This window comes from Rattus norvegicus, chromosome 8 (assembly GCF_021556685.1).
Source record: "Rattus norvegicus strain SHRSP/BbbUtx chromosome 8, alternate assembly SHRSP_T2T, whole genome shotgun sequence".
Taxonomy (NCBI): Eukaryota; Metazoa; Chordata; class Mammalia; order Rodentia; family Muridae; genus Rattus; species Rattus norvegicus.
Window position 1 is genome coordinate 31971086 of NC_141541.1, and position 70114 is coordinate 32041199.

At 49.4% G+C, this 70114-nt stretch overlaps 1 protein-coding gene across 4 annotated transcripts; it reads left to right on the forward strand.

Moving 5' to 3' along the window:
• The first annotated feature begins 5760 nt into the window (after positions 1-5760).
• Igsf9b (immunoglobulin superfamily, member 9B) lies at positions 5761-51638 on the forward strand. 4 transcript variants are annotated; one of them, XR_015626609.1, is made up of 21 exons: positions 5780-6052; positions 16243-16440; positions 18316-18462; positions 23285-23436; positions 23722-23839; positions 25100-25241; positions 25419-25564; positions 27874-28016; positions 28317-28457; positions 28548-28664; positions 28913-29063; positions 29948-30071; positions 32489-32664; positions 34090-34316; positions 35088-35172; positions 37214-37375; positions 38108-38153; positions 38690-40345; positions 41724-41769; positions 47647-47768; positions 50973-51625. XR_015626609.1 is itself a non-coding variant. In XM_087561785.1 (21 exons), the coding sequence occupies exons 1-20, from the start codon at positions 5989-5991 to the stop codon at positions 41767-41769; spliced, it is 4131 nt and encodes a 1376-aa protein (XP_087417911.1). In that variant the 5' UTR covers positions 5780-5988; the 3' UTR covers positions 47647-47733. The 4 variants fall into 4 exon arrangements, 3 of the variants coding, with proteins under 3 accessions (NP_001363879.1, NP_001423419.1, XP_087417911.1); XM_087561785.1 differs by lacking the exon at positions 50973-51625 and adding an exon at positions 40944-41033 and having other exon boundaries at positions 47647-47733; NM_001376950.2 differs by lacking the exon at positions 41724-41769 and having other exon boundaries at positions 5761-6052; positions 50973-51638.
• Positions 51639-70114: the final 18476 nt, after the last annotated feature.

Genomic DNA, 70114 nt, shown 5'->3' on the forward strand with positions numbered 1-70114 from the left:
AAACCAAACAAAGCCTATGTAGTGTGCTGTTTGCATTTTAGTGAAGTGGACATGCCTTATGAACTGAGGGTTTGAGAACCTTGCAGAACTTTTCTTCAGTGACCTTAAGATTAGAGATTAGAAGTCCAATTTCTTTTATGTTCAGTTCCTCCCCTCCTCCCCCTCTTCTTCCTCCTCTCCCTCCTTTTTTCCCTCTTTTCTTCCTCCCTACCCCTCTTCACCTCCCTCCCCCCCCCCTCCCTCCCTCCCTCCCTCCCTCCCTCCCTCCCTCCCTCCCTCCCTCCCTCCCTCCCTCCCCCCTTCCTTAGACGGATATAACACTAGTTGGCTTCCAACTAACAGAAATCTACCTGTCTCTGCCTCCCAAGTGCCGGAATTAAAGGCACGCTCCAGCAGGCTTTGATACTAAGTCTTCTAAAACATTCTATCTCTCCTTGTATTTCAAAAAAACAAGGAAGCACCATTGGCTTCTCAAACTGGCTAGTTTTTTTTTTTTTTTTTTTTTTTTTTTTTTTTTTTTTTTTTGCAAGTGTCAAGGGTACATCCCTGGGACTAAGAAACACTGTAGCAGTTTGAATTAGAATGAGAACATTCTTAGACCCAGATATTGTATGCCAAACCCTTTTGTGATAGTTCATTTTAGGTTATCAGCTCTATTGGCCTAAAGAAGTGGTTTTCAACCTCCCTAATGCTGCAACCCTTCAATATAGTACCTCAAGTTGTGGTGACCTCAACCATAAAATTATTTCATTGCTACTTAATAATTAATTTAGCTACTGTTAGGAATCATAATGTAAATATCTGATATGTAGGTTATCTGATATGCAACCCCTAAAACAGTCATGGCCCTCAGGTTGAGAACTGCTAGGCTAAAGGGTACTCAGATAGCTGGTAAAAAGGTGGTGTGTCTGTGAAGGTATTTCCCAAAGAAATTAGTACTGGGGCTACAGGCTGAGTGAATGTTTGCCTGCACCACTGCAAGTGGGCATCATATAACCTGTTGAGAGCAAGACCGAAGAACAAGGGTGAATTGCCCTTTTCTCGAGCTGGATTACCCCCTGCCCTTCAGCATGGGAATTTGAGGCTCTCAGGGCTTCAGAGTCCATAACTCACACCTGCTTTGAGACTTACGCTGAATCACACCACCAGCTCTGGTTCTCCAGCTTTTAGACAGCATATTGTTAGACTTCTCAGCTTCCATAATTGCATGAGACAATTTCCATAATAGAATTTCTCCAAGAGATTTTTTTCTAGAGTTCATTTCTCTCTCTCTCTCTCTCTTTTTTTTTTTTTTTGGTTTTATTTTGAAGACTGTTTTCACAGCAAATTGTACCATTCCAAAAATGTCTGCCATGCTACCTCCATTCCACAAGCTCATCTCAAGAGTGTGGTGCACACTTAATTACACGGAGAGGCAGAGATCTACACGGTTTCCTTTTTAGCAGGACAGCTAGTCCACACCTGTGGCCGTGAAGCTGTTTTATCCAGGACAGGGGGATAGAAAGGGTATTTTTACTTGGTTATGTTGGGACGCTGGCTCTTGGAACCCAGCCGCCAAGCTGTGAGGAAGCCCAGGCTAGTCAATAGAGAAGTCTGTATAATGAGACAGGAAACGTTACCAATAAGCCTGACTAATAACTAGCTAAGAGCCAGGTGTGTGAGCCATCTTGAAAGTAGACTGCCCATGCTTCTCCGGAGCTCTGCTCACATAAGTGACTCTTGTTATTTTAAGACATTGTATCATTTTGGAATTTTTTTTAAACATGGCAAGATAATTAGAACAGTTTTCAAACTGTATAAATGCCAAACACTTTCAAACTTATTTTGAATAAATTCCTTTGCTTTACATCCTCTCCTCTCCTTGTAAGGAGATGCTCCAGCCATTGTCCTACCCCAAATCTTACCAAGAGCCCTGAAGAAAGTAAACACAAGCTGCTGTTTTCAGCTTGATTGCTCAGTGGGTGTAAAGGGAAACCTTGGTTGCCACTGACTGACTGACTTTTATACATGTCCTCTGAGGGCCTTTGAGTGTGTCAGAGTAAGGAGCTAGTGTGTTTTTATTCTAGGAATAACTGAGAGTTATGTGCTTCCAAAAGAGAAGCTTTTGATGAAGCTAAAAGAGGACAGATAATCTGATACCCAGCATATATAGTGTTAGATAGCTATATTCATTAGGGGTATCCACAATGAACCAGGTAAGTACACCTATTCAAGGGGATTGTTTTGTGTTTCTCTTTCATATGCCTCTTGGAAGGGGTCCATGCTGCCTTTGAGTATTCGGAGGCTAGGGATGGAGGGGTTGCCATTTGTTCTGAATGAAACGCTCAGCCATACGTCAAGAGGTAAAGATCTGACTGGCCTCTTTCCTCTCTGCCAGTTGCTACAGCACGTGTCTCTTGAGCTGATCTGAAGTGAACCGGCACATGTCATATGATAATGGTCATGATGCTAATTTTTCCCTTTTCAATTCAATTTTTCTTCCCTCTCTGTCTTCACTTCTGTGTCCTGTATTTCCAGTAGAGTTCTCCAGATGAGATACATTCTTTTTAGTTTCCTTTGAACATCTCTCTAGTTCAGTTTATTCTTTTAAGTTCTGATGTTCTTTTTTTTCTTTCTTTTTTCTTTTTTTTCTTTTTCTTTTTGCCTTTCTGATCTGATATACAGATCTAACTTCCTAGCAGAAACTACCATTCTCCTGAAGACAAGCTGGGTGGCCAAGCAAGGATAGCAGGGATGGCTGGTGGGAGTTGGTGGGAATTGATTTATCTTTCTCTCAACTTTTGGGAAGAGATTTTCTCTAAGTAGTTGTTCCATAGGTGTTAAATAGATATGTCTCTTCTACCTCAAGGATTCAAGGATTTGGGGCTAGACTAGGGACTCGCCATTGCTTATACCCCAGCCTCAGAAGACACAGAACATCATTCCTCATGGCTGCTATGAGCTTATGAAAGGAGATACATCCTGTGGTCATACTGCTGTATCAACCAGGTTTCTGTTTGTTTGTTTGTTTGTTTGTTTTGATATCATGAAATATTCAAGGAGGTAGACTCATGGAGAAGAAAAAGATTTACTTAGCACACAATTCTGCGTGCTCACGGCTGTGATACCTGCACTGGTTTATTTCTGTTCAAAGTCCCAAGACAGATGGAAGCCGGCAACAGTGTTCACATGTGCTGGCAAGCGGCTGGATGTCAAGTCAGGGAGCAGGTAGAGAGAGGAGGGGCCAGCCTTTCTCCCTTCATAACAGCACTCTGCTCTTTGTTTTCTCTTTCCGTTTTTGGCATAGGGTCTCTTGTAGCTTAGGGTGACCTTCGGTTTTGTGTGTAGCTGAGGATGATCTTGTACTCCTGACCTTCTACATGCTAGGATAACTGGCATAGGCCACCAAGTCCAGCTCTGCTCATGACACCCTTCTCATGAGAACTACCAGGGAGATCCCAGGAGAATTACCTTGCAATGGCATGCTTCCCTCCCAGTGACTTAAGGACTTCTCAGTAGAACTCACGTCTTTTTTTTTAAATTAAAAAAAAAGATTTGTTTATTTATGTATATGAACACACTATTGCTGACACACCAGAAGAGGGCTTTAGATCCAATTACAGATGGCTGTGAGCCACCATGTGGCTGCTGGGAATTGAACTCATGACCTCTGGAAGAGCAGCTAGCACTCTTAACCCTTGAGCCATCTCTCCAGCCTAGAACTCACATCTTTATATTAAACTGTATGTGTGTGTGTGTGTGTGTGTGTGTGTGTGTGTGTGTGTGTGTGTGTGTGTCATGTGCACGTAAGTGCAGTTCAGGTAAAGGGACGTTAGATCCTTTAGAGCTGTAATTACGGGTTGCGGAGAGCCACCTAATGAGACTGTTGGAAACCAAACTGTGTGTTTTCTTAACTGCCAATGTCTTTCCAGACCTTAGGACTTACCTCTTGAAGGCTCCATTCTCCCAATACTGCCACCTTGGGGATCAAGTTTCCAACAACATGAACGTTTCTGAGGTCAAAATTAAACCATATCCTAGCCACAGCACCCAGTCTGCAAATGGGTCCCAGTAAGTCTTGATAGAGCAAGGACCTAGAGAAAGCACGTGTGGGTTTGTGTAAATGCAAACCTGTTTATGGGTAGACATGCATATGTGTGTGTTGGAGGTAGAATTGGTACATGTTGCCTGAAAATTGGTGCATCAATGAGATCTAGTGTGTGCAGCTTTCACCAAGACCCCAGGAAAGGAATGTCAGCCCAGAAAGAACCTAGAGCAGTGGCCCCATGTGAATCTACCCACGGAGTGATAAATCATGAGTGTGTTCATGTGAGCAGAGCGAGTGGGCAAGGAGGAGGTATTCAGAAGTCCAGTTCTCCAGATTTTATTCAGATGACAAAAGTTTATCAGTGGGCTTGCACCTCCGCTTAGGGTCCCCAGACTTTCATCTCCTAGACAGCAATGAGAGTGGAATTCTCTAAAAAGGATGGCCCGCCATCACTCAAGGCCACTTTCTATGTGAGATGCGTGAGTCTATGTGCCCAGGTTGGCTTTTTCAGCAGCAAGCTGTTGGTCTATAGGGAGCTTCGTGCTCCCGAGTGGGGCTTTGAGCTTGCCTTCATTGCCTCTCCATTTCCTTCCATGGCCAACAGCCCCTCCTAGGCAGCTGTGTCTTTCCACGCTGCTTCAGATGCTTGAAAGAATAAACATCTCCACAGCAGTCTCAGAACGCTCATTTATTTCTTGTGTAAACACAATTGTATTGGGGGAGGAGATGAAGGGATGCTGGAGTAGGAAGCCTGGAATACAGGACGCTCTTCCATCTTCCCTATTGATTATCTTCCGCGGGAATGAGAAGAACCTTTCCCTTTTCTTTGATTCTCTACCCTGACCCCCTGATCGCTCACCAACTCCACTTGGACTTTATGCTGCTGAAATGGGGCTGGGCTCTGAGTAAGGTAGGAGGGGAAGAGGCATTTTGTGTGCAGGAGACGCAGCATTTATTTAGAAAGAGGAGGAAAAAGTTTAATTGCTTTAGTAATCATGAGCAACGATGACCAGCAGTGGTGGGGGTGGCAGTACGTGTGCACATGTGTTCCAGAGGGGTCTGTGACTCGCCGCAGCTGAGCCAATGACTCATTCCAAATTTAGCGACTTCTAGAGGTCATTTTAGTCATCCTCCTGGCTTTGGGCTGGATGGAACCTAACTTAATATAACGATTGATGGAGGTAGTGTGTTCTGAGGGAAGAGTGTGCAAAGGAGTAGGGGGGTGGGGAGGCATCACGTGGTTTCTTTGAACCGTTCTCCAGAAAAGGACGTTCCCTAGTTTCCTCAGGATGCTTGGGTTTCCCCATCCCTGTATCAGCGTGGTCCTCCCGGGAACTGCTTTTTTTTTTCTTGATAGAAACCGGATGTTGGATTCTCAAGGTGGGCGGGGGCTCCATTCCCTCGGACCTGTCAAGGGTTATTGAGACTCTTAGGGTCCCATTAGCCAGTACTAGAAGCTATCATTTATTTAATCAGAAACTTGCCATGCAGTCTGAGCTGAGAACAGAATAGAGCAAAGACCTTACAACGCCTTTTCTCAGGCAATGCGCATGATTCTGCGGCTCTGTGCTCGCTACACTTCAACGCACCTTGAAATGGGCTCGCCTCCTTCGCGCAGTGACGGACAAGGAGCTCAACCAATCAGTACCCTGACTCGTGGGCACTGTCCAATAAGTAGGCGTCAGGGGCGGGCCACAGGACAAGCTCAGCTAGGCTTCACCGTGGACCTGGCTGCGCTCTGCCTCCGTTGGCAGTGCAGGTGCCGCTGCGCCGGGGCCCGGGAGGCTGCGCGCGCCGAGACGAGAGGAGCCAGGGAGGGATGGAGAGCGGGCCGCCCGGGCTACAGAAGCACCGGCAAGGGGCGTAGGCGGGCGAGAAGCGGGCATTGAGGCACCAGAAGTGTGCAGACGCAGGAGCACTTTGCGATAGGATGAGGCTCTTGGCTGGCGCGCGGTAGTACTATGATTTGGTATGTGGCCACTTTGATAGCAAGTGTGATCAGCACCCGAGGTCTTGTGGCTCAAGGTGAGTTGAAGTGCAGCATCCGTCCTCCAACCCTCCTTAGACCTTTGCTCCAGGCTCTGGTTCCCGAACCCCGGGGGCGAGGCTCAGGATCCGGCCAGGCGCACCTCCGGGCACTGGCCCGGGTGAGGGCCGGGGAACTGCGGGTGGGAGGAACTCGGCGGGAAGGTGCAGGAACCCATGGGCTGCGAACGCCTTAGAATCTAAGTGGACTTGGTTTACCTTGGGCCCCTTGGTCCACAACCGCACGTTGAATCTGAGCTTTGGGGAACCCCTAGTGCTCTAACTCTGGCTGCTGGGGACTTTGATGGTCTTTAAGGAAGGATTCCGCGCGTCCCAGCCCGGCACAGCACCACTGGATGAAGGAGCTCTTGAAGGGAGGCGCGATTAAGAGCTTGGGAGTTCCCGCAGCCGCCTCTAAGGGTCTCGGTTCTCCGCTCCGCGCCCTTCTTTTCCATACATCTTGGCCGTGGAGGTCGGATCCCGTTGGCAGGTGACAAGCAGAATTGACCTAGAGACTCCGAGCAGCGTCTGCTCTTCTTGGTCCTGGCGGCCGCCCGCGCCCACCCTGCCTGCATCTGGGCCCGGGCCAGGCAAAAGTTCTCTGGGAGGCACCGTCACTGCGCTCCAGCGGCCTGGGGGCGAAGGCCGCGAGGGAGGGGTCTGCCCCACAGAGTCTCAGAGTGGAGCGGGATTTTTATTTCTGCCTTCTCCGGTCTGAGCCCAAGAAAAAGCTAGGGAGAAGCCAAGGCGCGGGGTGCATACTTGAGCGTGAGGGCTTTCGCTTTGGAGATGGCAGAGCTCTGGATGGCACCAGGCTCTCGGCCCTTGTATGGAAGTCAGAGCCGAGCCTGGAAGCTGCCAGGACTCTGAGCTCACGGTTTCTGCGCGCCGAACCGACCCGGCTGTAGGCAAGTTCGCGAAGCAGGGAGGAGATGGCGGCGGGAGAGGAACGGTCTGTGGGTGGAAGGCGACCGGGTGGCGAGGACCTGCGGACTAGGGAGCCTTTAAGAAGGGCTCTGCTGGAGGCGCGGGCTTCCCCGGCTTCTTTGCACCTTGCCTCGGGGCGTGTGGGGGGGAGTGGTTTGAGAAAGTTTCCGGATTGGAATGTATCTCCTCTGCTTCTTGAGAGGGGGTTCTGAAACCAGAGAGGAGGGCGAAGGGTAGGGCAGTTTTCCATCAAGCACTGCGATGGTCGGAATGGTTATAAAGCTTTTCATTTGTCAGGTGGGAAAACCGAGACAGGGTGACCTCAGAAGCTTATGGAAAAAGGTGGATCTTGCTGTGCCTCTCCCCTCCCCCTTTCCATGCAGTCTTTCAGTGACCTCCTCCTCCTCCTCCCCTCTAGGTTTTGGTATATTCTGCTGTGGGGCTGTCTCTGAAAGCATAAAAGGCTTTGCTAGGATCCCAATGGAAGAGACACTGAAGGAGGGCTCTTGAACTAGCCTCCCAACTTCAGCGAGGGTATAGGCATAGGGACAGATTTTTATTTATTTATTTTTTTATATTTAAACACAGACTAAAGGAAATCGGGTTTATAGTGCAGAAATTCGCAGAATGGCTAGACCGAAGGAGGAACTTCCCAGTGTTGAAGGTTGTTGGACATGAAGGTTATTGGTCCTTTTGTCTGGAACTCCTGCTTCTGTCTGGGTGCAAAGGTGACCTGATCGGTCTTCGGTTCTTTTTAGTCTAAAATGGCTCAACGAGGCAATTAAAGACATAGGCTTACTGATAAATGGACAGGATTCAAAACCTGACTGTCCTACTTGCTGACCCTGTGACCTTGGACAAATTCCTCAGCTTATCTAAATGTCACTTACCTTGGTGGAAAGTGGGTTAGCTGTAGGAATTTGTAGAGGCGTGGAGTACATGGGCAGTTCTGTGATGAAGTGGCTGGGTGCCTGTTGGGAAGTGTGTGCGCATCAGACATCAATGTTAGTATTTCAGCGTCTTTGGGATTCCTAGCTCCTATTCCGTTTCTGCCCAGTGGGCTATTTGGGGAGCTGAGAGTTAGGAGCGGGTTGGGGGAACATTCAGAAGATTGCCTCTGAGGAAGCTAGACCCTCTCATGGGCTGACCTTGTCTGGTAGAACCTCTCTTTCCTGCATCCCAGGGAAGTGTGGGTGGGGCATGCAGAATGGCTTGGAAGTCCTTTACAAGGTCTGCAAAGCTGAAGTATTGCTGGCTGCCAGATGCTACAGGAAGGATGCACAGCCCAGCCTACAGTGGGGGAAGGGCACCTGCTTGCGGGTGAGGCCAGGGTCACCGGTGCCGATGAGGGGCCTTATGGGATCCAGATGTTCTGTGAGTGGCAAAGGTGACTTTGGAGAAATCCTTCAACCCCAGGGACTGGGAGTTGCTTCTTCTAGAATTGTCTGAAGCAGGAACCGCTCTAGGTGAAAAGGATCAGGCTCATCCAAACTGTTAGCTTGCAAGTCTGGGATAGAGGTGGGCATGGACTCCTCTTTTTGACTCTAGTCAGGCATCTTGGAAATAACTGAGATCTGGGATCCAGTTGGGAGGGTAAAGAAAAGAGAAAGGCAGAGGCAGGTGGATCTCTGTTGTACAGAGAGAGTTTCAGGACAGCCATGGTTACATGGAGAAACCCTGTGGGGGTGTGGGAGAGAGAAGCAGAAGGAGCAGAAGGAGAAGAAGAAGAAGAAGAAGGAGAAGGAGAAGAAGAAGAAGAAGAAGAAGAAGAAGAAGAAGAAGAAGAAGAAGAAGAAGAAGAAGAAGAAGAAGAAGAAGAAGAAGAGGAGGAGGAGGAGGAGGAGGAGGAGGAGGAAGAGGAAGAGGAAGAGGAGGAGGGGGAGGGGGAGGGGGAGGAAGAAGAAGAGGAGGAGGAAGAGGGCTATTGATGTAGTAGTCTTTGCATCACAGACATCTGCCCAGCAATCTGGGGGAGTTTCCACACTATGTGGAAATCCTGAGCGAGGTATAACTGACATTCAACCTCTTGTAAGGGAGGGAAGTCTGTTCTTCATTCACAGACCTCCTCCTCTGCCTGCCACAGAGTCTCCCTGGCTCCTGTGTGCCCAGGCAAATTAAGGTCTGATTCAGATTCTGCTTGTGGTTGGAGCAGCAGTGCCCTTCGTCCTCTCTGGCTTAGTAGATGGAGATGGGAAGGCTACCCCAGGGCAGCCTCTCAGCTGGGAAGGACTTGGTGCAGGAAGTGGGTAGTGAGTGCTGGTATGAGTGTGTCTCAGGACATTTACATGGAGGCGGGGGTGTGTCTGGTAGGAGGCCCCCCTGCCAGAAGCTAGAGTGGGTATGTGTGGGAGGAGGCTTGATGCTGAGTACTGGAAAGAGTCAGCTGGAAGCTGCAGGCCCATGGCCCAGCACACACCAGTCTCTGGAGTTGTCAGGTCCCAGGTTCAGGGGGTTTCATGTTTGGATCTGAGGCAGAAAGCCGGGATCTGGTTTCTGAAGGAGCAGAGGTTGCTTGGTTAGATGTTGAGAGCTGGTATCCCTCCCTTCTTTGCTGTACCTGGCACTTTCTAGGCTTCCTCTCTGTCCTCAGCAGGGAAGCACCTAGCTCTCAGAGTTGGCCAGCATGGATGTGTTTGCTTTTTTTTCCCTCCATGCTGCTGGGTGCTCATTAGGTCTCCCTGCAGCCCTCCAGTTTGCACTGAAAGTGCGGGGGTGGGAGGTGAGGCCCAGTTAGGAAAGCACCAGGAGCAGTGAGATTTAACTGATTCTTGTCTCCACGAGAGCTGTTCCCTTCTGGAGGCTTCTCAGCTGTCCCTCCTCCCCAACTCTGGAGTGAACCCCCTTCCCTCTGCTTCCAAGGATGGGTTGAACAGTTTGAGTGAAGAGTGGATCTTGATGAGCTATGATTGGTGAGAGCTTAGAAGAGTGTGCATGTGTATGTGTGTGCATGTGTACATACATATATGAGCCCCAGGATGTGTTATGTATGTTCCTATATGCCTGTGTGAGTGTGCATATTTTTAAACGTGTGCACACACATGTATATCCCTGCATGTATGTATGCATGCCTCTGTAACTGGTGTTTCCACTTAGTTAGATGTGTACCACACACTTGCAAGCACTTGTGTGTTTGCATCCACTTGCATGGAGCACAGGAACATTTATGTACAAGTTTGAGGTAGGAGCCCCTCATTTGAGTACTTCGGGATGCAGGGAGACTACTCAGTAAGCTGCTGGCTTCCCTGTTCATTGCTCTGCACCTGCATCCCCGTAGCCCAGATGTTCTGAGAGCTGGAGGCTCCAGCCCAAAGCTGGGACGAAAGACTGCCTGAGGCTCAATAGAGAACGCCTGAGTAGCAGGGTAGAGGCTTGGCTCATCGGGAAGCTCACTGTATCTCTTGCTAGGAGCTGTTGGTTGCCATCAGCCTGGCACAGTCCAGGGTGGGTAAAGAAAGCTGTGGGTGCCTGGGAAGATGGGAGAGGATTGGAGCTGAAGGAGCAGCTTGCAGTCAGGCTTCTGCCCCAGGGGCACTGCCCATGGGTGTGGTCTGGTCTGCCTGAGGCAACTGACCTATTTTTCTTAGAAATCTTCCTGCTTTCCTATTCGCTCTTGCATGAGTAACCGGGAGAGTGGTGAGTGGAGATGAGGCCTCCTCGAGGGCTTTGTAAGGTTTTGTAAGTTCCATGGGGTCAGGGCTGGAACCTGCCTGCCCCACCTTCTGACAGAGAAGGGATTGATAACCTGTCTAGCCTTCTGCCTTCTTTGCCGACTCCTTATCTTCTTTCTGGCCCCTAGATGTGGGGATGTGGCATAAAACTTGTTCATGAGCACAGATTGTACCAGTGATTCATTGCCCTCATCCTGGTTCAGAGCAGGGATGCTCTACCAGGAGTAATCTCTCACTCATTTCCTATGCCTGTCTGACCTGCAGTGCCCTCACTGGCTAGCCTTGCAGCGTACACACCAGGATGCCCTGTGGGGTGCACAGGCTACATGAGGACAGGCTTCCTCCCAGGTGGTAAGGCTAGGTTGTGGGTGCAGGGAGTGGGGTCTGGCTTCACTTTTCTGCTGAGGAGCCATGAACTGAGATTGAATTACAGACTTCCTTCCTGTGGCTCCTGGGGAAAGGGCTCTTGGAAGAATAATCTGGCCCAGCAAATTAAGGTCACTAATGGCACTGGCAGCGCCCATGCTATTGGAGGCGGTGGTGGTGGGGCAGCCCCAAGTCCACCTTGCTGTTCCTAAAGTTGGAGCTTATTCAACTTTAGCCCTGGGCCTCCTGGGAGGGGTGCAGAAAGGCTGTTGGATACTGGTCGAGAGGCACAGCAAGGTAGGGCTTTTCTAGAATGTGAGTCCTTTCTAGGTAGGAGGATAGAGGCCATAGATTGCCTCAAACCCACCCAACCTGTGTGTGCAGAGAATGGGACACCCTCCTCCTGTCCCGGGTACCAACTGGTCTCCTCTCCAGGCTAGAGTCTGTGTGCTCCTTACCTGGCGCTGGGTGGCAGGAGCCAACTTTCTGCTGTCCTCAGGCCCTCCTCTGGGTGTGTGCCTCCCACGTGGTGAGAGCTCAAGTCTGCCGGCTTCCTGGAATCTCCTGGAGCCTCCTGGCCTGTCGAGGAGGAGGGATTGGGGGACTATTGGGGGCTGTGTCTTTTTTGGACTCAGCAGGGATTATTTTTAGGCTGGCAGATGGAGGTGACGGTGGCTGTCGCTGGTATTATTAGACAACAGGCCTGTGGTTTGAGAGTCTGGTGCCCAGAGGAGGAGGAAGAGGAGGCTGCCACAAGAAACCATGGAGGCTGGTAGTCTGTGTCTTCCTCCCCTTAGCCATGGTCCAATGCAGCAGGGCTCTCAGGACCAGGTGGAGTGACCTTCACCAGAACCAGCCAGTGATGCTGTATCTGTTCTAACTGCTTCTAGGAGGAGGGCCTATCCTGTAATCCATCTGTGGTCTTGGGATGTAGAGTCTGGACTCTCAGAACCTGTGTTGACTGTGGGTAGAAGCTCTGACTCTGTATAGGAGAGAGAGGCTTTGGTCCCTGGGTTCTGGAAGGTACTCTTGACCCTCTATTTGTTACATAGGTAACTTGTGGGAAACCATATACTGTGCCCATTTGCAAGACAGAGCTAGGAGAACTGTGTCGGGGCCACACTGTAGACATGTAGCATCATGCTCCTAGTACAGACCCTGCGTGTGTGGGGCTGGGTAGTGTATTCTGCTTGCCTCCCAGTTGCAGTGAGGCTTTCTACACCTGCCTCTCGTCTCTTCTCCTGGTACGTAAAAGTCGTTTTCTCTCCTCAAGACCCTTTCTTCCCAGCCCTTTCCTGGCTCCAGGTTGTGACTGTTGGATGTGGGTCTCTGCCAAGCCTTGGATGCTCTGTAGTTCTGTGTACCCAGGGTGTCTTCTGGCAGCTTTGGACTCAGCTACCCACCGGGTACCACCTGGCCCAGAGAATGGGAGATTTGTATCCTATGGGCTTCCCAAAAGGTCAGCCAACCTGTAGGGGCCTGTTCCATCCACCTGCCCTCTTGCTTTCTCTTTCCTGCCAGGGTGGCATAGCCCTAAAGTCGCCTGGGCAGCCACTCAGGATTCAGATTTGCTGGGCATACAAGACCACACTCTTGCCCTCTTGAAAATGCTGTGTGAGGCTCAGGGCATTTTCTAGCCTTCCTGATGTGCCCACCCCCTGCCAAAGCCAGTCTAAGGGAGGTTCTGTGGTCATTATTTCTAAGTTTTGTCTTTCCCCTCCTCCTTCCCCTGCCTTCCAGCTGTTCTCTGTGGCCCTACTGGGGACAAATACGTCCATCTGCCTTATGTAGGCTCTGCTCTGATTCTTAGTCCTGGGGTGCTTTGAGTTCCAATGTCTCTTTGTCACAGGGGTTGTCTGAGTGACCTCCTGGTTGGGTTGGACATGCATAGGATACATTTGTGCCCCTCCCCCCTAATTTCCTGACCAGAGTGTCTTTCACTCCTGGATGGGGGTTCGCTTGCCCTTGTGTTTGATTTCCCAATTTCTCCCTTTTCAAGCCCCTCATTACCAGGCTAATGACACACACACACTCATTGAGCTTTTCTGGAGATAGGTTTGTTAGACGTGTTTTGGCTCAGAGAATATGAGGCCTAGAGAAAAGTATCTGTGGGCAATAGAGTGAGGGAACATAACGTACATGTGTGTGTGTGTGTGTGTGTGTGTGTGTGTGTGTGTGTGTGTGTTTAAGGTGTGTAAGAAGGGGAAGAGAAGATGAGAAGATGACTATTTTCAGATCCAGAAACCCAGGAGAGCTTGTGCCAAGTGTGGAGGCTGAGACATGGCTTCCCCCTCGTCTTCTTTGTGGAGAAACCTGTCTCATTTTGTCTTGTGTGTCCTCTCTGGGATGCATCTACCCTGTAGTCACTTGTCTGTGTCTGGAGCACCCTGGAGAAGGGAGAGTGCTTGCCCTGTTATTTTGGGGTGTGCTTCGTGCTTGGGACGCAGGGCCCAGTCCAGGGCTGGCTGAGGCCAGCGTGTGAGCCTACAGCCTTCCTTGCAGGGCTGGGAAGGAGGGTGTGAAGGGGCTGCCTTATTGATATGCAGCGAGAACCAGGCAGTGCGGGGCGCAAATGAACAGCACTGCAGGGACCCATGCCAAAGGTGACCTACCTCTGGGCATTGCCCTCCAGAGCCTTGGACTTGGCAGCCTGTTGTCCAGAGCAGAAGTTGACTAGTGGAGCTTCCTGATGTTCTCCAGCTCTCGTCCTTCTGCCCAGACTCTAGGGGCTACCTTCCTGAGCCTCTTTGCCCACCTCCAGGTAATCTGGCCCCGGGGAAAAGTCCCTTTTGCTTTCCCAGGCTTTTATAGTTTCTCTCCTAATCTCCCCCACAGGCTGTGCTGCAGGTAGTTTTTGCACGTGTACACATACATGCACATACACACGTGTCTACCCCCTCCCCTCACCCCTATCATTCTGGCTCATGGATTCTGCTGGGAATTCATTCCTTTTGGTCCAGTTCTGGTCTTTGTATGCCTGGATTCAGTAGGCTCCCCCCCCCCCCCCCCCGTGTGTCCTATGGGATGTGGGGGATGCTGGGTGGCACTCCCTGCAGCTGGGCTCTCTTCTTTTCTGGAGGGCCTGGGCTGCAAACAGCCTGCAGCCAGGTTGGGGGAGGGGAGGCTAGGAAACCTGCCTGGGCCTCTGGCAGGTGAGTGCAGCACTCTGCTTTGCTCCAAAAATACTCAGTGATCTTAGCTCTTTCTCTAGAAAACAGTGATGTCACTGAGAGCCAATAGGCTTCTGCAAGGGCTTGCTTCCCTCTCTGCCTCCTCCTTCCGCAAGTTGCAGAGAAGGGGGGGGGGAGGAGACACAGGCGACACACACTGACTCCTTGGAGAGGTACAGACAAGAAGCACACATGCACATAGAAAAGCTCCCCATTTCTGACAATCAGGCAAAGCCCCCTTTTCTGTCATAGGGTAGCAGGAATCCACAGGCCTCATCCACAACACACACACACACACACACACACACACACACACACACACACCGAGACAGAGAGAGACAGAGAGAGAGAGAGAGAGAGAGAGAGAGGCAGGTAGACAGAATCACCCACATAGAGTGGGAGTAAGAGAAAGAAACAGAGATGGAGGGTTGACAGAGAGACATGAGGAAGGAGCAGGAAGGGGGGGAGAGAGAGAGAGAGAGAGAGAGAGAGAGAGAGAGAGAGAGAGAATACACACACACACACACACACACACACACACACACAGAGACACAGACATGCTCACACACATGTCAGAAAGAGACAAAGACAGACACCCGAGAAGGAGTCAGAAGGAGAAAAATGAGACCCGGAGAAAGGAAAGAAGCTGGTACAGAGGTAGACAGTGATCAGGAAAATACACACACAATACACACACACACACACACACACACACACACACACACACACACACACACACACACACACACACACTCAGAGCTAGGCACACAGATGTGAAGGACAGGCAGAGGCATAGCCCACAAGGTGGACCCACAAAGCTCTCTTGCTCTCCTGCCGGCATCTTTGGGTGGGAGGGCCCAACAGGCTTCTGGCTTGTAGCCGCCCATTGGAGGCTGCTGTCCTTGGTACTGCCCTGGAGAGCTGGGCTTGGAGGGTGGTAAAGGGAAAGTGTAGTTAGCTTGGGGGAGTCCTGGGCAGTTGAAGGAAGGCAGGGGTGAGGCTGTCCTTCTCTGTGGAAGAAATGATCAAGGTCACCTTGTCATCTCCCTCTCCCTTTCTGATGTGAGGAGGGTGTGCGGCTGGAGGTGTTCTTCAGGTTCTGTTTGCCCTGATATGTGGACAGTATCCCCAGAGGTAGCCTCTTTCCTGGCTCCTCAAGCTTGCAGTTTGGGTAGGGTGGAGGCCTCTCCTGCTAGCCTCCCTCCCTGACACTCTTTCCCACATGGGTGTGCCCTCGATAGCTCCCTGATTCTGATGTCCTCTGTGAAAGATAGGGGATTGCTCCAGTTCCCCCTCCTTTGTCACCACCATCCTTCTCCCTTAACAGTGATGTCTGTCTGGGGCTACTGTGAGAGTCTAATAGATTCAAAGCCTGGGAATTAGAGGGCTGCAGTGCCTCCTGCTCCCCTCTGCAGCAAAGCTGGCGCAGTGGGTTGGAGGAGGGGCTGGAGAGACCGCTCAGGCCCACGGGGCTTTCCCTCTGGTGCTGCCAAGCAGCCTCCTTAGCTTGTTAGGGATTCCCCGCTCCTGTATGGAGCCCTCTTGTTTAGTGCTGCCACACCAGGCTGAGCTGGGGGTGGGGCAGAGGAGGAGGAGGCTGGCCCTGCCTTCGCCCACCAGGCTCCAGCGGGAAGTGCCCTGCTTTGGAAAGATTGCAGAATGTTCCTAGGGACTACAGCTAGGCAGGATCCCAAGGGCTAAAAGCCCTTCATCCCCTGTGTCTGTAGCTCCTGATGCTTCTTGGAAGTGCAGGGGATTACCTGAGGAGGGCAGTCCAGGCATGTAATGCCTGCTGCTTTTGGATCTTTGGATGGGAAGTCTTGCTTGCAAGACTAGAGAAAAATGGGACACCCCCTCCTTTCTTCTTCTTATGCTACACACGAAGCTTGACTGTCCTCAGGGCAGAGGGAGGAATGCATTAAGAGGTGGGTGTCCTGGGTGTACTAGGGACTGTTGGGGAGGGAAGGGGTAGCTCCAGAGTTGTGTGTTGTGGGGAGAGTCGGGTCGGATATCATCATCATGCCAGCTCCTCATGTGTCACCTTGGTTGTCCTTGTTAGTTGCCCACGGCCTGCGAGAGGAACCTGAGTTTGTGACCGCTCGTGCCGGCGAAGGTGTGGTTCTGCGATGCGACGTCATCCACCCAGTGACAGGACAGCCCCCACCCTATGTCGTAGAGTGGTTCAAGTTTGGGGTCCCCATCCCTATCTTCATCAAGTTTGGCTACTATCCCCCGCATGTGGACCCTGAGTATGCAGGTAAGCTGTGAACGAGGAGAGCTGTCCCATTTCTCCCCACCACCCCCTAGGTTTTGGCTGTTACACCTCCCTTTCAGGGCTCAGCGGCATCCACCGAGCCCCAGCTATTCTTCATTTTTCTCTGCCACTTTTGATCTTTCTCTCGACTGGGCCTATTATCTCTGTTCTTCATGGTCTTTGCCTTTTCCCTTCTCTCTTTGCCCTCTAGTGGGTTTTCATCATAAGTAGGAGAGGAAGTAGAGGAGGCAGACGTGAAGCCTGTGTCTTCATCCTGCAGATGCAATGAGGTCCAGGACTCCAGGGCAAACTAGAAAGAGGGCCCTCTTGGAGGAAGCAAGGGGCAGGGGCGGGGCAAGGGAGCCAGACAGCTCCTCCCTTCCCTGAGTATGGTACAGCTTGGACTGCAGGATCAGCCCACTCTCCTGGCTCTGAAGTTGGGGTGTCCTATGCAGGGCCTGGTATGCATCTTCACTCCTTGCTGTCTGTGGTCCTGGCAGACATCCGATCTCACCTCCTCTGCCACCCCCCCTCCCCTTTTCCCTGGCCCCATTTATGTCTTGCTCTGTAATTATTCTGCCAGCGTGGTCTCCCTGTGACTCACTGCTGCCGCCCCGCCAGCCTGCCAGTGAAGAGGGCGCAGGGTGTGTGCGTGCGTGTGTCTCTGAGTGCAAGTGTGTGCTGGAGCTGAAAGGAAGTCCGGAGACGGGGCAGGGCCCTGCTTTTACCTTTCTTCTCCCTATGGCTTCTGAAGTCTGAATTACCTTCTCTGAGAACGCATGCATTCTTTTTCCTTTCCCTCCCCCCATCCCTCCTTCCCTCCCTCAATCCATCCCTCCCTCCCCACTCCCCCTCCACCCCCCTTCTCTCTCCCTTCCTTCCTTCCTTTGGTACTGACATGGAACTCAAGGCTTTGCGCTTTCTATGCCATTGCTATATCTTTGACTTCTCTATGACTTGGGCTATCACTAGACTGCCCCCTCCAGCTTCTTACCCACAGTCTTCCTGCTTTAGCCTCTTGAGCAGCAGGGATTACAGGGCCTGTACTGTGTCAGGCCCTTTCCTGTTTGGCTCTCTTCTAAGTCTGTCCCCCCACCCTCCCTTTGGTCAGGATTAACTTTGATAGTCTATTTTCCGGCTGACTGGCATCAGAGTTCCTACAAGGAAGGCTTGACCCTGAGGCAGGGAGGCCAACAGAGGACGAATTGGGTTGGGTTTGGATGAGTGTGGGCTAGAGTAGAAGATGAGGAAAGAGGGGTTGCTTTGTCCACTGCAGTGTGGGCCGGACTCTGCTACCTACATATCACAGAGGTAGCTAAAGGCTAAGGAAGAACCCCCAACCTTGCTTTGCCTGCCCCTTTTAGGCTGGTCTTTGGGGGGATATGTCACCTTGTTATTAGTCCAGGAGTGGGAGGGACTGAGCGTATGGCCCCAGCCTGTCTTAACTCTGCCTGTTCAGAGAAGCCAGACAAGGAAGTTGGGTCAGAAGTCCTTGGTACCCAGCTGAGACAGAGATATTCTGGGTCCTGCTGGGCTCCGATCCTTTTCCATTTCTCTTTCTCTCTCTTCTCATCTCTGCACCCATCGTGCCTTTCTTTTGCCCTAGGTCTCCAAAAGAATGGGCACATTTGAAGGAGCAGAGGCTGTCGTCAATGCCACACACAGCAAGCTACCCTCGTAGGCTGGTGTAGGGCTACTTGGGGAGGGGTTGTGACTCCATGACCAAGGCGGTTTGCCTTTCCTTTTTGTCTATAATGGGTGCTGACTGCCATTTGGTTACACAGTCATGGGAAGTGTTCTGAAGGTTATGATGGGTTGGTCCCTTTGTCTTTGGCTTTTCCTGATGGTTCACTGGGCTTTGTTCACTGTGTTCTCCAGGCCGGGCCAGTCTTCATGATAAAGCATCTCTGCGGCTGGAGCAGGTGCGCTCTGAGGACCAGGGTTGGTACGAGTGCAAAGTGCTCATGCTGGATCAGCAGTATGACACATTCCACAACGGCAGCTGGGTCCATCTCACCATTAACGGTACGTAAACCTTTCCTGGGAATGGCCAAATAAGGTGACCTCTGTGGCCTCCTCTGGAGGAAGCTCCTCTACTGAGAGGAGCCCCAATAAACCCTGGTCCCATAAGATCTTGGTTAGTGTCTCCTTTACACCTCTTCCATATGTTCCTGAAGTTGGTGGGTCAGTTGAGTGAGTGGAAGCAGCAGGTCCCCTGTGTGCAGAGTCCCATCAGGGTTCCTCGGGGGAAGGCTCGAATCTGCTTCTGGGAATGATCAGTGTTGGTGCCATTTTCTAGCCTTGGATGACCCTGCTAGCCCAGGATGTGCCTCTTCTCAAGGTGGAGTTCCTTGAATAACAGCCTGAATCTTTCTAGGCTGCTCACTCAGTTTCTCGCTGAGTGCATTTATTTGGTAATAAGTGCCAAGGGTCTGTTAACTTCCTAGCCCTACACCAGCTGATAGGTAAATACTGTTGAGTAAACTCAGACCCATTTCCTGCTTGAACAGGGTTTACCAGCTAATAAAATGTGAGAATCCTGGGAAGAGGAACTGTTTTAATGGCTGTCAGTTATTTATAGCTCATGTTAAATGGATTGTGCTATGCACAGATACTTTTCAAGTGTCTGACTAGGGCAGGGAGGCCTGGATGAGCTTGCTGAACTCCAGACTTGGTCTAGGCTGGGGAATCCTGGGTCCACAGTGGCAGTGGTCTGAGGGTCTTCACATAGGGTGAGGTTTTAATAGCGTACATGCTGAGATGTGCTGCATTTAGTGTAAGCCTGGGGTTATAGAGGCCATAGCCAGAAAGAAGAATCGATGCTCCTAGACTAGAAATTTCTCTCAATTGTTTTACCCTGAAGAATGGTTCAGTCTCCCTTTTCCAGTGGGGTTGGGTAAGGCTTATACACTCTCTCTGGATCTGGGAGCCTGTCCATAGTCTGCAGGAGAGCAGAGTATTTTAGTTTTTTTTTTTTTTTTTCAGAGTTGGGAAATCAAATCCAGGGTCTTGTGCAGATCAGGCTCACGCCAGAGTTACATTCTCAGCCCCAGGAAAGATTATTTCTTCAAGAGTGTTGGCCTATAGTGCAGGACACTTTAAAGTCAGTGGCCCAGGTCAGAGGTGGGGCAGTCACTATATGCTTGTTGGGTTTAATGTCTAAGGCAGATTTTAAATCTTGTGTGGCTTTTCTTCAGCAGCAGCCAGCTTTCGAGGGACCATTTGAGCCAGTTGTTGTGTGCTCAGGGAAAACTCCTGTCACCGGGAACCCAAGCAAATCATAACTTAGAAGGGAGATTTGCTATACAGGGCATCATTCATGACTGAACACCAAGCCAGGAGATCCTCTGCTTCATCACATCCTCTTTGTCTCTGTCTCTGTCTCTGTCTCTGTCTCTGTCTCTCTCTCTCTCTCTGTGTGTGTGTGTGTGTGTGTGTGTGTGTGTGTGTGTGTGTGTGCGCCTTTTCTTATTGCCTGAAATCGCCTTGAGGTGTGGCCTATCTCCCACATCATCCTGATTGATAGTATCTATTCCAGGAACCCAGACGCCAGCTACGCAGCCAAGAATCATGCTCAGGGGAGCTGGGAGCTCATGTTCTACAGACTATTGTCTTCATTTGTATGAGTTGATTCCTTAGGCATTTTTAATTTATCACAGTGGAACAGATGCGGATCAAGACCTGCCAAAGATGTGGCTCATTTCTTGAAACCACTGCATATTAAGTCACGGGGGGACAGTTAAGCTGAAACTCCGTGAGTTTCAGTTTCTTCAGAAAGAGCCTGCTTGTAGGGTGTTGCAAGGTTCCATGGACTGCTGTGTGAGATTGTGTCTTGAGCACTAATTATCTGAGGGTAGTTATGGGCAGGACAGCAGCCACATTTTTCACAGCAGGGGGAAAGGCAAGCAGATCAAAACGTGGGTGGCAGGAAGAGCTAGCTAGAAGGCACTGAGGACTCTGGTCCTTAAAAATCCTCATGAATCTAACCAAAATTATCCACACAAGACATAGTTCCTGATATCTCTGTGGAAGGTTCTGGATGTCAGGCAGGGGACATGACCCAAGCTTGGTGTTTCCGTCTTCCAATCATGTCAAGAAATGATTGCCTTGTGCCTTTAGGAGCACAAAGGAAGAAGAGCATTTCCGAGGACATGACTTCTATCTAGAATCCTGGTCAGAGAAGGACTTAGGCAAAAGCAGGGAGTGAGGTGGCAAGGGACCTTCACTGGAGGAACCAGCAAATCTGGGAGCCCAAAGGAAGAGCACACCTTAGTTAGGGGGTACAGGTAGACTGTGGACATGCAAGGGCTGGGCAGAGTGCTGAGGCTAGGTACCTGCTCCAGTGCTTGAGAAGGAGGCCTTAGCAGAGAGCAGGTTGCCCTTACTCAGGAGCAGACCTGGAAGATGCAGACCAGAACTCTGCGTGAGAGAGAGACCTCCCACCTTGCCCCCATCTCTACTCTTCCATAATTTCTTCCTGTGAAAATATTTCCATTCTGGACAGAAAGAAGCAGGGGCTAACCCTTTGTCAGTCAGAGCAGGATGTATAGTGTTGGGCATTTCGTGACAGGGGTACCTTTGGAAATTGAAAGGCCAGTACAAAAATAAGAGTTAGAACACATTATCTCATTCTCCTCCTGTGTTGTTTTTTTGAAGACTGGTTGGGTGGAGACAATCCCAATTATCCCTCTATCGCACGTAAAATACCTCCGAAGTCCAAGCCAAGTCTCGCTTTAGGCCTGGTGTATGGCTTGGAGGAGAGGCCAGCTTATTTCTAACCTGCGCTATTAATTATAGGGAGCTTGCGAGAGGAATTAAGCCGGGAAATGCAGCTGGCAAGCTAACACCTAATTCAGTAAATAATTGAGAGTCAAACCATTATTTTCCTGAAAACTTGAAATTGTTCAAAGTACGTTCCTGATTAGCACCTAAATAATAAAGTAATTATGTAATTAGTAATTAATTTGTCACTTCAGGACATAATTTAATTTATTATCTTTTCTTTTAAGCTTGACACGGAGGTAATAGAGGCTGTGGTTGAGTTAACTGACTTTCTGGGGGCAGGGTGGGTGAATGTGGGCTCTGGTACGAGTATACATTCTCAGTGCCTGGAGGCTGGAGTCCCAGGACGCCTTTACACAGACTTGGGAGGGCTTGTCATCATCATCAAAGACACCTAGTGTCTTTCTGAACACTGACTTTCTTGAGGATGTGTGCTTTATGTGAAGAAGTCTACTTCTTTATTTATCCTGTAGTTCCAAATGTCCTCGCATACCCACCAGTTATGGGCCTTGGAGATTAGAGGCCAAGGTGGCCCTACAAGGTCTTGCCTCTAAGAGGATGTGTGTACTTGCATTTGTATTAGACTATAGATGTGGATGCCTAGGCCTTCATTCATTTGTTTATTTCACTCATTCTTCCATTCAAGAAATGTTCATTGCACACTCTACATCCGGAAACTACAGGACACTTGAGTATTCAGCGATACTAGGGAAAGCGACCTGCTTGCGTGAAGCACAGAAATAGGATCTGCATGTAGAGTTCCGGGCCGAGTGAGAGTTGAGGTTGGAAGCTCTGGCTGCAGAGGAGACACAGAAGGGCAGTGTTGTTGGAGTCAGCAGGAGAAAGCGGCTGGGAGGTGCAGCCAGCACAGACAGGGACCCATCCTAGTGCCCTCTGACTTGACTCTGGCAGCATGTCTTCATGGAGGGGGAAGGAACCTTTCTGAGGCTTTTCCTTAGTCTTCAGACCAAAGCTCCTAGGGATGACAATGATGCTACTGGTGGCAGAAAAATCAGAGATTTTGTGAGCATTAGTCTGCGTTTTTCACAAGGTCTTTCAATAAACTTCATCGCATTTACTACCTACATCAGTTCTAGAGGGCAGAGGATTTAAATAAAGCCCGGAGAGTCTGAGGAACCTGCCTGAGATTATATGCCAGGCTAGCACTTGAGCATGTGCCCTTGGGCAGAACCAAGAATAGGTTATCCTGGTATTGTTGGCTTTAGTGTTGATATTCAGAATAGCCATTTTGGAAGACTGTGGAACCAACAATCTAAGAGGTTAAAGTTGACCAGTCTCTGCCAGCAGCTCAGCAGAGGCAAAGAGTTTCATAAAAGCTGATTATCCAAACAGGATAGAACGTTAATCACAGCTTCAGTGCATGGGAGAGGATAACCTCTCACGTAATCGGGGGAGAATTAAGAAGGGAGAAGCCTGTAGAATTCACTACTCGCCTTTATCCACAGGCACCAAAGACGAGGCAGGCAGGTGGGAGATTTTTTTTTCCCTGTCTGTAGAATGAGGTAAATGTAAGACTGCACCCTTAGCCTGGGCCCTGTATTAGGCCTTGATGGGCCTGTCAGGGACTCTGCAAATGAATGGGCTTGGTAGAAGAACTGGGATACAGGAAGTGGGAGGCTCTGTGCAGCATGATAATCCCGAAGGGAGGTGGGAAATTCTTCCGTCTTGTTTATGTCCTGTTCCTAGCGCTGAGTGTGGCAACTTCCCAAAAGTGGGCCGCTTCACTGGGTGGGAGCTAAGTTCAGCCAGATGAGTACAGAATCCGGAGCTAGACAGAATGAGAGGAGGTCTGAGGTTGACCAGATAGCCTTTGCAAGCAGCTCAGGCACAGGGTGCTGGTGCTTTTAAAAGCTGAGGCTCTAAACAGGATGGGCTGTTATTTGTACTTCGGTTCGTGGGAGAGGAGGATAATCAGTAGGTTTTAGGTCTCCCCATCTCCGTGATATTACGGGTGGGAGTCTCCACGCTCCTTTATTCTTGAATGTGGCAGAGTTCTGCACAAGTAGATGGAGCGCATATCTCATTCTCCTGCTGTCCTTTGCAGCCCCTCCCACCTTTACAGAAACACCCCCCCAGTACATCGAGGCCAAGGAAGGTGGGAGTATTACCATGACTTGCACGGCTTTTGGGAACCCTAAACCCATCGTCACCTGGCTCAAGGAAGGGACCCTCCTCAGTGCTAGTGGAAAGTATCAGGTGAGTGCAGCTCTCACCTGGTGACCCAAGTCACTCTTCCTCATCCTCTCTCCCCTCGAATGCCACTGATGGGATGGGTCAGGCCCAGGGTGGAGACAGGCAATCTCATGGCCTGACTTGGACTACAGACATTCCATTGCCTCTTGTAGGGAACCCCTTGTCCCCCCACCGTCTCTGTACATGAGTCCCTGAGGACCTTTCCAGATTCTCAGAGCTCATTTTTTCACTTAAGAGTCATCCTGGTGAGTCCCACAGGTTGATACTGAGTTCTTTCTGTGCCCCCAGGTGAGTGACGGTAGCCTAACGGTGACGTCAGTCAGTCGGGAGGACAGAGGCGCCTATACCTGTCGAGCATATAGCATCCAGGGTGAGGCTGTGCACACAACCCATCTGCTTGTTCAAGGTAGGGGGACTTTTCAGCCTCTTTATTCATGGAACCCTGTTGGAGGCTTCCAGGGAGAACATTTTTCTTATGGCACAGCCTGCCCAATTGGGGGTGGGTAGAGGAGCTGTGTGGGGACTGTCTCACGTATGTCACTTACCATGTCTCTCACCTTGGTCAACTGGTTTCATGGTGTGGCAGGGAGATGGGGACCAGGCTGAGCCATTTTTGATTTCCCATTGAGAGCGTTTCTACCACGTCTCCACCTTCCTCAGAGAGGAAACACCCTTGGGTCATCTGTGCATCAGTGACAACACCTATTTGTAAAGACTATAATCCAAGCATCTAACATTGTTTTTCACATTTTTTTTTAAGATTTATTTTTACGTGCATTGGTGTTTTGCCCACATGTGTGTCTGTCTGTGTGAGGATGTCAGAAGTTTCATAACTAGAGTTACAGATGGGTGTGAGCTCTCATGTGGTTGCTGGGAATTGAACCCAGGTCCTCTGGAAGAGCAGTCAGTGCTCTTAACCACGGACCCATCTCTCCAGCCCCCAGGCCTCTGACATTTAAACAATATCAGGGACATTGAGTAGACCTGACTTCTGTGGTCAGCTGTGAGATGTTGACCTGTTCTGTCTGGTACCAGAGTGCTCTAAAAAGGGCTGGGCATTCACTGCCCAGGATGGGCAGGGTGCCAGGAAGGGGTCTCTGCCTCCTCACCCTCTGTATTCTGGAGTGACAATGGCAGTTAAGGGCAGTTGTGTCTAGTTGGCAGAGCCACTGTGGTGAGCCTCTGTCCAGCGGCTTCTGATTTCCTGCTGAGCAGGAGCAGAGGCAGATGGTGGCTGGCAGCCTCTGAGGGAGGGCCAAAGCCCAGTTGTGCTGAGGTCTGGCTTAGTAGTCCCAAGGCTTGCTAGAATTTGCTCCTTTCTTCTCCAGTCTCCGCTCCTGAGTGGCCTTCTGAACCTCTGACTGGGGGAACAGTACATGGTTCTGTCCACTTCAGAGACAAGATCAGGCCTTGTGCCTTCTGGCCTGAGCTCTGTTGGAGAGTGTTGGGCAGTAATGGTGTATGGAGTTATAGATGGTTGGTCTGGAGATCATGGAGCAGTTACAGATGTGGTACAGAGTCTCACAGCAGCTAGAAGCCTCTCCGTAATACTGCCTGGGCTCTGCTGCCTGGACTCCCCATCTTGAGCATCCCAGAGCTTCCTGGGAGGCCTGGCATGGTAGCCCTCCCAGTCAGGAGAGGTGATGTTTATTCCTGTTCTCCCCAGGGCCTCCCTTCATTGTTTCCCCTCCTGAGAACATCACCGTCAACATCTCCCAGGATGCTCTGCTTACCTGCAGGGCAGAGGCGTATCCCGGCAACCTCACCTACACCTGGTACTGGCAGGATGAGAACGTCTACTTCCAGAAGTGAGCAGCTCCCTGCTCCAACCTTCTCACACGGGTCCCCACAGGCCCCTGCATTGAGAGAGGGGCCCTGGCAGTGCCTGGGAACCCTCTAGGGGAGGTGAAGGGACTCATTGATGCTTTGCTTGTGTTTCTGCCAACATCCCCTCTTCTCCTTGTCTGCTTGTCACTGTTTTGCAGTGACCTGAAGCTAAGGGTGCGGATCCTGATTGATGGGACACTGATCATCTTCCGAGTGAAGCCAGAGGATGCTGGGAAGTATACCTGTGTCCCTAGCAACAGCCTGGGGCGTTCCCCCTCTGCCTCAGCATACCTGACTGTGCAGTGTGAGTAGGGGTGAGGGAAGAGGGTTCTGGGGATTCTTGTAGGTGTGAGCTAGATTTGAGGTCGAAGACCCAACATTTTTCTGAGGTTTGGATGAACCCTTGAGGGAGGACTAGGGATGACTCCAGGGGAGGCCATGACCAGCCTGGCCCATAGAGTCAACTGTCATCGGCAGAGGTCTTCTGTGGGCTGGTCTTTACTGAGTGTTAGTCTGTTCATTGATTCAAGCTTAGATCAGGTTCAAGGATAAATAGACCTTAGCTCTGAACATTTATCATTCTGAATGGTGGTCCTATGTTATCGAGTACTGGTTTATACCTGGACCTTGAACTAGTTTCTGCTGGGCACTTTTTCCTGGGTGTCTGAGGGTACAAGATTAGCTTCTCTCCCCATTGCGCTCTACCTTTGTGCATGTAAACATTGTGCACTGAATTGGAACAAGACCTTTCTGGGTGATTTGTTCTGCTTTCATACTTGGCTCCTTCTGGCTACCTAGTCCCTCTGCCCTGGGCTGTGAGACTTGAATGAATGAACAGTTTTTCAGCCAGACCCATAAAGGGCTCCTGTGTGAGCCCCAGATTCCACCTGTTAATACTTGGGTGCCGTTGGTTTCTTTCCCACCCACTCTGTGACAAGCTGGACATTCTGACAGAGTCAGATGGGAAGATGGGTAATGAAGATTAATGTCTTCCTTTTGATTTATGGTTGGCCCCGTCACTCAGGCAATGAGGGCTGCAGGTTTGTCGCTATAGGTGACAGACCTCCACTATTAGAACACTGGTGTGGGAGAATGACATACACCCGAGGACATGGAGTAGCATGGTGATCTAAGCCAGGCTCTGAGCTGAGGACAAGTAGAGGAACAACTGGCAGCTATGGGAACGCTCCCCAATGGCTGTACAGGTCAGAGCGTCTGCAGGGGTCTGTTGTGTACAGGCAAGGCCACAGAGTGAAGCAGAGTTGAGCTTGCTGTGTGCTTTCTCATTTCTGTGGGATGACTTTGTTGGTGGAGTCAGCAAAAGCCTCAGTTCTCTTGCACTACCGGCAACTCACAAGGATCTGTAGCATGCCATGGTGGCACAAGCTCTTGCCTTATGAGCTGGGAAGCCCAGCATACTGGGTATATCCTCCTAGAGCTGTAGTAGGAAAAGCAGGAGACTGGATATGCTCTTTCTGCACTGGGACAGAAGGGCTACAGGGAGGGGAAGCTTCACCTTGCAGGTTTGCCTCTGTCTCTGGGCTGTGGGCAGGCGGTGCCGTGCGAGCTAAAAGGTGGCAGCGATGCAGGAGGGATCAAGCCAACAGGGACCAGCCTTCCGGAGGATGGCAGACCAACCGAGAAGGCTTCATCCTCGGAGCTGTGGGAACTGTTCTCTTGCAGAGGTGTTTTGGTTTCTCTGGCTCTCCTCAGCACCAGCACCCACTCCCACTTGTCCCTCTTTACATGCCCCCCCTTTCCTTCCTCCCTTCAAAGAGAATCCAGGGAGTTGAGATTTATAGGTGGGTGAGACAAGGATCTTATTTCTGCTAAAGAGTGGTGTTCAGAGTATTTCCCATTCATAAACCCTTTGAAAACCTTGGAGGAATTTAAAAGAGAGAGAGAGAGAGACTATCATACAAAAGTAGGAAGCTACATCTAAATATATAACTGGGCCTGGTATTTATGTAAGGCTGTTCTCTGAAGAGCTCAGAATGCTTGAAAGGTACCAACCATCTCATTCATCACAGCCTCCCTAGCTCTGGATCTTTCTCCTTTGTAGCCTAGGTGTCCTGGGGAGAAATGAGAAGAGATGACTTAACTTTCAGCCCAGGGCTACAGGGCCTCTCCCCTGTTCTGGGGCCATGATAGGTTTTCACTTTCAACTGCAGAGACGGGTGGAAGACTGAGGCCAAGGGAGGCAAGACACCCAGCACCAGGAATACCTACCATTATGCTCAGGACAGCACTGTGCACAGAACTGACATGGCACTTTTGGTTTAGGATACAAAGTAGTTGGAGAAGTGCATGGTCATTGTTGGCTTGGCAGGGCTGGGGACATTTCCATATTCTGAAGACCAGGGCAGTTTGAAATATGCCTCTGAATGTCTCCAAGCATTCTTCAACATCCCAAGGTTCTTAAAAGCATAGTAAACCAGACAGGTGAGCATGGTGCTAGAAAGCTGGTCTTGCTGTCCCTGGCTCCTAGCACCTCGTTGAACATTGAGAATCTCAACTAGTAGGTGTGAAGGTTCTTTGCAAAGGAATGGGGTCGCCCTCTGCCTTGATTGCTCACCTGGCTTCTCACGTTTCCCCACGCTACCCCTTTCACAGACCCAGCCCGTGTCCTCAACATGCCCCCTGTAATTTATGTGCCCGTGGGAATCCATGGCTATATCCGCTGTCCTGTGGATGCAGAGCCGCCTGCTACTGTGGTGAAGTGGAATAAGGATGGCCGGCCCCTGCAGGTAGAGAAGGTATGAGTGAGGTGCATGATGGGATTCTGAAGGAGCAGCATCTTCTGACAATAAAGATGCTGCCTCTGGACGCTGGTTCTCTGCCAGCCCCACTCCTCCTAAAAAGCCTAGGCAGACAAAGAGCAACGATCTGGCTGGAGTTTGGCTGTGTTCCATGCCCACAGGGGATGCCAACACCCGCTGAGCTGCTATTCTGTCCTGTGCTTGGTCTAGCCCAGCTCAAACCCTGCCTGGATGTGGCTGGGATGCAGTGCCTGTGTCCTGACCATGGCTCCCTGCTCTTTGATCTGTGTCTGGCAGAACTTGGGTTGGACCTTGATGGAGGATGGCTCTATTCGAATTGAGGAGGCCACAGAGGAGGCTCTTGGCACTTACACCTGTGTGCCTTACAACACTTTGGGGACCATGGGCCAGTCTGCCCCTGCCCGGCTCGTCCTGAAGGTGAGTCCCCAGGACCGTGTGTAGCCCCTGTGGTAGGCAGTGTTTCTGTGGCCAACCTTTTATACGTACCCACCTCTGTGCTTCCATTAGGACCCCCCGTATTTCACGGTGCTACCCGGCTGGGAGTACAGGCAGGAGGCTGGCCGGGAGCTGCTCATCCCCTGTGCAGCTGCAGGGGACCCCTTCCCTGTCATCACCTGGAGGAAGGTACCTGGGCTTTGAAGCTCTTGCCCTGTGGGGGAGTCAGGGAAGAGCCACTGGGGTTCTACTTGGAACTGTGTGGACAGATCAGATGTTAGGAGGGGAGTGACACTATCGGATAGTGTAGGGGCGTTGGCAGTGGGCTCAGGGGTTGGCCCAACATCTTCATCCTCCTTAGGCTCCTGAGTGTGAGCACTTGTTCCTCAGACTGAATCCCTGCTCCCGTCCTCTTCCCTGCTCCTTGTTTGGCTAAGGTAGGGAAGCCCAGCAGAAGCAAGCACAATGCACTGCCCAGCGGGAGTCTGCAGTTTCGTGCCCTGAGTAAGGAGGACCACGGGGAGTGGGAATGTGTTGCCACCAACGTGGTCACAAGCATCACTGCCAGCACCCACCTCACTGTCATCGGTACGTGCTTGAGTAGGCCGACTGGAGTGATTGTTTTCACTCTGTAGGCATCTTTCCTAAGCCAGATTTGGGATGACGGCTTGAAACCTTTGACCTCAGGAGGCTCTGGCAGGGAGGAGGGACGGGGTCCTTGTTTGTCCTATCTTGGGGAAGTCAGAACTGGAAGGAGTAGAATGAATGACAATCAGATTTTGTGGCACCTTAGACAGGCACTGAGGATCAGGGCGGTGTCCATAGCCTGGGGCATGAGGAAGTGACTAGTACTCCTTGTTCATATTACTCTGGACTTGTCTGCCTGCCTTCTTGTAGTCTGTCCCTTTGGGGCTTGTCAGGCACAGGTGTATACAAGGTCAACATAGAGTATTTTACTGCCAGTGTAGGCTAGGAATGAAGTGGTCTGCACATTGTCCCTATCAGGGGAGCTCCTGGCCATTCTGCCCAGTCACATCCTTTGTACCCAGTAGGGGCTGGCCTCATACCTGAGCCTACTGCTGTCTGCTGTGTGGAGCTTGGCCATCTCCTGTGCCTAGAGATTAGTAAGGAGGATGTGATTTTTTTTTTGTTTGTTTGTTTCTCCCAGGACCTCAAGGGAATGCTTTTTAGCTCAAGGATGCATGGAAGTTTGATCAGGATGAGGAAGGTTCTGGTTTTTCCTCTGGCCTGTGCTCCTCTGGTGACACTAGCCTATGCAGTGGGTGGGCTTTCCTCTCTGAGCCCATCAGGACCAGGTTGGGCGTGGGACTCTGCCCTCTCTGCTGCCACCTCTTGTGATGCAACTTGGTACCCCTTGCTTTGTCTCCTCCTGGATCTCCTGCAAGGAGATGGTGAGGACCTAGCAAAGGGCTCCACTCTGTTTGGACTGAGCTGTCTCCCTTGTTCTCCAGGCACCAGTCCCCATGCCCCAGGCAGTGTCCGGGTCCATGTCTCCATGACAACTGCCAACGTGTCCTGGGAGCCAGGCTATGATGGAGGCTATGAGCAGACATTCTCAGTTTGGTACGGACCTCTGTGAGTCAGCCCCGCATGCTTTGCTTTCGGCTTCTCCCTCCCGTGCCCCACGCAGGGCATCCTGTCTGCCCCATCCTATACTGTCCTAGGGTGGGTGGTGGGTCCAAGGAGCCTAGGATCGGTACTCGACAGCTCTCCAAATGGCAAAGCGGTCCACAGTGATTGAGGTCTTAAGGACATTAGGTATTTCTATAAGGGGGTCAGTGCATCCTTGTGTTACCGCCCTGGAGGTTAGCATGCTGATTTGTACTTAATTCCACTCTTCCTTTGGCTTCTTTCAGTGGCCCCTCCTTTTAGTGTCTCACCCCATTCTTTTTTCTACATTCCTGATCTTCAGAGTATAGTGAATAGCACCCAAAGTGCAGGGTCTAGCTTTTAATTCTGCTCCTTGCCCAGAGATCCCAGGGACCATTTTGGCCCTTGCCTTCCCTGTTTGGATTTTCTCTGTAGGATCTTGTGCATGTGGGTTTCATGTCTGTTTTTGACCAGATCAGTAACTTAAGATATTTACCCAAACCCCAGGGTAGGTAGAGATCACAAATGTAAGGAAGGGGATGAGGACCCCAGGCACAGAATGGCAGGAAGAGAAGCCGAGGGCACTCCCTGGCTTCCCAACACCCAAGGCTTTTCATTTCTGATGTTCCTTCCTGTCTCGAGCTGGGAACTGCAGTCTCCAGATCCACAGACAGCATCCTCAAGTGAGGAAAATGCACATTCTATTTCCTTCTCCTTCAGCCTGACTTACCCTGTGTCTGGGGAGGAGGGACAAGCAGACCATAGACCTCAGAAAGAGACTTCAGTAGCATGGGGTCAAGGGGGGCTTCCATTTCCCTAGCAGTTCTCAGGCTGGATGCATTTCCTGAAGGATTGATTTTTCTATGGGAGAAGTGTACCTAGATAAAGGGAGATATAGTCAGAACAATCTCTCAGGCCCTGTCTGTGTTCCTCTGGATGAGGAAAGGGCCCACTGCCTAGGGGATGTTGTAAGACGTGGGTCGGGAAGTGACCTCTGCTGTTGCCCTACACCGCTGCTGGTCTGCATTGCTTGTCTCACACTCTGCCCTCTTACACTGGTAGGGAAGGGCGGTTGCCATGGTAGAAGATGCTTACTTCCCTTCTTTCTTTCTCAATGGCCCTAGCGCTCATTATACTTATACAGACATTTGGTTCCTGTAGTAGCTGCTGCTGCTGCTGCTGCTTCTTCTTCTTCTTCTTCTTCTTCTTCTTCTTCTTCTTCTTCTTCTTCTTCTTCTTCTTCTTCTTCTTCTTCTTCTTCTTCTTCTTCTTCCTCTTGTTTCCTCCTCTTCTTCCTCCTCCTTCTCTTTCCCCTTCTTCTTCCTCCCCTTTTCCTTCCTTTTCCTCTTCCTCTACTTCTCTTCCTCTTCCTCCCCCTCCTCTTCTTCCTCCCCCTCTTCTTCCTTCTCTTCCCCTCCTCCTCCACCTCCTTCTCTTTCCCCTTCTTCCTCCTCCCCTTCTTCCTTTTCCTCTTCCTCTACTTCTCTTCTTCTTCCTCCCCCTCTTCCTCCCCCTCTTCTTCTTCCTCTTCCTCCTCTTCACTTTCTTTTGCCTCAGCTTGCATTATTGGGCATACCTGCTAGTGGCAGTGAGTCGTAAAACCTAGAGGGGAACCTATGAGTATCAGTTGAGTACAGCTCAGGGATGAATAGAGCAGGCCAGTTGCCCAGGACAATGTCTCCTCCTCGTGGCGTCATCTGGAACTACACCTGTAGCAGGTGGCTTCCTTGCCTATTGGAAGTAGAAGAAGAGTGGAAAACCTCACGCCTAGATTCTTTCTTTACTCTCCGTCACCATAACTTTCCCCTTTGCTTGCGACTTCTAGCCTTCAAGGCATTAGGAGCCCTGGTCCTGCCACGGGGAGAACTCCTGGCCATTTTTGTTGAATGCCTTGGATATCCTCAGATGACCCAAGCTGGACTGGGTTGAGTGGAGCATCCTGTGATACTCTGGGCCTTACTCTCACCTGTCCCTGGTAGGGCAGATAGCCAAGATCATCTGGGTTCTTTCTCTAGCCATGTCATTGCCCAGCTGCTCACCCTCATTTCCAGTGTCCCTATTCTAGCAAGACAGAGTCCATTTATACAGTAGTACTTGGAATGAGATCCTCTCACAATGCAATGGGTAATGTGACCAGTATTTTCAGCATGATTTACACCTGGGAGACCCTTTTCACTTGGGAGGTACCACAATGGGGTGTGTCCTAGTGCCATGAAGGTTGGCATAGCCTGAGCCGGGCAGGTAACCCCACCTTGGCTCTCCCTCTTCCTGCCCTTGAACCCGGGAATGCTTGTACTTTCACTGCCTTTCCCTTGAAGACCTTGCATGTGTGCTGTTCTTTCCAGTGTGACCCACCCCACCCCTTCTCCCCCATCCTCTCTCTTTCTCTCTCTTTTGGCCAGGATGAAGCGGGCTCAGTTTGGGCCCCACGACTGGCTGTCCTTGTCAGTGCCACTGGGCCCCAGCTGGCTGCTGGTAGACAGCCTGGAGCCTGAGACTGCATACCAGTTCAGTGTCCTGGCCCAGAACAGGCTGGGGACCAGCGCCTTCAGTGAGGTGGTCACTGTGAACACTTTAGGTGAGGCCCTGGGCTGGCGCATATCGGGGGCTCTTTCTTAGCTAGACAGAGCCGAAAGTAGGGACGGAACTAACGTTAGGGCTTAGTGGGTACCGGCACCTTACAAAGTGGTCTCTGTTATAGTTTCTTGTATTTTCCAGTAAAGACTGGCCATGCACTTCTCTAAGGTTTGCCTGGTCCCATATCATGGCATTTTGATTGTATTCTGTTTGCACCTTTGCATGGAGAGGTTCAGTGATGTGTATGGGTGTTTGGCAGTTTTACAAGGGGTCAGGGGCAATCTACAGGCAGAACGATCTACCAGTAGTTGCATGTCTTCTGGGGCCCAAGAACAGCCTTGGCAAACCGACACTTCTCAGCCAGACTGGAGGTCGTGACTTCAGCACCCGCCCCCCTTTCTGCCCTGTGGACAGCAGATGTAAAATGTTCACTCCAAACTTCAAAGTTCCTCTGATTAGGGTCTCACCTATTCAAATAGCCGCACCTGGCTTAGAATTCACTTTGTAGACCAAAGCTGACCTTGAACTCACAAAGATCTGGCTGTCTCTGCCTCCCAAGTGTTAGGATTAAAGGTGTATATCACCAAGTCTAGGCTGGGTCTCATCTTGAGCTCAAGGGCCCCAAATGGAGTTGAGAGTATGACTCATGAGTCGTGAGAAGATCTCACCAGTTCTTGGGATGAGAGCAAAAGATACAGTCATTGCCTCGTTAACAGTGGGGGAAACCATCAGAGGAACCACACCTGGGAAGTGTGTCATTAGGTAATGAGGCCATAGTGTATGTAGATGGCGTGGCATTATGAGAAAATGATGCAACCTTTAGATCAATGGAGCTGATGCTGCGGGAGCAGGGTGGGGGCTGTTTTCATCAGAAACCTTTTCTGTTGCTGGAGTATACTCTAGCCATAAAAATATACAATGGGATAGATACATAACCTGTAGCGTGGTTGGATGTCACCATTGCTATGTAGTCCGCACTTTACGTGACTGGCAGAGCCGCACGTTTGTTCATACCAGTGTTACCTTGGATGTTCGAGGAACGTGCTGTTCTGTATTATAGTGAATCCTCTCCTACTAGCCAATAGGACGTTTTCAGCTCTGTAACTTCGTAGGGCATGGGAATGTTGCCGACAGAGGTGTTATGTGGCACATGACCTGTATCTTTCACTAGGTTCTTCTCTCTCCTCATAGTACCTACCTCTTCCCGTTTGAGGAGGTGCTTGGTCATTGTGCAGTTGTCTTGTTCTGCAGAGAGTCACAGATCTCTGGATCACTAGCCCTGACTTCTCTTGACGAGGATCATGAGGGCTGTTGGAGGGACCTCTTGCTGTTCTGAAAAAAAAAAAATTCTTTCCGTGTTAGGTTCTGCTTCCCACACTGGGTCGGAGTCTGTGGCCGTCATCTTTCGTCTCCCTTTTCCTCCTAGCATTCCCTGTTACAACTCCAGAACCCCTGGTGCTGGTGACCCCACCAAGGTGCCTCACAGCCAACCGGACCCAGCAGGGTGTGCTCCTGTCCTGGCTCCCTCCTGCCAACCACAGCTTCCCCATCGACCGCTACATCATGGAGTTCCGAGTTGGGGAGCGCTGGGAGATGCTAGATGATGCCATACCAGGCACCGATGGAGAATTTTTTGCCAAGGATCTGTCACAGGTGGGGACTTTAATTTTTTGCCTCTTATTCCCCGTCTCTGGAATTCGTCATGATGATTTGTAAAGTCACTGATCATTAAGAGACTCACCTCACGGCTTAGAGTCAAGCCCCAAACTGGTCTGCCTTACCTGCAAATTTTAGACTCTCCCTAGTCTGCTACCAAAGGTTGGAGTTGGTCCCCAGACCAGAGCTAGCTTATCAGCATGGAGGACCAGTGCAACACAGATAGTTTTCCTCAAATATAAACACTAGCTAGGGTGAGGCAAGAAGAAGCCAGTATGCATCATCAGACTCAAGGCCAGTTTGTTGGGTCCTAGTCAGGGTAAACTGAGGAGGCTCTAGAAAAGTTGTCTTCTAGGCTGGCCAGAAGGACTCTTGTTTTAATAATTCAGAGTCCTGAGACAAAACACGTTCCCTCTTTATTTTCTGGGGGACATCTTTTAAGAAGGAACACCTCTCTTTCTTGAGAGAGAAAACAGCTCGTTTCATAGCTAGAAGAGCCGATGTTATCCTTCCAGCTCCCTTTTCCCACAGGGTCTCACTGAGCATCTATCTCTGCGGTCTTTCTCGGTGGCCTCATGTGCATAGCTCTTGGCCCATAGATTGAATACAGTGGGAAATATGTGCACTGTAACCTTGCCCAATGTGAGCAGTCACCATTAACACTCTCAGTGACCAGTGCTCTGGGTACCCTGTTCTGTGGGCTTCATGTACAGGGTCAGTGGTGGTCTTCAGCACCTCAGCTGACTGGGTGTTGTCCCTGGATTGTAGGATACCTGGTATGAGTTCCGGGTTTTGGCTGTCATGCAGGATCTGATCAGCGAGCCCAGCAACATCGCCGGTGTCTCCAGCACAGGTACCTTGGGTTCTAAAATTGTCTAACAACAACCAGAACGCAAGCCTCAGAGCCACACGAGAGTCCTTTTGTGAAGCAGCTAATCTGGGAGCACATGTCGGCTGGGTTGAAAGCTTAAGCAGGAGTCTAGTTGAAACCTTGTGCGTCTTACGGTTTTGGAAGACCATCAGATCTGTGTTTTCATGACACATGATGTTCGGTTCCACTGTGGAACTGGTGGAGCTTCTGATACATCTGTGAGATAGCTGAGGAAGGAAATGTATTGGACCTTGTTAGAGTGTGCTGGGCGCGGTACATGCTGTGTTTGCGTGCTAGCTATGCTGTGTAAGGGGGCGGGCACCATGAATTAGAGGGGAGATACAGCAGGTCAACAAGTGTTTGTTGGATGCCTATTATAAGCTTCCTTATAATTATGTGGGTTTTATTTGGAAAATTGTTGTTTGGTGCTGTTTTCCTTCCTTCCTTCCTCTCCCGAGATTTTTTTCCCCCAGACTAAATAAAGCCAACCCCCGAGCATCTTCTCCATTTATCTTTCTTTTTCTTGGCACTGGTCCCATTTCCACAAGTCTTCTCTCTGTTCCAGAGTTTTCTGAAACACAGCAGAGACCCTCTCCAGGAGCAAGGTGTCTCGATATGGACTTGCTTACTAAGCCACCATTTCCTTGGGTGCAGCATGTTCTGAGATCCCCTGAGATCTGTTTACGAGGGTCTTGGCCAGAAAGCTCTTGTAGGGAGCCTCTTGGCATTACAGAAGCTTTGGTGTGAGCTGAGCGGAGGAGAGAAGTGGAGCCGAGGGCACACGGGGAAGAGGAGAGTGTGATTTTTGTCTTATATGTTAGGCACCCTGGGGCGTTTGTGTAAATCAAGTTGTCTCTCATAGGCAGCAAAACTCAGCTGCTTCTGTCTTGGCTTCTCTCCAGGGAAGAGACACAGAGAGATGGAACAACATAGGAAAAAAAAAACATTCCAGCCAGAGCCAAAGTAGACAACTTGAGCGTTTCGTGCGCTCAGTTCCGGGAACAGCTCTCGGTCCGTAGCCTTGCGTCTTCTTCCAAGAGTAAAGGAAGCGTGCCTCGCTAGGCAGCCCTGTTTGCTGAATGAGCTGCACCAGCAGCGGCCGTCCCTGTAGCTAACTCCCCCGAGACTCTGGTCCCATCAGTGTAATATGGATTTTTTTTTCCATTATCGTTATCGATGTGGCATTGAACGCTGGCCAGCCATCTCACAACGTCTTGGCTTATTCTTTGATGTTCTTTAAGAGTGGCACTCATGGATCTCACTGCCCTGTGTGTAAAGTACAGTGGGCTGGCTCTGGCCCTGGCACTAACTGGCCTATGGATCTGTCACGAGGTGAAGCTTTTTCTCTAATTGGGGAAGGGAGAACTGAGCCCACCTCATCCTTTCTACAGCTCCAGCTTGCTTCTAGAGCTCACATGACCAAGATGTACTAGTCCTTGCTTCAGGAAGCTGCCAGCCTGTCTGTCCTGTAAGGAGTCAGAAGACAGATTGCACCTAGATTCTATTCTAATAGTTCCTCTCCCCGAGTAAGAACTTTATCTCCCAGGCGTCTTCACTGTGTAGATGGCATAGGAGAAGGCAGAGAATTCTGACTGAAAGTCAGAACAGCTGTGCTTCTATTAGGGTACCAAGAGCAGAGTGAGCCAGTCACTGATGTCTTCATTAAGAGAAGAGTGGTGTGTGTAGCTAGCTCACAGGGTTACTATGGGAGGGCCGGATGACATGCATGTAAGTGCTTCGATACTCTCTCAGTGATAGACAAGACAGCTCCAGGGGATGACTGGTGATTATTCCCCCTCCCCCGGAAGATGCAGATATCGTACCCTACAAGGAAGTTACTTGACCATCATAGACTGTCCCATTCTCAGCTTCCACACTGCTGCACCAAACTCGTTACACTTCTTTAAAGGCTCGTGTTGGAACTGAGTGTGGAGGGAAAAGTCGCTAGGGACCAAGTGTCAGAGGAGGTGGGGAAAACTTTGGGGAGCACGGGACCCATGGGTGCTTCTGACCTTCCTTGCAGACATCTTCCCGCAGCCGGACCTGACTGATGATGGGCTGGCCCGGCCAGTGTTGGCTGGGATAGTGGCCACCATCTGCTTCCTGGCGGCTGCCATCCTCTTCAGCACTCTGGCTGCCTGCTTTGTCAACAAGCAGCGCAAACGCAAACTCAAGCGGAAGAAAGGTAGGTGCTCGTCTCCTCTGGAAACAGACGCTGGGATCTTGCAGGCAGAGCCGCCAGTGGGATTGGATTTCATCTTTAAAATATTTTTGTTCATTTCTGGAAAAATCCATATACATACACACACACACACACACATGTATATATATGCACAAAGTATTTTGATCTTACCCCTCACCACCTATCTCCAACTCTCTTCAGGACCTACCAACCGCAGTCTCCTCCCACTTAATGTCCTCGTTTTAAATTTATTATTACTATGATCATTACCACCACCACCACCACCACTACTACTACTACTACTACTACTACTACTACTACTACTACTACTACTACTACTTCTTCTTTGACAGACAGGATCTTGCTCTATTTATAGACCAGGCATGCTTCAAACTTGAGATTCTCTTGCCTCAGCCTCCCAAGTGCTTGTATTAGAGGCATGTGCCTCCATGCAATGGGACTTGATTTGAAAGGGGGAAAGAGAGACAAAGGGTACTAGAGGGAAGAAGATAGGGCCATGGATACAGGGAGAGAGGGCCTGGTGGTTGTGTGACCTCTTAGCTGGGCATAGAGCTGCCAGGCAAGTGAAGCCTTTTCCTCTGTGACTTTATAATGGGCCCTTCTATGGATCCTTGGGTACGGAGTCTTGTGTGTGTGTGTGTGTGTGTGTGTGTGTGTGTGTGTGTGTGTGTGTAGGGGCTGAGACCGCTCCCTTTTTTTCTTGTTCCCTTCCAGATCCTCCGCTCTCCATCACTCACTGTAGGAAGAGTCTTGAGTCTCCGTAAGTGTCTCTGCCTGTCAGGGGTCTGTAGGTAGAAGGGGGAGGCTAGACATAGTAAACTATTAGCTTGCGTTGATCCTATCTCCTTAGGGTATTTTATACCTGCTGATTTGGCTTGTCTGTTTTAAGTTGCCCACATGGATCGAGGGTGGGTAGTCTATAGATAATTCAAGCTCGCCGCGGCTCGTTTGTTTAGCCTTGTACTGTTATTTCTGTAATGTTTTCTGGTCCTTTGCTGGAGTCAGCATTAATATTGGCTTGTATCTCTGAACAAGTAGAGAATAAAATTGGAATTGTGCACAGGCAGGATGTACCAAATTTAGGGGCAAGTCAGTAGAAAAGTAGCAGAGTGGATGTTCATTCTAAAAATGGACGGCATGTGTGTAGACAATGGAGAGAGTTGGCCAGAATTTCTGACCAAAATGTTCAGCCCATCCATGCTTGTTTCCCTTGGAGTCACTGTTAAAGACAAAGAGAAGAAGCTGAAGGCAGTGTGTATAGCACCCCTTATCATCTTCTGTTTCTTACACTTACAGCTTGTCCTCTGGCAAGGTGAGTCCTGAGAGTATCCGCACACTCCGAGCCCCGTCTGAATCCTCTGACGACCAGGGCCAGCCAGCAGCCAAGAGGATGCTGAGCCCTACAAGGGAGAAAGAGCTGTCCCTGTACAAAAAAACCAAGAGGGCTATCAGCAGCAGGAAGTATAGCGTGGCCAAGGCTGAGGCCGAAGCAGAGGCCACCACACCCATTGAACTGATCAGTAGAGGCCCGGATGGCCGCTTCGTCATGGGCCCGTCGGAGATGGAGCCCTCTGTGAAGGGCCGGCGAATCGAAGGCTTCCCCTTCGCTGAGGAGACGGACATGTACCCTGAGTTCCGGCAGTCAGATGAGGAGAATGAAGACCCACTGGTACCCACGTCTGTGGCTGCTCTGAAGCCTCAACTGACCCCTATGTCTTCCAGCCAGGACTCTTACCTGCCACCACCAGCATACAGCCCTCGGTTCCAGCCTCGAGGGCTCGAGGGCCCCAGTGGACTGGGAGGACGACTCCAGGCTACTGGCCAAGCGAGGCCTCCTGCCCCTCGGCCCTTCCAGCATGGCCAGTATTATGGGTACCTCAGCAGCAGCAGCCCTGGGGAGGTGGAGCCTCCACCCTTCTATATGCCAGAAGTGGGCAGCCCCTTGAGCTCAGTCATGTCGTCCCCACCCCTGCACACCGAGGGGCCTTTTGGCCACCCTACCATCCCTGAGGAAAACGGAGAGAATGCTTCTAACAGCACTTTGCCCTTGACTCAGACACCTACAGGAGGGCGCTCCCCTGAGCCCTGGGGCCGGCCAGAATTTCCCTTTGGGGGACTGGAGACCCCAGCTATGATGTTCCCCCACCAGCTGCACCCCTGTGATGTGGCCGAGAGTTTGCAGCCCAAGCCCTGTCTGCCCCGAGGACTGCCCCCAGCCCCGCTCCAGGTGCCTGCAGCCTATCCAGGCATGCTATCTCTGGAGGCACCAAAGGGCTGGGTAGGCAAGTCACCTGGCAGGGGTCCCATCCCGGCGCCCCCTGCCACCAAGTGGCAGGAAAGACCTATGCAACCTCTGGTCAGCCAAGGGCAGCTAAGACATACCAGCCAAGGTATGGGGATACCGGTGTTGCCTTACCCGGAGCCAGCCGAGCCCGGGGGGCACGGTGGCCCCAGCACATTTGGCCTGGACACTCGGTGGTATGAGCCCCAGCCCCGGCCCCGGCCCAGCCCCCGGCAGGCCCGGCGTGCCGAGCCCAGTTTACATCAAGTGGTGCTACAGCCCTCCCGGCTCTCACCTCTGACCCAAAGCCCCCTTAGTTCCCGCACTGGCTCCCCTGAGCTCGCTGCTCGTGCCCGACCTCGACCAGGCCTCCTGCAGCAGGCAGAGATGTCAGAGATCACCCTGCAGCCGCCAGCCGCGGTCAGCTTCTCTCGCAAGTCAACACCATCATCCACGGGATCTCCTTCACAGAGCAGCCGCAGTGGGAGCCCCAGCTACAGGCCCACAATGGGCTTCACTACTCTGGCCACAGGCTACCCTTCTCCACCACCTGGCCCTGCCCCTCCGGCGCCAGGGGACAACTTGGATGTGTTTGGACAGACGCCTTCCCCTCGGAGGATGGGGGAGGAGCCACTCCGGCCAGAGCCCCCAACAACCTTACCTACTTCAGGGTGAGTGTAAGCCACTGTCTCTGGCCTACTTCTGGCTAGTCTCCCCACGCCTTACCCTGTCCCCTACCTCCCCATCATCCTAATAATGGGGCTTGTTTGGGACCCACTATGGCACCCCTGGGAGAGGAGTTCTGGCCGCACATTGGCAGAGGATCGTCACTGGAACGGATGGTCTTACCTGCTGGTACCCTGCCAGGCACTTCCGGAGTCTCCTCACCCAGCCCAGAGTTCTGTGAAGGCTCTTCATATATCAGGAATGTGGGGAAGGGGAAGGGAACAGCATAGCAGGCAGTGATGCCTGTGAAAGCTGCCCATGATGTCGAGGCTGGCCACATCCCTGTGATCCTGGTGTTGGATAGTGCTGCTTCCCTAGAGCTGCCTGCAGATCGTGTGTCTCCTCTTGTGTAGCCACTCCATACCAAGCAGGACCACTGATCTGAGACCCCATGTACTCAAATACCTGCTCCTTAGCGTGCCTAGTAAGTGCTGGACTCCAGGCCCTGTCCTTAGTCTCTCCAGGAAGGTACCCCTGGAGGCTGAGAACAACTCAGACCTGTGTGTGGGGAGCCATATCCCCGCCCACCTATGTGCCTCACAGGAAGCTACAGAGAGACAGACAGACAGACAAGCTCCCGAGATCTGCTCGTCTGAGAGAGCACACACTGTACTGTAGCAGCTGGTATTCCAGGTACCAGTCGGCCTGGACGCCTGTCTGTGCCTCTTCTGTCCGTCTGCACTCCCCTTTCCTCCTAGCCTTTGTTCCTTTCGAAGTCAGTCCGTCTTCCTCTTTTCCTTTTCCGTCGCCTTGAGGTTGACCCAGTTTGCTCTGAAGAGCCTGCCATGCCTCTGTTGTGCGCACCCCCACCCTCTTCCCCTGCCTTGCCCTCATCCTTTCTCCCTTCTCTTTCTCAGTCTTTTTCTTGGGTTCAGTCCTTTGGCCTCTTCTCTTGGTGTGACCAGAGGAGGCTGTCCTGGTGGGGATGGGGGTGGGGTGGGATGGGGATGGGAGGTAACTGGAGAGGAGGGAACCCAGCCTTCCCCCTCTTACTACCGTGGTCACTGGAAACTGCCAGCTTACCTCAGTGCCATGGTGGGCACTCTTGGAGGGCAGGCTGTGTGGGGATCCAAGAGGTTAGTGAAGACTCCCCGTCGTCTCTGTCTGCAGGAGATGTCATTGCATCCTGTCTGTGCCTTGTACAGCCTGCTTACCCTCTCTGTTCCATCTATGCCTTTGGTTCTCTGGTTCTCTCTTTTCCCTCACCCGTTCGCTGACCTCGCCTGCGGGTCTCTGCTCACTCTGTCCCCTCCTCCCCTCTGGGTGTGCGTGGGTGGTTCATCTGGCCGGTGTTGGTAACTGCTTTGTTTCTGATTATCTCAGCTATCTGGGCAGTGTTGTCGAGACAAGCCTCTCCTCAGCTCAATAGGTAAGGGAGCTCATCGGTGGGGCGGGGTGGGGTGGGCAGGTGGATGGGGCTTCGGCAGGGCCATTGCTTCCAAAAGAGGGGATCCAAAACATATCCCCTCATTGCCTCACTCGGGCAGCTGCTGCTCCCGGGTTCCCATGGCTTCTGGATTCCTCACATCGCATTGCTCTGCCGCTCCAGCCGCCCACCTGGCCGTGCTGGGCACTGCCTAGCTGTAGCTTTTAACCTCCAAGCCCATACCAACCTCTCTAGAATGGGCTGCATTTGTTCTCACTCAGATCCTTGCCATCCTGCTGCCGACGCCCTCATAGACTTCCATAGCAGCTACAGGACCCTGCATGAACCCCAGGGAGCCAGAATTTCCATGGTCAGCTTTGCATCTCTGTCCTCGGGGACCTGTTTGGGTCCATGCGGGGATCCAGGGATCTCTCATCCCCCTCAGTTCAGTGCTCTGTTTCCCCAGTAGACTCAGGGTAGTGTCCTCCCTGCCAACCCCTCTCCCTAAACTCAGATCTCTTCTTGGGGTTGTTTTTTCCTTCCTGGGGATCTTAATGATAGAGGTCGCTCTTCCACATCCAACTGGGTCCTGAGGCTCAGGTGGCTTTCAGCTTTTCAACGGTGGGAGTGCAGCCACTCTCCCATGGTCCTTGCACTCTGCAGCCCTTCTGTGGCTGTTGTAGGACTGGAATGTGACCTTGTCCTTAGAGCGACATCGCTTTCAGGGTCCCTGCAGTAGCTGGGCCCCTTAGGTCATGTTTTCGGGAGAATTCATGCTAGGAAGAAAGGAGTTGAGTTGGTAAAAAGCTTAAAACCCTAGACATCAGCACTGCCCTTCCCCAGCCATTGTTGGCTCCTCCAGCATCCTTCCAGGTGGAACCCAGAAGAGGGGCCTCCCAGCGAAGGGGCCAGGTTTCTTTTAAAAATGCTCAGGAACTCAGAGCTCCATCCCTGTCAAGATGCTTGTTTTTATCCTAAACTCCTTTGCTCATGCCTCAGGGCTGGCAATCTGCCCCAGCCCCCACCCCCTGGATGGGAGAGTGGGAGATTTTGTTTTGGTGCTTTGGCTTCCTAAAAGAAGAAGCTGCATGCTTCCCCCCTCTCATATGCTGTGAGAGGCTGTTCCTCTTAACTCAGGACTATAAATCTCCTAAGAGAGGCCTCTCAAGAGGAGACTGCACGGGACATTTCTTTATGACCTGCAGCTATAAAACTGTCATTATCCAAGAGGCCCTAGCATTGTGTATGAGGCTGAGTATCAGCCTGCAGCTACCCTCGTTGGCAGGATCATAGAGTGCTTGGGAGCTCACCTGCTTCTGGGCCTCTTGCGGCTCCTTGGATGGCTGTAGCAGAGCAGGGAGAATGATTAACTTCTCTGCCCTATGCCTGTCTTCCCCGCTGTTTGCTGGCATAGGTGCTTTGTTGCCCCCTGGGGTTTGGTAGCTGTGGGACAGCTCTTACCCAGTTCCTGCAAAGTGGCCAGCTCCTTTGTGATTTCCATTTTCCCCCAACTCCACCGACTCCGTCTTTCCCAGTGTCTTCCCCATGTCAGATCTGAGAGAACCGAGCCACATTATCACTGTGGCAAACCCAGAAACCGGGGACAGCAGTGAGTGACAGTTGTTCCTCTCCTAGACTTGGATAGCATCCCTAGTGCAGAAGAAGTCCTCTATGTTGTCCAAGTTAGGTCTTTGTGGTGCTAGGCAACAGGGACCTCTGCTCATTCTTCTGCTTGCTGAAAGATTCCCTGGGGCACAGAAGCTGCCGGGCCATAGTGAAGCTATGGCCCCTCTGTAGATGCTGTCTTCATGCTGCACCTTTGCATGTGTCCCCTGGTCTTGCTTGGAGAAGCCGTGATGCATCTTGTCTGCGTTTGTCCTTGCTTTGTTTCTCCCCTCTTCATTCTCTCTCCTTTCCTTCTGCCCATTCCTTTAGTCATTCCCTCACCCTGTCTCCCTTTTGTCTCTTCTCTCTTTATCCTCTTCCCAGCTTCCGTGTCAGAGTGGGAGCTGCAGTATGTGGATCTATTCTGTGGGTGCCTGAGGGCCCAGCCAATTACTCAATGCTCCTCCGATGCTGACAGTACTCCGTTGACTCCATTTCCCCTTACTGTCTTCTGTGCCCTCTGTGATGTGGGAGGCTGGAAAGCCTAACACAGTCCCCTTTGATTAGGTATACTGTAGGGAGACTCCCATTTAGGCACATGCCTTACCTGAGGCCTGAGGTAAAACACCGAGTCTGCATTCTGCCTCTATGAGCGAGGGATCCCTGTGTGATTGGGCTGGATTAATGCTAGCTTGTGATTTCCTGACTGACTGTGGGGCACATAGAGAGTTCTGTCACCTTTTCCCTGACTATGATATGAATTTGAATAGATTTCCCCATCCTTCCACCCATGGTGAGGGGAGGCAGCCTCCAGGTTACTTCTTTCTACTACCTGGGGAAATTATGGAGAACTGTGTTGTTCTAGTTGACTTTGCTGTTGCTATAATAAATGCTTTAACCACAAGCAACTTTGGGGAGGAAAGGGTTTATTTGTCATGCAGGTTATAGTACATCCTTCTGGGAAGTCAAGTCAAAAGCTCAAGGGAGGAACCTGGAGGCAGGAACAGGGTGATGTTCAATGACTTTTCTTATAAAGGCCAGGCCTACATGCATAGGGATGGTGCCACCCACAGTGGACTGTACCTACCTTAGTAATCAAGAAAATGCCCTACAGACAAGCCTACAGGCTAGTCTAATTGATGGAGTTCTTCAGTCCAGGTTCCTTCTTCCCAGATGTGTCAGGAGTTCCTGTCATATGTGTCTTTATGGATAGTTCTTAGGGCCCAAAACCAAAGAAATGGGCAGCTGGATTTTGACTTTCCTGGCCTAAGAAATTCCTGTGTTGTAAGTCTTCCACTTCTCTCCTCAGCTACGCTAGGGAGCAGGGTACCAGGCAGATAACACCTCTGGGGTTGAATGAGTGGGCTGGGAATTTTGTGTGGACTGGCATGAGAATTGATTTTAAAGTAAATGTTGGCAATTTTTGGTAATTCTGAGCTGCAAGGAACACCACTGGATCACAGAACTAGGATTTGCATGAAGTGAGAGACCAGAAAAGCTTGTAGGCTTGGAGGTCTCTGTCAGTAATATACTAGGGCCATCTAAGAGAAGGGAATTGAAGTTCGCAGCATTCCTGTATGTGGAGACAAGTTGAGACTGACCAGTAGGAGAACTGAGCCTTGCCTTTGGGACCAGGGTTGGAGTCTCTTGTGATCACCTCACCTCCAGATCAAGTTCAGGTTTACTGCTTCTTATGCCAAACACCAATACCAAAAGTTTCAAAGCTGGAACAGTGTCAGGTACACTTAGTATTGACATGGGACACCGTTATCCTCCCTAAAAATGGGAGGCGGGCTGATACCAGAGGGCTCTCGATGCTGTTCATAAAGAGCAGAGAGTGTTGTGGATCAGGAAAAGTCTGTTTTGTTTATAATAGCCTCTGTGTCCATTTTACTTAAAGAGCAGTTTAGCCTAATACTGAAGAGTCTGTCTGATTATACCTGGCTAAGTTGTTCCCCTCACAAAAGTTGAGTGTCTCCATCTGGAATATGGCTAGTACAGACTGTACCTCTTAGACTCATTACAGACGTGTGCCTGGCATGGGAAGTGATGAGCATGTGTTACATACGTGATAGTAGTAATAATATGTTAATTGTGTTGTTGGTATCTCACCCCCTGAAGATTCCATCTGCCTTGAAGAATCCTTAGGAATTCTCAGGGGTGCTCTGTACCAGCTTCTATAGCCTGTGCCCTGTCACCAACGGCAGAGGAATCCCTTTGTGGTTGGCTAGATTGGCACTGGCTTTTGAACTCACAGCTATTCTATAGGGCATATAGAATATATAGAAAGTGGTTTCACCTTTCCGCCGGCTGTAGCGTTAGTGAATTGTTTTTCCCATCCTACCCTTAACAGTGAAGGAGAGACAGCCCCCACGCTGCGTCTACTTCTGCCCGTTGGCTAGGGAATAAGGAAGAACGGTGCTGTAACTGTGGGTGTCAAGGGTTGTGTTGGCTGTTGGATGTCTCCTCTAACTACATAACTCACCTCACATGGCCTTGCTGAATGCTGGCCAGGATCTGGAGTAGAGGTGGCAAATGGTGGTGAATTCATGTCCTTGGCTTTCTTTTCAGGCAACACAGAGAACATTGTCCAAGTTAAGAAGGGGTGATGAGGGCTCCCTCTAGCTGCTGCTTTTGGGGAAGACCTCTGGGTAGAGCTGGGTTAGGGGAAGAGAAGGGGATTGGACACTGGCGTATTGGGTTGTTGGGGGGACTTGTTTACACTGTGAACTAGACTGCTCTTCCACGGGACATGGGTACTCGTTGTGAAATGTTAAGGAGTTGCCTCTGACTTGAATTTGAGAGGGTTTCTTGATATTCAATGCACTGAAAGACTTTTGGGGCAAATGTCATCCATCAAGGAGGATGGAGGTTCCTTCACTGACATTTACCTCCAGAGACCAGAGGCTTACTAACTACGAGTCTGCAAGTGCCTTCCTCCCAGTGCTTGCACAGGCCTTCCATGTTGGAGAAATGCTGTCTTTTTATTCCTTTCTCTTTGCTCCCCACTTACTCCCACACCCCCACCCCAGATAGCTTGTGGACCTCTGGGGACTTCTCGCAGGACTATCAGAGTGTCTTTTTTTTAAAACTAGGATCTGCTAAAACCTCACGTGGGGACTCGGGGAAGGGAGATGAGCAGCTGAGCAGCTTGGGGACAGAAGAGACTCACCTTTGTCTACCATGGCCCTAGAATGTCCTACCTTACCTGGTCTCATCCCAATACCGGTGTTTGTGGGAAGAAAGCATTGCCCCTCCTGTCTTTTGCCCTCTTTGGTCCTCAGGCTCCATGTTGTCTTAGTTTGAGAAAAACTAAGAGGGATAACATGTCTTCTCCGTTTTCTTCTTTTGTGACTCTTGAATGCCCTCTCTGTAGGCACCGTGTCACACACTGCGTGCGCTCTTCTCAGTTCATTTTGATTCCCATTGTGACCTATGCTACACAGGCTCTGGTTAAATGGTGGACTTTATCCGTCCCATAACAGGGACGGAGAAAGAAGGATCAGCATATAGGAGTCTCCTCTCCCAACCGTCTCAACATTGAGGTTGATACAGAACTTGCTGGAGACCACTGACCCCACACAGCAAGGACTTTGTGGGGCCGTAAGATTTGAACACTCAATCCTGTCATAATCCACCTCTACTCTCTTCCGTTTTCCTATGAGACTGAGGAAATCCAAGCATTGTCTGCAGAGTGTTGGGCAGACATTGCCTGCTGGTGCTGATGTGTGACAACAGCTAGCTGTGAGGTTCTAGATGAATCTTGTAGCTGGAAGGAGTGGCCCTGTAAAGTTGGGTTCCACAGAGTCCACACCTTACTGGGGCATTGGCTACTTACTCGCCCCTTCCTGTCTTTGGACGTGGGAGGCAGGGACTGGAATTGCTCGCCTCCTGCTGTAATCTGCTCTTCCATTTTTACTTTAAGGTCTTGATGATGGTGAGTTCTAGGAACTGACTCTTCTTTGGCACTTGCTTGACCCAGCCTAAGTGATGTGTGGTTGGCTTACATTAAAGTCTCTCTCTCCTTTCCTAGGGTCTTCTGATTGCTCCCCAGGTTGGTTCCCACCTGAGATAGGCCTCCCGCTGCTGGAGCTTTCTATTGGGTTTCTCCTTTTAGAAGCAGTAGGAGAGCAAGTGTCCAGGAATGATCGTGGACACCCCGGACTCCATCCCTGGCCTCCATCCTTCTATGGGCAGTCCTTTGGCTTTCTTCCAGCCCTCTTCAAAGGCTCCTTTCTGGGAGCTGACCTGTGCCTCTCTAATTGTTCCTTGCAGAATACTTCCACCTGCACCCGGGAACGCTGCTGTGCCTGAGAGGCTGGAGGCTCTGAGATACCAACGGATAAAGAAGCCCAAAAAGTCATCCAAGGGCTCTTCGAAGTCAAAGAAACGATCCGGTAAATGGTGGGAAGTACTACTTGTCTTTCCACCGTGCTTTCCCCATTTGACGAGGACTGTGGGCCCAGGATCCCAACCTTGGGTGTTCTCTAGAAGCGCTACCAGCTTCTCTTGTTCTTGATTCCCCTTTAAACATTCATTTTCAATAGCACACAGATGATTTTCATGGGAAAACACAAGAAAGAGATCTGATTGCTTTCCCTTCCCAGTTCATCTCCTCCCACCTGGGGAGCCATTGCTCTGAGGGTACGCGTGTGCCCGTAGAGCCTTTTCTGTTACTCGGAGCGTTAGAAAGTACACCGTAATGTTTCAGCATGCTTTTTGAGCAACTTAAGGAGTATCCTGTTCTTTCCTGCTCTGCAGCACACCTTGCTGTTGTCCCTGTCCCCTTGTGTGATTCTCCTTCACCATTTCAAGCTCTTTAGTTGATCACAGGGCAGGCATGGGCTCATGTGGCATGGGCCAGGCCAGCCTCTGCAGTGACTAACCTTTTCTAAGGAGAGAGACTGAAATCTCCTTGTCTCTTAAAGGGTACTTCCAACGCACCATATCTGATGCAATGAGTGATGAGTAGCTTAGGAGATAGTGCAAGAAGAATTGAGCATTTCTTTTAGAAGAGCAGTTGACATTTATCAGACATTCTTTTTCTACCGGTGTTTGTAGGAAGGTTACAAGCCGGTCCAGGAAGAGTGTCTAGCAATTTCTTTGCAGATCTTTGGTGACCACTGCCGATCAATTGTCTTAACAAGTCAGGTGGTGGAAAAGTCTTCACAGAGGCTAAGCCCATGAACTCATTGATGACTTAGCCGTTGGCTGTAGCTGGTTTCCTGTCAGTTTGTGAATGGCAATACAAAGGCAGAGAAAAAGAAAATCATGTTGTTGTTTTGAGACAGGTCCTGTCTAGATAGTTTAGGCTGGCTCTGACCTTTTGGTCCTCTTCTGCTTTTGGATGGCTAGGATTACAGGTGGATGCTGCCATGTTTAGCAAAAATTAATTTTCTGAGACTTGGGATTTAAACTCATTCAATTTAATCACGTACATAATACGTTATATATGCTACAGACCTATTTCTTTTGTGTACGCATTTAAGGATAGGAACACACTCTGAGAATTGCACCGTTACATGATTTGGGTACTGTGTGAACATTGCAGACAAGGCTTGTATTAGCCTGGACACTCACTATGGGACTGCCATTGAATAGATGACCCTTCCTTGGTTAAAATACTGTTAGGAAGTGCATAACTGTAAATTTAAATGAATAAATTTCATCTAATTATTGTAGAATAGGCCTCATCAGCTTCGGTGCCCATTCTCAGGTGTCTGCCTTTAGCCTATGTGTTGTCCTGGAGTTAGCATCTTGTATTTCTAGTTGACTCCTGGACTCAGACTTGCATGCTTTATAACTCTTAAACTGATTTTTTTTTTATCATCCTCTTCAAACCTACTCCTCCCTCCCTGTCTCCCACTCTGTAAATGGTGCTGTTTCCTTCATGCTCGGCTTCTGCCCAGACTCTTTCACTCTGTGACTCACACATGATCCTCGTGGGGAGGTACGTCGGCTCAACCTTTGCAATATACCTGGCCGTCTCCGTCTTTGGTTGCTCTTACTGAAAAGTTGAAGCGCTGGTCCCTTTCTCTCCTTTTGGATTGTTGCAGTGCCATGCAGCTGCCCTCCTGCCCCATCTGCAATCTTATAGTACCCCAAAGAGGTGACAGCCTGGCCCTTACCTAGAGAGGCAGCAATCACTCATTGATCCCTTAGCCTTCGTGGGTAACTGGTTTCCTATGAGTCCGCCAGTGGGAATACTGAGGCAGGAAAGCAGAATGTTATTTTGTTATTGTTTTGAGACAAGGTCATGCGGTGTAGCTCAGTGTGACCTGAAAGTACCCATGTCTGGGCTTAAATACTCCTTCTTCTTGCCCCCCTCTCTCTCGGCTGCCAGGAGAGCAGCCAGAGTGAGCTGTAAAGATTTTACAGTTCTTATCCCCCATACGTGTTTATATACACATATGCACAAACACACACATACATTCTCACACAAAAATCTTGTAGAAGTTTTCTTTTCCTTGCAACAAGAAGTTTTAGATTCTGTTGACTTAACTGCCCCGTCTCTCTAGGACTCACTGTGTTTGCTCTTCTGTTCTGTTCTGTTCTGTTCTGTTCTGTTCTGTTCTGTTTTCTGTTCTGTTTTCTGTTCTGTTCTGTTCTGTTCTGTTCTGTTTTCTGTTCTGTTCTGTTTTCTGTTCTGTTCTGTTCTGTTCTATTCTGTTCTGTTCTGTTCTGTTCTCGTCTCTTCTCTTCTCTTCTCTTCTCTTCTCTTACCTTATCTTCTCTTCTTTCTTTTTTTAAAAGGCAGGGTCAGTGTGTACACCCCAGGCTATCCTCAAACTCATAATCCTATTGCCTCAATCTTCCAAGTATGGGGATTAGGGGGTGCCCCACCATAGTGGCTTACACCTGCTTTTAACTCGAGGTTTCTACACTGGCTGTTCTTGTTGATGGTAGTCATTCTCATTCAGCTCTGGGGAATAATCCTGGTTCAAGTCTCCAGCCAGATATTACCTCTTGGGGAGGCAGAAGCAGGGCCCTGGCCATTGGTGCATTCGTATCTCGTCTTTCTTTGTTATTGCACTTGCAACGCCTGAGAATCCAGTTTCTGTATCTTTCAAACCTTGACAGTTTGTCTCTTCCCGACTTCCCCCATGTGAAGTATTAATCTAGAAAACAAAACCCTCCCACTGTATCCCTCAAAGGGCCATGAGGCAGAGGACTGGCCCTGGCAGCGGAAGAGGCGCGCAGACCTGAGTGTCGCTCATGATTGAAGTCTCCTGTAATGTCTGTCATTGGTTGGAGTAGATGAGAGAGATATAGTGAAGCTCTGCTTCCTGCCACCTAGAGTGCCACCTGGTATCCAAGAGGCACAGCACAGCAAGTATTTGTAGACTGGTTGCTAAGACAGCTTGCATATTGAGGTCCATGAATTCATAGACCTTACTCTGTTGACTCCAGGCTGGGTTTTGGTTGTTCCAGTGGGGAGAGAGCAGGTTCTCTGCAGATGTTTGGCCTTGGAGCCCATACGTACAGATGCTCCCTTGGTTTCAGTGGCAACTTGGACTTCAGCCCTGGGAGATGCATGGAGCGTGAGAGACTCTGGTCCACCATTTCACTCCGTTTCTTCTGTGTGTCTGTCTCCTCTGTAGACGGTTCTGCCTCCCAGGATCAGCAGCTTCCCAACTCTCAGGTTCTGTGGCCCGACGAAGCTGTCTGCCTCAGAAAGAAGAAGAGACACTCTCGTCCTGATCCCTTTGCCCGGCTTTCAGACTTGTGCCACCGTCAGCTTCCAGAAGACCAGACGGCCATCCTCAACAGTGTGGATCATGATGACCCAGGCCACGCTACTCTGCTATGACTTGACACCATTCTAAATGTCCCCAGGGTGGGGTGCTAGGCTAAAGGGGGCAGAGAGGGACCATTGTACAGGGCCTTGTCCTCCTCTGCCCATCATGGGATGGCTCAGGCCCCTGACCTGTGTGTATTCCCTCATGCCAGTGGGGAATACACCCACTATCTAGCCAGCTAGCCTTGCCCATGGGACAGAGGACTAGGGGAAGAGCTTTTAACTGTGGGTCAGAGTTGGGAGTATGTGGGGATAGAAGACATCTGTCTCTATGCCACCTCTCCCACTTTACTAGATTGGTTCTTCTCACCTCTTCCAACGTCTTAGGAAGTGAGGAAACGGAAAGCAATGGCTTTTAGTAATGCATTTGTTTCACTTTTCCAAGTCCTGGGAGGGGGTTAGAGTTATATCCGACCCTCCTAACTCCACATATATATAGATATAGATACAAATGCACTTGTGTGTCGTTGGTGGGTTTCTCTATGTGTATATATATGTACATTGAAGCAAAGTGCTTTTTCTCCCTGTGGTCAGTGAGGGACTGAGGAAGATGCTGAACAGCGGGGCTTGGTGAGCAGGGCCTGCTATGAACTGGTGGGTGTCCTCATGTCTGTGTTGGGAGATCATTCCAGTTGAAATAGGATTCATGCTTCCCAGCTGAGTTCACCATTGTTCTATCTAGCCTCTCCCATCTGGAGCAGAAATGGGGTCCTACCACGATTCCTAGCTCCGTGCTTGGCAGGTTAGCAACAAGTTAACACCTGAACTAAACCCGGGCCTTTGTTGCCTGCTTGTTAGGTGAAGAAAGCATGGCCAGGCTTAAAGCCCGACTGGTGTCTTTCTCACGCAGTTTGGCACTCACCACAGATGTAGTGCTTGTTTAACAGTGGGGCTGACCGGCAGGCCTGGTGTACAACCCCCTGCTCATGGGGTCATGCCTCAGTCTCTTCTGGTCCAGCTAGGGCTAGGAGCCCTGCAGCCAAAGGCCCTCCTGTTCTGTAGCCACCTGTGCTCAGCACTAAGCTGCCACAAGCTCTGTTTATACCCATCTCTGCTCGGCACTCTGAGCTCCGCTCCCCTGCTGCCGATTGGCTCCTCCTTTCCTTTTGTGTCTGCTAATTCTCCAGATTGATTAATTGCCATTTGTGGGAGCTGCCTGTGGCTCCTTGGCATACTCTCTATGTGCTGCCTGCCAACTCTGCTCTGCCCTGGGGGTCCTTCTCCACCCCCTGGACCCAATCTCTAGTGCATGAGATGAAGAGATGGGGGTGCCTCGTAGTGTTGAGTTCTGGGGTGCTCTTTCCTCACTGCTTCTATGTGGAAATGACTGAGGCATAGGAATGAAGGTAGAAGGGGTAGCGGGCAGGCGCCAGGGCCCTAATCCTTTCTCTGTCCAAATCTTGTACTGGTTCAAACTGTTAGTGCTCAGCAGTTTTCCTGATGACATTTGTAAATTCCGATGCTTGTCTCTGGTGGGTTATGGCGTTACTCAAGAGTAGAAAAGGGGGAGGGTGGGGACCACCCTCCCCTCCCCTCTCCTCCCCTCTGGCTTAGCCTAAAGTAGTGGGAACTGCCAGCTTCCTGGAAGTATTCCTTCTTGGTGCTGCTGTATCCGTCCCTCTCCAGTGATTGCCTTGGGCATTAGCCATGCCTACCGGAAGGTTTCTGCTAGTCCCACAGAAGCTGCTGGTCACTTGGCCTAGTGACTTTGATGATGTCCCAGGGGCTGGGACACCTCCTTTCCAGAGCTTCCATCTTCGGGGATTGACTGCATCTCTGCAGCCAGGCCTCGGTGCTCCCTTCTCTCTCCCAGCGATGGACTCCACACTTGAGGCTTCACCATGCAAGCCACACCAACCGCAGCTTTCTTCCGGACGTGGGAAAAAGAGGTGCTGAGGGCAGAGTTTCTTCTGCTCTGAGATTAGGGCCACATACCTTAGACTCCTCCAACTGATGTGGTTGTCAGAGATGTTGGAGACCACTGGCCCCTTGGACCTTAGCTCTGATGAAGTAGAAGGGTTGACTTGCAAGATTCCCGTTCTTTTGCAGAAGTGGCACACTGCTTCTTCCACTGTGACACCTTGGGCTGCTAATTCATCATCTCGGGGGCTACTGGGAACAAGGCTACCTGAAATAGCTGGGGTAGCATTTGGAGACTCCTACGGGCCTAGCCTGTATAGTGTTTGCTTGCTCTCACATTACGTGATTTCTGAACCACGGAATGCAAAAGTAGGGTGTCGGGGCAGTAGCTTTGTATTGAACTTGGACAACTATTCTGAGGACCCTCCTGGGAATTTTGGTCACTCTCTGGACCTTGAGGTTACAACCGAGAAGTTGTGGTCAAAGACTTTGTTTCTTTGGGGTGTTGTAGGGCCAAGAGCCAAACCTTGTGAGCTCAGATGCCTCAGCCCATGGCTAGGCTTGCAGGCCTGGCTTGCAGGCTGTGCTAACAAAGGTGCTGACTCCTTCCTCTTCTTGCCTCTGGCAGGGCCCCTTACCTCTGCCTTGCTGACCAAATGGTGGAAACTGCTTTTGATTGGCCACTGGGTGTGTGACAGCTGTGCTATTGTGTCCCCTGGGCTCAGAAGGGACACAAGGTCCTACCCATCCCAAAGTGGCCTCTCAGACAGTCTTCTCCTAAGAGGTCTTTCTTCTTATGACTTTTCTTGGAGGCCAGCAGCATTCCTGAAGTTCAGGAAACTGTTTCAGCCCCTCCTTTGATTACTGCAAAGCCAACTGTTGGATACAATCCCCATGGTCAGTGCCTGACCAGGGTGTCATAGGCGTGGTCTCAATTGCTAGATTGGAGCACGTGTTTGACAATATGTTTAGAAATGTGTGATGTTGGGGTGTATCCACTTCTAGGGACCAATTACCTTTACACTCTTCCTCTGAACTTAGCAGTGACCACTATTGAGCTTCCTAGGGCTTTCACCTTTCTTGCTGTGGGGGATCATGTCTTCCAAATCCTCCCCTTTGGGTCTGGTAGCCTTGCAGAAGTAACTCAGTTCAAAACCTATTCCTATACTTGGTATTTTTTGTGTGTGTCCTTCCTTCTGCACTGTCCCTGGAAGTGCTATCGCAGTGTTTAAGCCACCAGCCAGGAAGATCGTAAACTGGTTCTCTGAAGGCCCAGAAAGACTGCAATTATTTGACGGGAAGAAGATGAAAAATAAGAAGTGAATCTTGTTTTTTCGACTTGATGGCTGACTTACACAGTTTTGCTTTCCAGTCTCTGAGTGGAGATCTATGCAACCATGGTTATTGGTGGCTGTTGGTCTAATGTCTAGTGCTGGCTTCTGCCTAATGGCCAGCCCATCTCCTTCCCAGTTTTCTTAGAGGGACTAGGGCAGGAGAGAGATTACATCACACACTGTGAGCAAGATCTGTACTCTGTCTCCAGGGGCCTGGGTTATGTATTTGGGGGAGATTTCAGCAGGGTGTGTTAGAACAATTACTTATTGGTGTTTTTTTTTTCACAGTGATCTTACCTATTTGAGGGTGAGCAGATTTTATTTTCTCATTCTTCTGCTCTTTTTATGCAGAGGAAGCTGCGTAAGGTTGAGATGTGGTATTCCTTTGTTTCCTCCTCCTGATGAGATTGGCACACTGTAGCTTCAGGGGAGGTATCCCAGAACATTAGGGCACTGTAGTTGCTTCCTAGGACCTGAGTCTGAGACTGAGGCCATTTCTTCTAATTTTGGTAGAAAAACCCTTTAAGAAGGCGTGGGGTGGACTGGGGAAATTATATAGATAAGTACGGTTTGTTAGTATATAGAGAACTCTAGGAAGTGAACAGCTAATGGTTAGGCTTTGCTTTGCATGTAAAAGTGCTTTGGGGGGCACTGCAGCGACTTGGGGGTGGGAGGATAGAGTCAAGAGCAGAGATACAGAGCATGGAGGTACTACTAATGCTTTCTCTGGGATCCTGTGCATTTTCACTAGTGTTCCTTGGCTGGGCCCTACCCTTTGTGCAAGCTCCAATACAACAGAGGCTCAGAGCCGTGCTGATTATCTTTGTCTCTTTGGGAACAGGCTCTGGATGTGTGTGGCAGCTCTTCTTCATTGACTACAGTAGGGCAAGGGATGATTGCGGAAAGGAAGTTAGACTGTTAGAGAGTGGAGGGAAGGCACGATGTGACACTTAGAGGGTTGGAGTCGTGAATCAGTTGTCTGTAAAGCAAGGAATCCTGGGATGACAAGGTTAAGACTTACACAGGGTACCAAGCTTCTGGTTCTCTTTGGAGACTCTACCAGCCCAGACAGTACAGATGTCGGAGGCTCATCACAAGGAAATGAACGACTGGCAGGGAAGGCAGTGAGGGGCAGGCACCCCTGGTGTGGGAGGGATGTGGCCACCAAGAACAGGTTGTGAGCAGACTGGATCTTGGGAGAAAGTTTGCTTAAGACAGGACTTTTCTGGTTATAGAATGCGTCTCTAACTGACAACGCAGACTTCTTCAGTTTTTTTCTGTTTCTGGAGCTTCTTGCTGAAAAGTGGGAGACTGGTCTTCAAATGCCCACAGCTCCTTGTCGGTGGAGAGGGAACAGTTGTTCTCGGGAACTTGGTCCTCATTCTCATGGCTGCTGTGGCAGACTGTGTCTGAAAGTGCTCAGTGGACCTTTGTGCTGATGGTGGAGGGGAGGGGCTTCCGATCTTGTCAGTTTTCTTCTTGAGCTATAGAGAATGCCTTCAACTTGGAGGCTTCATAGTGGCCTTGTGACTAGAGGCTTTGTTTTTAATTTCTCTTCCTTTGATAGGTTAAAGATACCATACTATAGCTATCAGAGTAAAATAATTTCATCTGAAACCAGAGGTCATCTGTTGTGTACTCCTTACTCTATGGAACTTCCTCTTGGATTAAGAGGAAGAACTGAAGATCTCTTTAAGAGAAGTCACTAATCTGAGAATCAAAGCTCCAGTTGGATTCTAAGAGCTCTTCCCAACTCCTGCAACTTGGTGCAGTTATGGGTCTGGCTTATAACGGCTTCACCTCTAATGTTGAACGAGCGTGGGTCCAGAGCCATATGTCTGGGCTCCTGTCTATACTTCCAAATAAGCTTTCAGGAACAAATATGCTGTCTGCACCAGATGTTTGGTGTCTTGGATTGCCAAGAGGGTAAACGTTTTTTCATGACCTCATTTAAAATAATAATAATCCCTAATCAATTGAATCTGGTTTAAAGACACTCCTAGATCATTCTGAATTCTGTGTAGATTAAAAAAAAATGCATTAGTGCAAATCTTTTTCGTGACTGGCCATGTCTTAGGAGGGGGAAGAGTTGGGGTATCCTAACTGCTAAATAGATGGGTAGATCAGCAGCGGGCCATTGAACCACTCAGACTTTCTCTTCTGTAGTGGGTCAACTACAGCAGTTAGGGATTCTTAGGAGCTCTGGTGAAGAGCGATCGGCTGTGCACCGCTGGCATTGGAATTCAACCAAAGCAGCACAAGAGACTCAGCTTGCAGCCGGGGCCTCCACTGTCTACCTTTCCTTCCCAGCTTATCTACATGGTAACATGAATGAGTGGGCTTGCTGTTCTTTTGGGTCTTGAAGAAATGTGTCCCACCAATCCCATCTCCCACCGGCATTGACTTCCTGGATCTGTTTTAAGGAAGTGCAGAGCAAGCTCTCCCTCCACCCACATTCATACCATCCAGACTCTCTTTCCTTCTTGCCTCCACTTGGGTGTAGCTCCAGGATCTCTGGCTTGTGCATGGTTTACACTAGGGAGGTGGTTGGGTTAGGGAGAGAATTGGGGAGGGTCTAGGGGTTGGACTGGGGAAGGGGATTTGCATTTTCAACCTTAAAATACTGAAAGCATGCTTTGGGGTGACCTCTGGGATTTTCACATAAACTATGGTTAGGGAAAATGCCTGTTGCTCCTCATATGGGAGGTGGGGACTTGGGAGACATTTGCCTTCCTTTTGGCTTAGGAACCTATTCTATTTGGTAGAGGACGATAAGCCTCCTTATAGTTACCTTTGCAAACCCTGGAAGGGAAACTTACTTATTCTATCACCGAGTATTTATATTGCCTACTGAGAACAACTGAGCAGTCTGTTGTGGGTTGACATTGCCCTGGCTGGGTCAGAGAAATGGAGTAATCTCACCTGTTTCTCTGCGGGTGTCAGGTTATCTGCCTGGTCATGAACCCCTAGCCAACTGATTAGTCCAGTGTTCAGAATTAAGTGTATTAGATGGGTCTGAGTATCCGTGAGGTGTGTGATGTGTATGTGTGGGCGGCGTGTGCAGTGTGTGTGTGTGTTGTATGGGTATGCTTTGGATGTGTGTTTGATGAGAGTATGGGTGTGAGGGAATTGTAGTAGAGACACCGCTTTGCCTGGGTAGCATCAGGCCTAGTTATGGCTGACTCTTTCTTTGCTAGACTAACTTCTGCTTTGGCAGGAGGGTCATAATATACCACCTTGAGTGTATTTTTTATGGAGATTGTACATAAAATTATATAAATATATATAACTTGTTCTATTTTAAGGCAAAAGGAGACTTACTGGGGAGGGGGGCAAGACTCAGATGCAATAGTGGTGGCTAACAGTGGGAGCTTCAGGTAAGTTGTCCACACGGGGAGTGGGGGGTGTGGGGGGGAAGCGATGTAAGCCGGGCAGGAGTGGGCCTCATGCCCTCTGCACATATATATAAATATAAAGAAAACTTATATAAAGCTATCTATCTAGCATATCTATATATCTATATGAAGTCATAGTTTGCTTTATTTTTGTACCTGTGCTTTAGAGACACTTTGAGCAGTATCGCCTCCCCCAGGTGGTCCGGGGTGTTCGCTCATGCCTTGATCCCACCTATTTCTCCATCCTCCTTGAGACAGACCGTGTTGGAAGCTGCTTGAGTCTTTCTGGTAGATAATGTGTATATATGAAAAGAGCTAAAGTCACTTGTAGAAAGGACAAGCGAGCTGAAGACGGAAAGCTACCGGATCTGTGTGTTTCCTGTCAGGAGGGTTCCCTAACTCATGCTGTTTGGTAGATGTGCTCAGTGTACAAAGGACGACGGAGAGCTTAGCATTAATCCATACCCCATGGCTAAAGTTGGTACTCAGTTGCTTGGAAACGATCTAGCTCAGCATCTTGGGCAGAGGGAGTAGTTCGGATTCTCTAGGTCTTCTGGTAACACCTCTCCTGCTTTGTAGCACCTAGGCTCAAGCAGCCCCCATGGAAGGTGGTAGTGAGGTTTTTGAAGCTGACTGCGTGGGCTCAGTCTTGGAGAAGATACACCCTGGTAATTACTGCTGTAGAGTCTTGGAACCAGCGTGAATGTGATATCTCGTATAAATATAGCATCTGTGCTTTTTCATTTATTTTTAATTGGAAAATAAACTGTTGTCAGAAATGGGGCAGTCTAGTCCCAGAACACTGAATGGAAGATCAGGCATGAGGGACTGACATTGGTCATGATGTAAGGAATGAGCCCCATTGCTATCTTCCTTGCCCGGGACTCGGACACTAAATAATGTATCGGAACAATGTGGTGTGGATGGGAGATTTGGGGAGGAGTTCACTTGCGTTTGGGAAGGAAAATGTGTGCTCTGAAGAATACCTCTTTGAGAATTCAAGACCTCACATATGCTGTTAGGGCCACATGCCCTGCAGCCTTAGCTGGCGTCCCCTGGTGCTAGCTCTTTCTTCTCATGTGCCAAGTGATCAGAGTGATGTGCTTGAAGCTGATACAGATGCCAGGGGAGACTCAAGACTGTAGTCTCTCCAGTCTTCCTGCTTCTCATTTAAGAAAAGGCAAAAGTGCCCCCCTCTGCCTCAACAAAACATAATGCTAGCCAAGAGCTCTTATTCCAGATGCCTCAACCGTGGGATAGGCAAAGTAGGGTGGAGAAGAGCTTAACTCTAACTCCTGACCCGTATGGAGACCTATGATTCCCTTAATGATCTGTTTAAAATATTCAAAAATGTCCAAGGATATTGTGAGAAAATGGACTCTTGTGGTTCAGGAAGTTCAGGATGGATGGCAGCACTGGGTCTAATTGGCAGTGTGTCCTGCCTTACTCCTCAGGAGGCCAAAGGAGGAGAGCCAGGTGTTTCTTGTAGATTTCCTGAGAGGCTGGGCAAGAGGAAGAACAGCACATTCTTAGTTCCTTTCTAGCTTGAGTCCTCTCCTCACTTACCAGAGAGGGGATTCCATTGCTGTTGTTTTGACTCTTAGAGCCCACCTCGTTTCTTTTGTCTCACTTCCTGTCCTGAGATCCGAGCAGAGCAGATCTTGTCAGCATCGCAGGGCTCATACTCCATGAAGCCCAGGTTTGCTCTGACGCTACTCTACTGAGAATCTACTCCACGTTGATTCTCAGAAACCCCAGCAGCACCAAGGTACCTGAGATTACCCGCCGATTTCATGACCTCCAGTTGGACCCCTCTCTGGAAATGGGAAGACGGATACGTCCTTCATCTTGAAGCTTTACGGCTTCGGGAATGTTACCGTTACCCTTTCTATGACCCAGACCTCATGAAGATGGTGCAAGGCGTGCACTGGAGGAGAAACGAGTGGAGGCCCAGAAGAGCCAGCTTTCCGTAAGAGAACACAGAGCTAAGAAGGCCAGGGTCTGATTATGTGTGGAAGGAGTAAAGCTGCCTTAACTCTGAATCTTTCAGTTAATGGGACTGGTGTTTGGGAAGGGAGCCCTGAGAAAGCCACTGCCAGGATTCTGAGCTGTTTCATATCCTTATGATTCACCTTGGTCCCTAGGTCATGGGAGGTTGAATTGTGATGCTTTTTCTTCTTAGTAGGAGATAGAGGAAATCTGTGGGGACTTAGTTTGGCTACCTCTGTCTGTTCTATGGAACGAATGTGGAAACAGATCTGGGAATTGCTCTCCCCAGGGTCGATGCAGCTCTGTCCTTTCCCCACTGTCCTTAACCAGGAGCCTCGGGGAAAGGGACACCTCCACCATGCGTCAGTTTTGCCTGGGCCTCACCTTGTGCTGTAGGTCTGTGTGGAAACATTTTGGGTAATACAAATGCGTGAGGTGAGGGACAGGACACGGGCCCGTCCTGTGGGTGAGGGCTAGATCATGATGCTGGCTTAGGGGGTATTTTGGGGGGGGTTGTTCTGTTGCTGAGGAAGTGACTGAAAGGAGGTGCTCTGTGGAATGAATGACCTTGATGCGGGAACTGGAAACTGAGATATCACTAAGGGAGCAGCTGATCAGTGTTCTCTTCACGGAGCCCTGTATGCACTGTCAGAAAGTCTTAAAGCTCCATTCAGATTTAGTTTCCTAACTGCCATTTGTGGGGCCAGAGACTGAGGGCAGGAGGGGGGCATGCTTCCCCAAGTTACCTGTCCTTATACAGCCCTTGACCGGGCAGAGGGTGTTCTGCTCTGGTCAGCAACTCTGGGGCCCCCATCATCTCTAACTTTTCTCTTTCATGAGGAAGAGCTGTATCATCTTGGACATAGTTTTTTGGTCTGAATTCCCTCCCTCCTGTTGTCCCATTAGTGTGTAGACACACAGCAGTGGGGAGGTGAAGGATCCTGGTGCTCCCTGCCAGGCTCCCTCACAGACGGCACACCTCTTGCACATGGCAACCTCCTGGCTGTTAGTCTTAACATACCTGGACATGACTATCAATATTGTCATGAGATTTCTTGCTCTCATTTCAAACCTTTATTCTTCCTTTGGCTTTCGTTGGGTCTCTTCACTCACGCCTAGTCTTCTCACGAAGATGGTTCAGACCTCATTTCTATTTCTTGAATGTTGAGTATTACATCACAGCGCTAGGGTGCTTCATGGTGCTGCTCCTGAAGAGGCCAGCTGGACGGGATCAGTACGCTTCGTCCCACTGGTTCCTTAGAGCTTGCTGTATTTTGTCTCTATTAGATGTTTTTCCTTAGTGGGTTGGGGTGGGAGATGTAGGGGTAGCTTTTGTGTTCTCTCTCTCTCTCTCTCTCTCTCTCTCTCTCTCTCTCTCTCTCTTCCTTTTTCTGTATGTATGTATGGATTGGTTAAAGTCAGTTATCATGGGCAGCTGACTTTGACTCCAAATTAAAGTTAAACAACACATTGTACAGCTGTGCACAGAACACCTTTGAGTGTCAATTTGGATGGCAACTAGAGGCATACTTTTTGAACTTCAGGTATGTAACCGAAAAGTAAATAAAACACTATTTTTTCAGTAACCTTTTTTTTTTCTTCTAAAAGATAACTTAAAAATCAAACTATACGAACATTAAATTGGTGCTGTACCAAAGCCTTATGACATATTCTCCACTCTGTATATTCTGTCTCCGGGGAGCTCCCTGCTTTATTCCTCTTCTCAAAAGCCTGGGAATGCCAGTGTGTGTCAAGCCTGGGGCTGGGTGCTTGGGACCTGTGGGCTGAAGGGACTCTTGGGAGCAGAAGATGATGGTGAAGGTGGGGTACCCATCTTCTGCCTGAGCAGATACCGAAGGGAAAGCGGGTGTTGGTGTATGTGGCATGCATGTGCGTGCATGTGTGTGTGCGTGCATGCACGTGTGCATGAGCTCATCAGTGCATAGTGCCGAAGTGCATGCACTACCTGGGGATTGAAAGGGAGACCCAGGTTGGCCTGGGTGTGGGGTGTCTGTGGGAGTGAGGGGCACGCCCCTTCCTTTTTCCCATTTCCCCTTTCTTGTAGGTTAGTAATGGAGGTGTATCAGAAACAGCTACACTCTCAAACAGGTGCTTTTCCCCCTCAAAAAAAAAAAAAAATCTCCAAACTACGTATCTATCTGTGAAGGGCCTGTCCCTGGGACAGGCACCTCAGCTACCAAATCCTAACCGCCTAAGGCTGAGAGGAACCCTTTTTCTCTCTAGCCCCTGCCTAGTTTCTTGGGGACAAAGTTTCCTCCAAGGATCTCTCCATCTCCTGTTCCTTGGCCTGGGTGGGCTTCTTAGCCCATTGAGAGGGCCTCACTGTGGCAGACCCATAGCTGTACCTGCTCCGTGGTCCTAATCAATAATGCCTGCCCTGCCTGCTGAGGACAGTGATTCCTTTGGCCTCAGACTTGTCAGTGTAAAGTTGAGCACCAGCCCCGGTTTATTTGGGAGGAAACCTGCAGTCGGCCTTGACCTAGACTGCGACTCTAGGCTCCACCTGCTGGTGCTTTCAGACTTGCCGAAGCTGACCAACTCATCACCAGTTAACACTGCATGTCCATATCCGCAAACAACAACAGTACATAAGCAAACACAGGGAAAGAGAGAGAAAGAAGACACATCCGGTAACTAGATGTGTGGTCAGCGAAGGTACCCCTGGGAACATTGCAAGCTAAGCTGATTACAAAACATTTAGTATTTAATTACTCCTCATGTACCATTACTCTGCTTCAGAAATGTTTTGTATTTTGATATAAATAAAAATTTGCTTAAAAAAGTTCGTTTCCTGTATATTGTTTTTTCACATCTAGAAGTAGCTGCTAGTGGTATCTAATTTCAATACTGGCCCTAGCTCTCCCTTACCAGCTCATTTTGACATCTCGACGTGATGTTGAGCTACCGGCTCCCCATTTCACCAGTCAGGTGTGTTCTGAGGAGATGTTCTGCAAGAGTCGCGCCTGCTTGAACCTGGGAACCACCAGGAGTAAAAGCCTGCCTGTCCTCTAGGTTGAGGAACTTAGCTTGTCGTGGTGTACAGGCAGCAATGATGGTGGTAAGAGCAGCATAGGCTGTCATAGAGTCGTTAGTGACTGGGAAAAGATGGGGTATACATGGGTGCAGAAAGTGGGGGTAAGGCACAACTCAAGTGTGGAAAGAAAGAGTCACTTGCAACTCAGAAAGGTGTTCGGAGGTTTCGTAAGAAAGATGACATTAGAACAAGGCCTAAAAGGGAGGCTTTATCTCTACCCAAGGCCCATAAACCTCTTTTACTTTTGTCTGAAGTCTCTTTTTATTTATTATATATAAGTACGCTGTTGCTGTCTTCAGACACACCAGAAGAGGGCATCACATCCCATTACAGATGCTTGCGAGCCACCATGTAGTTGCTGGGATTTGAACTCAGGACCTCTGGAAGAGCAGTCAGAGCTCTTAACCACTGAGCCATCTCTCCAGCCCTTGTCTGAAGTCTTACATGCCAGTGGTCACTTTCTGGTTTGACTTGACCTTCAAGAGTCTACAGTCATAAGGAGCTTCGTCTCAGCCTATTATGAGAGTCTTATTTATGAAAGTCAAGGACTCGGGGACCAGCAGGCTTGGATGTTCACACTCATCTCCAGGGTTATTTTGGTGTATATGCCTGACATCCTTCTCCTTTGCTAGGCGATGTCCCTCCTTAGGGTGTCAACTGTATGCATATGAAGTTTTGTTTTTGTCTTTTGAGACAGAAACTTGCTCTGTAGCCTAGGAACTTGCTCTGTAGCCTAGGTTAGTCTTGAACTCAAAAGTGTCCTCCTGCCCTTCAAACTTTATTTGGCACTGAGTGGATGGCAAATACCAAAATGTGAGCTTTAAAAAAAAAAAAAAATCTGGGGGTTGGGGATTTAGCTCAGTGGTAGAGCCCTTGCCTAGGAAGCGCAAGGCCCTGGGTTCGGTCCCCAGCTCCGGGAAAAAAAAAAAAAAGAAAAGAAAAGAAAGAAAAAAGAAAAAAAATGAAAAAAAAAAAATCTGTGCCCATTGTTCTGGGTGCAGACAGCAATCAACTAACTATGTGTCAGTCACCATCCCAACTCAGTGACAAAATGACCAAGAAGATGAGAAGTAAAGAAGGTTTTCTTTTTACTCATAATTTCAGCCATTTCAATCTATGGCTGGGAAGAATTCCAATATTCTCTTAAGTTCTACTACCTAAAGGATTCCTTGTCTCTCGATAATATGCAGGCTGGAGACAAAGCCCTTTAGGGCTTATTCCAAGCCTCAGCACTGGCCAATCAGTCCCCAAACATAGCTTCATCTATAAATTCAAAACCTCGGTATAGTTTTAAAAGTTGACAGGTAAACGATGCGATCGGGATCTGGCATCCAGACAGCTGTCCTTTGCCTCCACAATCTGCTGCAGTTCTCATGCCTGCTTGGTTTCCATGTCCTCTGTCATCTCTCTTTCTGTTGGCAGGGTCTAATGAAATGTTTTGATATTTTTATACGCACTGGTTTTAACTTTTAAAACAGACACATAGTTATTTTCTGCCTCTTTACATAAACGAACAGAGCCAAGAGGACCTTTTCTATGTCAAATAGTGTTTATGGGATTTTTTTTAACCCTTCAAATACTTGTGTATAAGTGTTTGCCTGCATGTTTTTTATGTGTGAACAAATGCAGGAACCCATGGAGGTCTGAAGAGGGTGTCAGATGCCCTGGAAATGGAGTTAACAGGCAGCTGTGGGCTTCCAGGTGGATGCTGAAAACCCATCCTGAGTCCTCTGCAAGAGCAGGAAGTGCTCGAATGGTTGAACGATCTCTCTAGCTCCTTAGCTTACACTTCTTTTTTTAAGTTTCACTGACTCTTTACTTTCGGATTTATTTTATTTTTTGAGCTCACAGTAACCTCGTGTGCTAAGAAAATGTATCTTTATCCTCTACCAACCGGAGAAGGATCTTGTCAGTGGCCTCTCGTTCCCTTTTCTCCTGTTCCTTGGTCCACCCCTTTAACCTTGTTTCACATCAGCTTTGATGCCTGTGAAAGAAAAGTGAGACTCTAGCATTTTCTTTTTTCTTGGACCTCCTTCATACAGACATGGCACTGTCTAAGGACACCTATGTTTCCCAAATTAGGTCACGGAGCTCCTGGGAACCCAATAGTATTGAGCAATGTTATACTTCTATTCATGGAAATTCAGATTAATTACTGCGATAAAGATAAGGCTAGGTGGAGATTACATGACAACAAACTTCATGGACTTCACAAACTAAGGCGATTTTGCTTTGGGGCTAGACTATTTGCTGAGGAGGCCAGCGATCACCAAAAAAAGCCCCACGTAAAGAGCATAGCTTTTAAATGAAGAAGCTATAGTGGAGATAAAGAAAAATCAGACCAACGCAGACATGCTCCTAAGAGACTTTTGCCACACTTACTGAGAGACTTGCCATCAGCGGAGCAGGAAGGGAAACCAGGGGAAAAAAGAGAAAAGCCCAGGTATTTATCTGCCAACCTAGAATGAGAGGACAAGGGAGAAGAGGAGAGGAGGAGGGGGAGGGAAGTCCGGAGTCACGAGGTTTGAAGGATTGATAGATGTCCAGGGGAGATACCACTGGATACCAGTCTGGAGCTCTAGTGGGAACCTGAAGGTGGTATAGGTTGAGAGGCAGGGCACAGAAGCCCCACTTGAAGGACAGAGAAATGACCACCTGTGTGGGCTTTGCAGAGGGGGTAACTGCTGTTGACAAGGGGAGTCTCAGTGAAGTAGTCATGACAGTGATTCCGGCTGGAGTGGGTTGAGGACATTGAGACAATAGCTAAATCTGAGGCTAAACGGCAGATGAGGGAACTTACAGACCAGATTAGACATTTCTCAGATTAGACACTGCTTTAGGGTTTCGGGGCTAGGTGCAGCTTGGCAGGCCCCCTTTCTTGGGTATGCCAAGTCTTTAACTCCTTTGGAGGTGACAGGTGTGATCCATTGACACAAGGCTCCTTGCCTAAGAGTACTTGCCTAATGGGCTGTCCCACTGTGACATTTTGATTCAGGAACAAAGGCCACACATTGGCTTTACAGGAAGGCACCCTGATCATGATCTTCTGAATCAGGCCAAGCTGCAATTTACCTGAGATGGCATTGTTACTTGCTTCTCTGTATCCTGTCTACCTTTCCTTAATTCCTTTAAGTACTTTTGCCTGGAGGAACAGTCCCACAATTTGGCACATACCCAACTGCACACCCCTAGCTTTTGCATATAAGGAACCCGCTCTAAGATATGCTGGCAAGAAGACACCGAGGATGGAATTCTGAAGATGGGTTTCATGGAAGCTGGCTGGCAAGAGGACAATGTCACAGTGCTATGTCCAATAGCAGTTGTCTCTGACAGGCCTTAACAATGCAATTGCTGAGATTGTCACCTCTGTGGAACTGAAACAGAGTATAGGCAAAGGTGTATATATCTTAGAGATAATAAAGAAAGAGAACTCTTTTTTAAAAAAAGATTTATTTATTTTATGTATGTGAGTACACTGTTGCTGTCTTCAGACACACCAGAAGAGGGCATCAGATCCCATTACAGATGGTTGTGAGCCACCATGTGGTTGCTGGGATTGAACTCAGGACTTCTGGAAGATCAGTCAGTGCTCTTAACCACTGAGCCATCTCTCCAGCCCAAAAGAGAACTCTTAGGAAGAGAAGAGTGGGCCAGTTGTGTTTGATAAGAGCAGCAGATAAGTCCTGCTGGATGAAGAAAGTGGACCACAAAGCTCCACAAAGGAGAGATTGCTCAGTTGGGGACATCTTTCCATGATATAGGCTTTATCAATTTTGCCTCTGGAAGGCAGTTCCAATAGCTGCTAGAAGGCTCTGTGAATCTTGATGAGACTGATGGCCCCCCAAAAACCAGATGTTAGAATTTCAATACATTCTCTGAACAGGGTCATCAAAAGGCACAGAGAAATAGGCACAATAAAATGGATCTGTCCGAAAAACCAATCTAGAAAACTCAACAGTTTCCCAGGTTTTCTCGTTGGGATAGTGGATCATCTGTTCACCAAGGAGGGGGTGAATCAGGAAGATGGGTGGAGCCTAGATGAGAAGTTAAGCAGTGGCTAACTTCTAGAGGTTTTGGCTAATGGGTTAGCATGCTATTTCAAATCCGGGCATCTATTAAATCTTATAAGGTATCATTGTCAGTGGTGAAAAAAGCAGTATTACCTGTAAAGTCCAAAGCAAGTAAAAAGAAAAAAAAAAACCCATCAACTCCACCATGAAATATTGTGCTAAGAGTCTAATGGGTATTGTTGATGTTCCAAGTAACCTTTCCAAAGGAAAAAAAAATCAAAACTAAAACAACTGGGGTTGGGGATTTGGCTTATCGGTAGAGCGCTTGCCTGGCAAGCGCAAGGCCCTGGGTTCGATCCCCAGCTCCAAAAAAAAAAAAAAAAAAAAAATCAAAACCAAGTAACCTTTCACCAGAGGAAAAGTTTGAAATTTGGAAAGTAAAACAAAACTTTATTTTCAAATGACATGAATATCAAAAATAATTCTAAGTAAGATCTTCTTTTATTTTTTGTTGCTATGAGAAACACCATGACCACAATCAATTTAAGCTCATAGTTCATCATTGAGGCATGTCAAGATAGGAAGCCAAGGCAGGCATGCTTACCAATCCATACAGAATGTTGCTGTAATGAAACACCATGATCTGAGGCAAACTGGAGAAGGAAGAGCGTACTTGAGCTTATGGTTCTAGAGGGGTAGCAGTCTAGCATGTAGGGGAGGAATTACAATAAGCAGCAGTCAAGGCAGCCGGTACAGGAGCCTGGGAGCTCTGCCTCTTGAACTACAATGTGAAGTGCAGAGAATGAACTGAAGGGCAGTAGGCCTTAGCTCTCAAATCCCACCCCGAGTGACATACTGCCTCTCGCAAAGCCATACTTCCTGAGATGGTTTGTGTATACTTGGGCTGGGGAATGGCACTATTAGGAGGTATGGCATTGTTGCAGTTAGGTATGTCACTATGGGCATGGATGAAGATGTAGAACTCTCAGCTCCTCCTGCACCATGCCTGCCTGGATGCTGCCATGGTCCCACCTCGATGGTACTGGATTGAATCTCTGAACCTGTAAGTCAGCCCCAGTTATATGCCGTCCTTACAAGAGTTGCCTTGGCCATAGCGCCTATTCATAGCTGTAAAGCCCTAACCAAGACACTTTCTAAACCTTCTCAGATAGTGTCATTAATTGGGGACCACATGATTAAATGCATAAAACTATGGGTAGGGGAGCACTTTTCTTTCAAGTCACAACCACCTTCAGTCAAGGAACTCACTTCATAGCAAGGGAGTACAGCAGGAACCGTAGAGGATCAGTGTTTGCTGGTTCACTCACAGGCTCATGTAGCTCACTCCCTTGTAGAGCCCAGGGCCACTTGACCAGGAATGGATTTGCCCACAGTGGGGTGCACTCTTCTACATCAATTAGCAATCAAGATAATCTTCCCCAAACGTAACTACTGGTCAATTTGAGCTGAGCAATTCCTCAGGTGAGGTTCTGCTCTCAGATGACTCTAGGCTTGACCCATCCAGCGGGTCCAGTTATTCAGGGTCCCGAAGAGGCTTTCTACCTGTGGGTCAACGGGGGTGAAGAGAAAAAGGAGACCAACCAAAAGTTCCGTTGTCAAGGTCTCATTTATTGGGGTGAGTGTTACAGCTTTTAAGGCTTCCAGGTAGGGGGAGTGACCTTTGTGAAACACAAAGGAAGGAGGGACGAGGGTACCCTGATAGCAGGAGGTGAAGAGGTCATGCAGTGGAGACACCGGGTGTTTGCTCAGGAGACACCTGGTATTTGCTCGGGCTGAACGCATTGCGTGATTGTTATCTTCCTGTGCCGTAAATTCATGGGAGAGGCTTTTGTCCAACAATCTCAAGGCTTTATGGCAGTCATCTTAGGGGTGAGTATCTGTGGCCGTGCAGCCAAGAGTCACGTAGCCACTTTGAGCCATACAGTCACAAAGCGGCCAGGCCCAAATCCAATAAGGCTCCCTACATAGGCTGTGTTAGGTTAACAGTTAAAGCTAGTAAGGACATACGCTATAACGAACTATTAGAAATAGTAAGAGACCAAGGAAAGTTTGCTGAGCCTGAGACGGTAGTGTTTCTATTAGCAGCAGACCAGGTGTTCTGTTTGTTTTTCTGTGTATGTTTGTTTGCATTTGTGTGTATTTGTGTGAGTGAGCATGGGAAGATCAGAGGACAGCCTTGATGTCATTCCTCAGTGTCTCTCACTAGTCTGAGATACTCAAAGCAGGCTAGGCTAGGTGACTGATAGAACACGAGGATCAGTCTGACTTTACTTCCCCACTGCTGGGATTGCAAACATGTGCCACCATGCTCAGCTTTATAACGGGTATTTTAAGAGGTACATTTAGCTGGGCATGGTAGTACATGCCTTTATCCCAACTCTTGGGAGGCTAAGGAGATTAGTTATTAGTTCCGGGTTAGCCTGGGCTACCAAATGAGATATTGTCTCAAAAACTAACAGCAACAAAGAGAACAGGGCATGCACAACACACACACACACACACACACACACACACACACACACACACACACACTAATAAGGTAACTTTGTAATAGTGAAGACAACAAACTATAAAAAAAAAAAAAAAGGTACATGGTAGGATTTTAGGGAGAGGTGTAAGAAAAGACCTAAGCATGGAGGTGAATGGAGGTGAGATCAAAGCTAAGCTAAGCAGAAGAAACACCCCTTCCTCCCTGTACTGTTCTTCTCTTAGAATGTGATCTTTATAGGGGTCTATCAGGGCCAGCAGTCTGCCTTGTACAAGCTTGTGTTTAATATCCCTACCCAGATACTAATGCCAAAGATCTTCCTTACAGGCTTAGACTTTCCTCTTTCTCCTGCTGTTTCCCTCCACAACAGAAACATCAGCTCCCTCTTTACTTTTGGTTAATGGCAATTAGCAAACCCAGTTCTGCATTCAGAAGTCTGTCATAGCTCACCCAGTCTCCAGGGTCAGGAGGCTTTTTAATGATGTTACTAGCTTGGTACCATAACTAGAAGCCTCTAACCTTTCTTTGTCTTCAAAGTATGCTTTCATTTGGTTGTTTTGCATGTTTTAAAAAGATATGTCTGTCTGTCTGTCTATCTATCATCTACCTATTTGTTTATGTAATCTACCATCTATTTAATATCTATCTACCTATCTCTCATTCACCTAGCATCTATTTGTTTGTATCTATCTATCTATCTATCTATCTATCTATCTATCTATCTATCTATCTATCTATCTATCTATCATCTCTATATATGTGTATATATACACACATGTATATGTATGTATGT

Excerpts from the sequence above, each read along its gene's own strand:
- Igsf9b (NM_001376950.2), top strand. The coding sequence starts at position 5,989 with ATGATTTGGTATGTGGCCACTTTGATAGCAAGTGTGATCAGCACCCGA. Across the intron at positions 25,565-27,873 it reads AGCATACCTGACTGTGCAGT|ACCCAGCCCGTGTCCTCAAC; the intron begins GTGAGTAGGGGT and ends CCCCTTTCACAG. Across the intron at positions 37,376-38,107 it reads CAAACTCAAGCGGAAGAAAG|ATCCTCCGCTCTCCATCACT; the intron begins GTAGGTGCTCGT and ends GTTCCCTTCCAG.